The sequence below is a fragment of the Miscanthus floridulus genome, chromosome 3, assembly GCF_019320115.1.
Source record: "Miscanthus floridulus cultivar M001 chromosome 3, ASM1932011v1, whole genome shotgun sequence".
Taxonomy (NCBI): Eukaryota; Viridiplantae; Streptophyta; class Magnoliopsida; order Poales; family Poaceae; genus Miscanthus; species Miscanthus floridulus.
Genome location: NC_089582.1, coordinates 126,076,914 through 126,149,002, shown reverse-complemented (window position 1 = coordinate 126,149,002; position 72,089 = coordinate 126,076,914). Strand labels below are relative to the sequence as shown.

At 44.0% G+C, this 72,089-nt stretch overlaps 2 protein-coding genes across 2 annotated transcripts; one reads left to right on the top strand and one right to left on the bottom strand.

The window, feature by feature from the left end:
- Positions 1–4,188: 4,188 nt before the first annotated feature.
- On the top strand, positions 4,189–13,922 carry LOC136542359 (probable potassium transporter 14). Its single transcript, XM_066534750.1, has 10 exons — positions 4,189–4,595; positions 7,913–8,141; positions 8,239–8,487; positions 8,638–8,688; positions 9,387–9,647; positions 10,087–10,139; positions 10,221–10,335; positions 10,470–10,724; positions 11,740–12,262; positions 13,199–13,922. Exons 1-10 carry the CDS (start codon positions 4,302–4,304, stop codon positions 13,695–13,697), a joined length of 2,529 nt encoding a protein of 842 aa, XP_066390847.1. The 5' UTR covers positions 4,189–4,301; the 3' UTR covers positions 13,698–13,922.
- A 33,090-nt stretch (positions 13,923–47,012) lies between these two features.
- LOC136542361 (dof zinc finger protein 2-like) lies at positions 47,013–49,203 on the bottom strand. Its single transcript, XM_066534754.1, has one exon. The coding sequence runs from the start codon at positions 48,952–48,954 to the stop codon at positions 47,878–47,880; it is 1,077 nt and encodes a 358-aa protein (XP_066390851.1). The 5' UTR covers positions 48,955–49,203; the 3' UTR covers positions 47,013–47,877.
- Between the last annotated feature and the right edge of the window lie 22,886 nt (positions 49,204–72,089).

The window sequence follows — 72,089 nt, the reverse complement described above, 5'->3', positions numbered from 1 at the left end:
GTGTTCGGTTCTTCATGGATGTAGAACCACTTCTTGTACCACTCATCCAGCGAGGTGTTCTAGGGGCAGTGCAAGTATTGTGCCTTCATGTCGTCGCGTAGATTTAGGTAGACGCCTCCGGCTATCTTCGAGCCACCGCTCCCTTTCTTCCGAAGATAGAACATGTGGCAAAAGAGGTCGAAATGGGGCTAGAAGCCACCATAAGACTCGCAGAGATGGATGAAGGTGGAGATAAGGAGAATCGAGTTGGGATGCAGATTGCAAATCCCAATCTCGTAGTACAAGCAGAGACCCTGAAGGAATGGGTGCACTGGAATCCCAAAACCTCGTTTGAAGAAGTCTTCAAAAACCACAATCTCACCTGGTTGTGGATCGGGGAAGCTTTCTCCTTCCGGCGCACGCCATCCCGCGAGTGCCTTGTTGTGAAGCACTTCCATGGTGACAAGGTCCTCGATGGTCTGCTCATTGCTCCGCGACTTCCACCATTCCTTCGCCATGACCCAGCCTTTCTTCTGGGCGTCTCTCTTTGCCATTGGTCTGTCCTTACTAAGGGGGTGGATGCGGTGGCGAGGGGATTGGCGATGATTTTTGGAGGAATAGGGTTCGGCAGGAGGAAGAAGAAGGTTGCGGCAGCGGATGACAATGGGGAACGGTGTGAGTAACTTACCAGATCTACATTATATAAAACAAAGAGCTCCATCATTTTGTTCGCCCGAGATTATTGGGAGTCGTGCGCACGCGCCGCAGACGGTTGTTCACACAACCTCGAAATCAACGCCAATAAATGCGCTCCTTCATTACCAGTGCACGCGCCTCTTCGTTGATAGTGTAAGAGGGCCCACACTAACGCACCTCCATACAGGTGCCAGGCGATTATTTGACAGAAAAGAGTAAGAAGACAGAATGACGTACTATACCCATTTGCTTTTTTGACCAGGCGTGTCAGACTGGACTTGGCAGAGAATAGAGATAAATAAATACAACGAATAAATACATTAATGGCATTCGAGTTTTTGATGCCTGTTTCGTGCTCAAGGATGGACCAGACCACTGCCATGCTCTGGGACCGCCCAGACCACTGAAGTGCTTGGGGAATGCTCAGACCACTGCTGTGCTCGGGGACTGCCCAGACCACTGCTGTGCTCAGGGACTGCCCAGACCACTGCTGTGCTCGGGGACTACCCAGACCACTGCCGTGCTTGTGGACCGCCCAGACCACTGACGTGCTCGGGGACTACACCGACTACTATCGTGCTCGGGGACTGCTCTGACAGCTGGTGTGCTCGGGGGCTATCCCGACCACTGATCGGAGAATCGTTCTCCTTGGCTATATGTGATTTGTACTCACATACAGTTGAAAGATATTTATTTAGACCTTGCTACAAGGCTCATACTTCGCCTTCCAACAAGCTCGGGGACTACATCGGTACGATGCACCTGCCGGTGCATCTCGTATCGCCTGTACGACGATTAGGTACTCAACTTAACTGGGAATTCTTTTTAGACCCTGGCACCACGTGCCTACTTCACCTACTACCAGGCTCAGGGACTAAGTGGGCACACTTCACCTTGCGGTGAATGTGTTTGTTTTTTGACCGCTACGCCTCTGATGATCAAAGATGCTACGCTCCGAGACGCACTTACATTTCTTTTCAGAAATACAAGTGGGCACACTTCCCGGGACGGAAATCTTTTTCTTTTTTCTTAAGAGCACCATACATTCTTCGGACAACCTATTTCTCCGACGACGACGGTGGTCGAAAGATGTCAAGGACTCGGGCAAAACTTGTCGGAGAAGGTCGAAATAGCGTGTCGCAGCATAATACATGGTGCTCGGGGACTAGCTGTGGGGGTATTAACCCCTATACCCTTACAGCTAAGCTTGGGCCGGCCCGGATCGATGGGTTCGGTCCAGTCGAAAGACGACGTGCGGCCCAGCCAACCTGGTTGGAGTCCCGCGCAAGGAGTCAAGGCAGATTTGACGATCAAGCAGGATCCTGGTCGGTTAGAGTAGGAATCCTTATCCGGTCACATATGACAATTGTAACTGACTAGGATTAGTTTCCAGATCTGTAACTCTGCCCCTCGGACTATATAAGGCGGGCAGGGGATCCCTCTAAAAAAACATCTCTCATTGACATACAGCAATACCAATCAGACGCAGGACGTAGGTATTACGCCTTCTTGGCGGCCGAACCTAGATAAAACCTCGTGTCTGTCTTGCGTCACCGTCTTGTTTGTGACTTGCGCATCTGTCTGCCGACAATCTACTATCTTGGGCATACCCCTAGGTAGACTGCCGACCGTATTTCGTCGACACTGTGCATCTCAGATTGGAAGGCTGGTTGAGCTCATATTCGTAAGTAGCTCGGTGTTCTCGCGGTCTCGTCGCCTTTACGTGATTGATCCGTGCATGTCAGTGTGTTTTATTCGTAAGTAGCAAGAGGCTGAGAACGTACGAACGCCGAAGGACGGGAGGAGTACGACAAGGGATGCAGCCCATGCGGGGAAGGAACGGGTTGCAACAGGAGAAGGCTATACGGGGCGCGGGGCGGTGTGCGCGCGCGGGTGGAGCCAACGTCCGCGTGCTCCAGAGCATGCCCTGCTTGCGCCATCCTCGTGGACCGCATCCTCGGCGGCGGGGCGCAAGAAAAAAAAAGAGAAAGGGAGAGAGGAAGGAAAAAGCGGCAGAGGCAAGAATGTTATTTTACCGTTGTTCTCTCTCCTCAACCGGCTGCAATCGATCCACAATGTCCTGTGATTTAATTTCTCCGAACCAAAGTGTGTTCTAATAAAATGCTCCGAAGTGAGTCCAACAAAAGACTCACTTTGATGCAACAAACAATTGTCCGACAAAAAAAAAAAGGGATGGGTACCGACGTACCGTGCCGCCACCACTTTGGCAAATATTGCTCTGATTTTTCCTCTATGCTAGCTGATGATTATAGGCTGTAGGATGGTCCAATATTCAAATTACAAAGTGCCAAAGTCGCAATCGCAAGCCTGGAAACACGTGTGTCCAAGTCTGAAGAAATGGTGTTTTTGTCGATTGATGTACGACATGGCGACATCTCACTATCGCAGGCTGAGAGTGTTTCAGTGCTTGAACAATGCTGTTGGAGTACAATTGATAGGGTATATCGTTGATTTAATCCTCGTAAATCCATAATCTCATCCATGGAGACTTCAACTGGTGTCATTTCCCAATCCCCACAGCTGCAGTTCCGTTTCCAGATTGCAGCTTGAAAATACTTCATAATAATAATTCCGCACACGTGTGCAAAAAGACTTCATCATGCGCATACTAAAAGACAAAAAAAATGCAGATGAACTCACCTGTCATCGTCACCTTAGACGAAGCAGGTGATGGCATTAGGGTTTATGGTTTTGGGGATTTGTATGCTATCTGCGCTTAAAAGGGTCGTCGGGAAGGTTGCAGGACTGGCAGTGGTCGTGGTCGAGACGGCAGCAATGGTTGAGGCGGTGGGACAGGCCGGTTGGACAGTGCCAGCAGTGGCGGAGCCAGGGGAGCAGGGGCCATACCCTCCCCCCAATAACAATATATTTTTTTTACATATAATATATATAGTTAATGGTCTATGTTAATAAGATTTTATTTATTATACTCTTTTAACTAGGTTATTCGGAGCATAAAAAATTAGCTTCTTCTGCTCCACACAGACATAAGCGCTTTCTACGTATAATTGATTAAAAAACATAAAGAATCATTTTCAACCACGTAATCACTTCTCTCAGAAAATCATTCTTACAAAAAATCAAGAGCAGAAGGAGCTCTACCAAATAGGTCATTGACTGACTTGATAATTATGGGGTCATTAATACATATATTAATATAATATGGATATATACATAATCAATCAAAGTGGCAAATTATCATTTTTTCAATGGTTTCGTTCTTGTACATAGAGGAAAAATAAATTACTACTCCGTTTCAAATTATAACTTGCTTTGACTTTTTTTATATAGTTTTGCTTTTGTACCTTATAGATAAATAGCAGAGTTTATGTATAAAACAAAAACTTATAATTTAGAATGGAGGATTATTTTATATAGAGAAAAACAAGAAAACACATTATTTTATTTTATTTTTTGCGGAAAACACAAGTTGGAGTGGAGCAGTATCCCAACTCCCACAGTTTCATCTGCAGTCTCCCCTTTTCCTTTTTGCCTTTTCCACCCCGCCACACCTCTCCGCGCAGCACCGGCCGTAGCCCTACAACACCGGCAGGCGCAACACCCCCGCCCCGCCGCCCCCCCCCCCCCCCCCGGCCTCGATCCGGATGGAGCCCGAGAGCGGCGGCGTTGTCCGCCGGAGGCTGCAGAAGACGGAGTCGGCGGAGATGCGGTGGGTGGTCCCGGGCGGCGCCAATGAGGACGACGAGATCGAGAGCTCCGACGACGGCGGCGCCGACACCCCCGCGGCCGCCTCGGGCTCACGGGGCGGCGGGTGCTCCGACGAAGACGACGGCTACGAGGAGGACGAGATGCTGCGCCAGCGCCTCGTGCGCACGGGCCCGCGCGCCGACTCCTTCGACGTCGAGGCGCTCGATGTCCCCGGCGTGTACCGCCACCAGGTCCGCACTCCACCCACTCCCAGTTTCTTTGTTGAACTGCTTGCGGCTCGCAGTGACGGGGAGGTCTCCGTGGTGTTAGCCCGTGTCAGGCTTCGCTCGTGCGGTTTCCCGCTGATTGCTTCCTGGCCGCGACGCGCGATCCAACAATGTTTCTGTGTCAGGCGACTCTGCTTTCTCCGTATCGCTTGTTTGCATAATGAAATTATACTGTGGTGAACCGGTGATGAGGGGACTTATAGGTTCGGAGTAGTACAGCATGAATGAATGTTTGAGGGTGCTTACTGTGGCCTGTAGCGTCGTAGTGATCACCATGAATGAATATTTGAAGGTGATTATTGTGGTGAGTACATGTATGCAAAATCGTTTGTAGCATTAGTCTGATGGTTCTATCATATATGGCTACACGCTTCTGCTATTTATTTTGATCGCTCATTAGATTGTCTGAGCTTGTTGTAGCGGTTTTTTTGGCCATTGACTACCTAGCTGATGCTCTCTTCTAGTTGTTTAGTCTCCTAGGCCGTGTTGATTCATGGTATTGCTTAGGTGGGTGGTTTCATGTGTATGATGTTACATGTAGGTGAGATACTGAGATGTATGTGTTGTTTATATTAGATGCAAGTGTTAGATTCAGGATTTTATTATAAAGTGTAACATCTGCCCTAGAGTCTCCATTTTTCAATACTGGTAGCAACATATCTTGTAATTGTTCTTCATGAAACTTATGTTGTTTTTGACCTTTTGCTTGAACAATTATGGATCAGGCATTTTGATGTGGTATTTTGAATGAGTACAAAAGCATCACGTCAAATTAGGCTTACTGTGTTTCACAAAAAAAAGCCTTATTTTCTTCTTTATCTTTGATACCATGGATGCCTGATTGGTACAGTGATACTAGCGTGACATAATTCTTTAGATGAGCGTTGAAATATTTAGTTTGATCTGCAAGTTGCTTCACCGGTGAAGTTTCAGTTATTGAATGTTTGGCTGGTTGCCCATAGACATTGGAGTTAATACCCTATATGGTACTAGTGTTTATAGAAAATGGTTCTTTCACTTATCACTGGTGCCATTATGATATAAATATCCACGCATCTAACAAAGAGTGAACTTTTAGTTGATATTACGGATAGCAATTCTGGACTCTCTTGTCTTTGAGCTACTCAGAAACATCTGGTGCTGGAATGAACATGTTGATGGCAAAGGAGTTTTATGCTAGTATATCCTCATCAAACTGTGCCTGAACCGTGACTTGGGGCTCTTGGTGGGTTTCAACTCTAGCCTACCCCAACTTGCTTGGGACTGAAAGGCTATGTTGTTGTTGTTGTATATCCTCATCAAACTGCCATCTCTAGGTCGTCGTCAGAGTTTTTTTTTTCCTCGAACGCGCAGGGGAGCTGCATATCTTTTATATTAAGAAGGAAAAAAGGGGTACGAGAAAACCCCAAAACAACAAAGATAACACCCCTACACAACCCCGACACACACGGCCACAACAAGCTCACACAAACAAACAAACAAAAACTCGCAAACACACACAGAGACAACCCCCCCCCCCCCCCCCTCTCTCTCTCACACACACACTCTCACAAACAAGGGGTGAATGACCAACGAGCCAAGCAATTACTCCCTCCATCCCATAATAAGTGCATTTCTAGAGTTTAAATTTTTTCCCAAAAATAAGTGCATCTCTAGATATAAGACAAACTAACTTCACTTGTCCTTTTCTACTTTCTCTATTCCCAAGATGCAATGATTACACCTTTATAGGGGCATATATGTAATTTCTCACTAACCTTGATCTCCTCACCTAAACTTTAGAAGTGCACTTATTTTGGGGCGGAGGGAGTAGGCAACACCAAGTATCCGTTCAGTCAACAAGGCTATGCCCTTTGCACCCGCTAGACCCCATAACTTTGCTTCTTCGTGGATCGAAGCTAGGATACCCTGCAGAGTAGGTGAAGCCCCATCAAAGACACCGATTACAATGGGTCCAAAGCGACCAGGCTCCAAGAATAATTAAAGAATTGAGACCCTGCTTATCCTGATCAGCGACAATCTCATTAGATTGGCACCACCAAACTCCAAAGGACGTCTCAGTCAGTTGGGGAGCAGGGATCTACATTCCAAATTTCTGTAAGAGCTCAAACCAGAATTGCCTAGAGAAGACACAAGAAACCAGCAGGTGATTGATGGTTTCCTCTTCCTGATCACACAACAAACATTTCTGGTGATGCTGAAGAGGCACCCCCCGGCGATCTGCAGTCCAGCACTTATTATGCACGACCAACCACATGAAAAAATGGCATTAGGAGCCCAAGTTCTCCAAATACGCTCCCATGGACTGAATAAAATGGCACCTTGAAAGAAACCCTCATAAGCTGATTTTGCAGAGTAGACACCTGAAGTAGTAAGTCACCATTTGTGTTTGTCTTCTAACTGAGGCTGTAAAGTGACCTGAGAAAGAATGTCCCAATGGTTTAAGAATTCTGCGAGGACCCTAACAGAAAGTGCACCTTGCAGGTCACCAATCCAAGTGTTATCAGTAAGATCCTCTAGTACTGTACACTTTTTGGCTCTTCTTTTGGGCACCAAAGCAAAGAGCCGTGGAGCAAGGTCCTCAATTTTCTGCCCATGAATCCACCTATCCGTCCAGAAAAGAGTACGGGAGCCATTGCCAACCACCGTGCATACTGCCATAGAGAAATAACTGACACAGGAATGAACTTGAACCAGAAAAGAAGACCAAAGTCGATCAGGTTTTGTTTTCTTTAGCCAGAGCCAGAGCCAGCGCATTCGCAATGCCCATCCAATTCGCTGCAGGTCTGAGATGCCAAGGCCCCCAAGTTCAATTGGGCGACAAGTCATCATCAGAGTTGGTTGAACTCTTTGAAGTTACATGGATATTTCGTTATGTTGTAGAAATTTTGATGATAACGGTAGAGAGTCTCACTTAATATTGGATGGGATAAATCTGAAACCGCTTCCATGAGGTGTCATAGAAAAACAGAAAATAGTGATCGTTGCTTTTTTTTTAAAAAAAATCTATCTACAAAATGATACTCTGCAAGTTTGACACAATCATCTTTTTTCTTTCCATCGCCCATAGTTCACCATGCTATTTTCCGTTTTTTTCCCTATCAAAATTTACTGTCATGGCAAAATAATTACTGAGCAACTTTAGTTTGACATTAGGTACTCCAGCTGATATGTTTACTATAAAGGCATCATGCATCAATAGGGTGCCTGCAAATTCCAATTCTGTTTTGCATGCAAATATCATAACTCTGCTGATACCTAAGGTGTTGTCTCACTTTCAGGAATTTACCTTAGGCAGCTGTATTGTGCTGACTCTTCAGACACTAGGCGTTGTCTTTGGGGATGTTGGTACTAGTCCACTGTATACCTTTGATGTAATGTTCAACAAATACCCAATTACTGCAAAGGAGGATGTTCTCGGAGCTCTCTCACTTGTAATATACACTCTCATTCTGATTCCATTTCTGAAGTATACACTGATTGTTTTGTGGGGAAACGATGATGGAGAAGGTATTCTTTTGTATATGTACCAGGGTACTAGAGTAAATTAGGCAAAACAAATCTTCTTCAAGCTATATCTAATATTTGTTTTCTTATTATTTGGCAGGAGGGACATTTGCTTTATACTCGTTAATATGCAGAAATGCTAAGGCAAGCCTGCTTCCTAACCAATTACCTTCTGATACCCGTATATCAAGTTTCAATCTGAAGGTGCCTTCAGTAGAGCTCGAGAGATCTTTGAAGATCAAGGAGCGACTTGAGACTTCATCTATGCTAAAGAAGCTGCTTTTGATGCTTGTTCTTTTTGGTACTTCGATGGTAATAGCAGATGGTGTTGTCACACCAGCAATGTCAGGTTCATGTCTTTCTGATGCATTGTTCATTGTATTTTTGCTCTTCACCTAGTTGGGGGATCTGCAAATTTGCTTTCCTAGTAACATGATTCTACACAAGCTTCCCTCATCTAGAAATAACTCCATCTTGTTTCTCATATTGAAATCTGCAGTTATGTCTGCTGTTAATGGCTTGAAGGTTGGAATTTCTAGTGTTAATGAAGGTGATGCTAAAGCCATGCTGTTAGTTCCATTCATTATTGACAATGATGCAGCAAAAGAACTACTCCCTCCATTCCAAATTATAAGACGTTTTGGCTTTTCTAGATACATTACTTTTACTTGACATTGTGATGTGGGCGCCACCGCGCCAGTACCAAAGGCATTCCAGGGCTTGTATGCTGCCAGGAGCGCAGCAATAGAGGTGCATGCAGCTGTGATCAATAGCAATTAGTAGATGGTTGGGGATTAGTAGTTATGGCTGCAGCAATAGAGGCGCATGCAGCTGCCAGAAGCACAGCAGTAAGAGCATGCGGCTGTAATCAACGAGAATTAGTAGTATGGTTGAGAGATTAGAGTTAATGGTGGGGAGAGAAACGAGGAGCTAGAGGCTGGGCAGCTCTATTTATACCCTGTAATCAGCTTATGATGAATCAAGCAATGAACAACAAACAATCTAGTTACCCCCAAATATTCTAGTCTCCCTCCATGCCGACTTTGCCTGGCCTTCCTCTTGGCAATGGTTATCCTCCCTATCCCCGATATGAACTAAGGTTCATAGCAGACATAGTGTATATCTAAGTGCATAGCAAAATCTATGTATCTAGAAAAAACAAAACATCTTATAGTTTGGAATGGTGGGATTATTTTCTATTTCTGTTTAGTCATGCTCAATGCTCACCATTTATTGTACTTTTGGCAGGTGAAGTGGTAATGATAACTGCTGCATTTCTTATTGTTCTGTTCAGTCTACAACGGTTTGGAACGAGCAAAGTAGGGCTTGCTGTTGGGCCGGCTTTGTTCGTATGGTTTTGCTGCCTTGCTGGGATAGGAATTTATAACCTCAGACTATATGGTTCGGAAGTATTCCGTGCATTCAATCCTGTGTATATCTACTATTATTTTGAAAGAAATCCTACTGAGGCTTGGATGTCCCTGGGGGGCTGTCTTTTATGTGCAACAGGTAGGTGTTTTGATCACATTGTTTGATACTCTCTGTTATACATGCAGTCTTGAGTACGAAAGAACAGCTTTGTATTTTGTAACTCTGCTTTAGTTATGTTGTTAATCTTGAAGGGATTATATATGTTTTGCAAGAGATAATCCCTTAGCTTCCACTGCTCTGGTTGGAACTGGTGAAGAATTCACCCCTGACATATTGATCCAATTGCGACAAGTTCCAAAAGTGATTCAATTGGCATTGACTTTTATAGCACTTTCTCTTAATAAACATCGAAGTCCCAAGGTTCATATTAACAGCAGCTAAACATATTGATTCAATTGAGATTGAGTTTTAAGAACATTTTTGCCCTAAGAAATACTAAAATCTAATGTAAAGATGAGCATAGAGAAAGTGAAATACTTTAATAATAAGACATTTTACAAGATTAATATTTTTACAGGATCTGAGGCAATGTTTGCTGATTTATGCTACTTCTCTGTTAAATCTGTTCAGGTATTTTCACCTGTTGTTTAGGGCTAAATGTTCCTCCTTCAAAATAGTTTATGGTAACTTACGATTGCTCATATGTTGCAGCTTACCTTTGTGTTTCTTGTTCTTCCATGCCTTCTACTGGGATACCTAGGGCAAGCTGCATTTCTTGTGGAGAACTTAGATAAAAGTCAGCAGATCTTCTTTTTGTCCATTCCAAGTAAGGAAAACTTGTTTGTCTGATTTGCTATGTATTGTTACAAATGCTGAAACAAAAATTCTCATATATGATGAAACTTCGTTTTACTAGTCTCTAGACCCATTCTGATAGACATTTTTCAATACATGTTGCAGGTCAGGCATTTTGGCTAGTGGTATTCATAGCTACTCTAGCAGCACTAATTGCTAGCCGTGCAATGACAACTGCTATATTCTCAACCATAAAGCAGGCAACAGCTCTTGGCTGTTTCCCACGCCTCAAGATTATCCACACCTCTAGAAAGTTCATGGGCCAAATATACATCCCGGTGATGAACTGGTTCTTGCTGGTTTCTTGTCTGGCCTTTGTCGCAGTATTTGGGAGCATAAATGAGATTGGCAATGCATATGGTACGTGTTATGAGCCTTATTTGCAGTTCGTTAGCAATTCAATCTATTTCACCTATCTTTAGCTCTATTTTCTTGATACATCCTTAACGTATTCGCCACCCTGATTTCCTTTTTCTGTAATATACTAGTTTTCTTTGCCTGTATAAACACTGCCTGATTTTTTATATCATGTATGGAATTATGGATGATCTAGAAGGCTTAGCTCACTATGATTCTATCATGATCAAGTGTGGATCTGATAAGCCAACTAGGGTATACAATAAGTGAAGAGAGGAATTTGAATTGGTTCAAATGTTTTATGTACGGGGAAGTTCAATTCCCTCATTGAGTATGCTCTCAGCTATGTTTATGCTCTGAGTATTCTAATTGTTATTTGGAATGCATGTAGTCCTGAAATTTCCTGCACCGGATCTTCTGAACATTAGCTCTACATGTAGAAATAATAACCATTTGTTGAAAACAGTGATCTGCTGAATAAGAAGGGCAGGCCTGGTGCAGTGGTGACTGGTGAGAGCTGTCTCACCGAGTCACTAGGTCACGGGTTCGAAGCAGCCTCTCCGCAGATTTTGCGGGGGGAAGGCTTGCCTCGGTTTTTCCCTTCCCCTGACCCCACTCATGTGGGAGCCTCCGGCACTGGGTCTGCCCCCCTTTTAGTGATCTGCTGAATAAGTGAACATTTATCAGTTTCTGGTTGCGATCTGCACCGCTTCATAGTCTAGGTGGTGTTTTTGTCTCCTTTACAACACCTCTATTGCTATAGTGATTAATAGATTTACTTATACAACTACAAGTGACTACTTGGAAGGAAAAATGTAAAATGTCAACCATTCTTAAGAAAAAGAAACCTTCTATGTTCAAGTGTTATCTTGTTATGTATGTGGTTGTTTTCTTCCACCCTAATGGCAGTATTTATTGATCCATGGTTTTTAAAATAACAAGCTTGCTAAATTACCTTATTTCTCCAATCCAATCATCAATGCTACAGAATATTTCTAATGCCTGCTCTTGATTGCAGGCATAGCAGAACTTGGGGTCATGATGATGACTACTGTCCTGGTAACCATTATAATGCTTCTGATATGGCAGGTCAACATCGTCATAGTTCTATGCTTTCTCACCCTCTTCCTGGGGCTGGAGTTATTTTTCTTTTCCTCAGTTTTGGGAAGTGCAGCAGATGGAAGTTGGGTGCTTTTGGTATTTGCGGCTGTATTGTATTTGGTAATGTACATATGGAACTATGGAACCAAATTGAAGTACGAAACTGAAGTCAAGCAAAGACTTTCAATGGATTTATTGATGCAGCTAGGCTGCAATCTTGGTACAGTGAGGGCACCTGGTATTGGATTGCTCTATAATGAACTGGTCAGGGGTGTTCCTGCAATCTTTGGTCACTTCCTCACTACACTGCCAGCCATGCATTCAATGATCATTTTTGTCTGCATCAAATGGGTCCCAGTTCCAGTTGTGCCTCAGAATGAAAGGTTTCTCTTCCGTCGCGTCTGCCCAAAGAACTACCATATGTTCCGCTGTATTGCTAGGTATGAACTTCATCTTTCTGAGTTTCTAAAAATAAGTGTAGACTCTATTTACCTCCAAAATTGATGTTATTTGGTCTTGGAGTTTCTTGTATGCCCATTGGAACCTTGAGACAACTTTGCATCTACAAATGTTTGATACTATGACACTTTCTTTTGTGTTTCATGTAATGCATGATGCCCTGATCTTGATTTAGAGTCTATTAGAGAGCAACTGGGTGTCAGTAACTCAGCAACTATTCTGCCAGCATTATTACTGTGTAGGCAGGGCCACAGGCTGGTGCTCTTTTGAGAGTGTGCAGTAGTTTACTGCCCCCTCTGAAGTTTTGTTGTGCTGAGTTTGCTTTTATACTGAAGTCATTAGCTGATCATGGCTATTAACTGAAGTTTTATAGTGAACCCAGATGCATTTCTATTAACTGATGTCATTAGGTGATTCATGGCTGTTGTTTGGAACTTTTAACTCGTTTCATCTCCTGATCTTTGCCTGCACTGTTATCCTGTTGCTAGGAGTTCTGTTCATCAAATAATAGATTTGTTATGTACTCATGCACCCGCCCCCCCCCCCCCCCCCCCCCCCCCCCCCCCCCACCACCACCCCCCACCACCCCTCTCTCTCTCGGCACCGTCGTGATGTCTGCATGGTATTTGTACAAATTCTTTCTTTTTGTCAGTGGTTGCTCAATTCTTTGGCTATTTTTTACTCTGTACAATATCTGCTGCCCTCACTGGTACGGGTAGAGTGACACTGAATGCCTCGTCCATTTCCTTGGTCCTTGTGTGTTCCTCAGTCTTACCTTTGCCCTTCACGAGTTAAGATGCAATCTTTACTGTATTCATGTTCCTTCAGAACCCAAATCTGTATACAGTCGTATGGTTATTTATGAGCACTGTTAGTCATTGATTGTTGGCTTGGATGTTAATGATTCGTGACTGCAGGTATGGGTACAAGGATGTACGCAAGGAGAACACCCAAGCATTTGAACAGCTTCTTATAGAAAGCCTTGAAAAGTTCATACGCCGAGAGGCCCAGGAACGCTCCCTGGAGAGCGACCATAATGACGACACAGACTCTGAAGAGGAGATTGCATCTTCATCATCAAGAGTCCTTGTTGGTCCCAACGGTAGCATCTACTCGCTCGGCGTCCCACTTGCCGAGCCAGGCTGCACCGACAACTCAGCCCTAGGATCAAGCATGTCGTTCGACGGATCAAGCCTGGACAATGAGCTCTCTTTCGTCCACAAGGCCAAGGAGTCTGGCGTGGTGTACCTTCTCGGGCACGGAGACATCAGGGCTCGGAAGGAGTCGTTCTTCCTCAAGAAGCTGGTGATCAACTATTTCTACGCGTTCCTGAGGAAGAACTGCAGGAGGGGCATCGCGACGCTGAGCGTACCCCACACGAGGCTGATGCAGGTGGCGATGCAATACATGGTTTAGGGTTGTCTAGCTACACCCCACCTCTTTTGTCTTACAAGATGATACTAACTCGCGGCAGTAGATAGTGAGGTGCAAGCGAGAGGTGTCTCAAGCTGCTTTTCCTTTTTGATAGAGGGAACACTAACCGATCTGGTGTTTTACCGAAAGGTGATGAAAACTGAACCAAAGTATAACCGATCTGGTGTTTTACCGAAAGGTGATGGAAACTGAACCAAAGTATGATCATACGCTGCATAACCAGGAAACCCCGTTCTGTGTGAAGCAAGATACAAGCCTGCTGCTGTTCAGCCATGAGCCGAGCCGCCACTCGCATGTAATGTAAACTACACGTACATCCTACCCTGATGTGCCTGGCCTGGTGGTTTTTGCTTGGCTGCTTGTGCTGAGAAGCGGGAGCAGATACTGATATTAGGATTCGAGATCGGCGTTCTGAGCAGATACTGATATTGATTGCCCAGCTGCGCGTATCAGGATTCGAGATCGGCGTTCTGAGCTGCGTATACCTGCTGCAGACTGGGCGCAAGATCCGTGCTCTTCAATACAGGTTACTTCGTGTGCTGGCTGACTGACTTGGCACTTATACTTGTACTACTATACAAGTATATACATCCACTAGTGGGTGGAAGAATAAGGGGGCCCATGTTCTGTCTCGCTCTCGTCCCTAATCTGCTGTCGATCATGCGTGTCGATACGTGCGGGGCGCTGCTGCCGCGCAGGCACAGCAGCAGAAGCACCGGCAGAAGCCTGGGCTCGTTTCGCTGGTAAATCATGGTTGAAAGTACCGTTGGTTGATTTGGTGTGAGCGGAAAATATTGTTCGTTGACTAAAAAAATACGATTTATAAGTCAAACGGGCCCAAACTAACAGGATGCACGTCGCAATCGGTGGGCCGCAGCAGGGTGCACGTCGCAATCGGTGGGCCGCGGGATGGATGGATAGCAGGGTGAGGCGCTAGTGCCCCGAGAATCTCCGGAAAATACGAGACCTGAAGGCCTGAGCGCGACCGCTTCTAGTGGGCGGGCCGGCGAGCGATGAGTGACCTGCGTCAAGGCGCCGTGCGGATTGACATGTCGGCTGCCGGGGACGGCATGTCTGCGCCTGCGCTGCGCGCCTCTTTCAGTTTCAGTGTCATCACCCTGTAATTGATGATGCTGTCGCTTTGTTTAGTCGCCGTGGGCGTCTTGGACCGCCAATCAAGAGTGATTGGAGCGGCGATTAGGATGATGACTGATAGTATCTCTCTCCTTCCTCTCGGCTGTGTGAGTGGAGGGTGATTGTCTGACTGAGCCATCGAGACAGTGGCCCAACACATTGGTCACGGTGTATTGGTGTGTGACACGTGTCGTGGCCCCACCAGGCCACTGGTGAGTGGAGAGTGGGGACGGCCAAGGGAGGAGCATGTGGGGCGCATGTAGCCTAAAGAATCAGTACACTTGTTCCACGCAAGAAGACGTGCTTGATGTTTCCTAATAAACAGAACTGTTTTTTTTTATAACTGTAAAAACAGGCACGATAGTCCCTATGGAGCATACGATTTCTTAAAGGAAATTATTAGTTCATGTTTTCGAGCGATGTCATTTACTTCTAGCCAATGTGCTCCAGAAATCAAATACAGTATATCTTACCGTATCAAATAATGTATATGCGAGTATTTTGGATAAACATACAGTACGGAAGCAAATTACGGAGTGAGCGAGGACCAGGGGAAAAGAAAAAACCCAGCACCCACTAGCATAGCATATGCTCCGTCCATGCCCTACTACCTGCCTACCATCACATCTTTCGAGTCGTCCATGATATGATGTCCATACCGCTAGCTCCGTCTACGTACTCGAGTTTGACAACAATGCACCACCACCTCTCTTTGGATATTCACTCCCAGACAGTACAAGAAGCGGTTAGCAACAACACAAGGGGCATGATTGGATTGAGATCTGGCAGGCAAATGCTTGTTAGGCGACGAATCCTTGCCCAAGATGTCCAAAATCGGACGCATAGGAAGTATGACTGGGCCAGGCAATTTTTTCAAGCTGTCAAACAAACAGTTCCAAGTTGCTCTGGGGAGTCCCCCCCCCCCCCCCCCCCCCCCCCCCCCCACCCCCAAACAACGATGCACCACCATATGGAGCACACCTCTTTGGATATCCTTAGATAGATATATGCATGCTTGTAAGGAATATGAATAGCTGGTGAGTTTATTAATAAAGCTGCATTCCGTTTAGTTCAACAAGTTTCCACGATAATTCAGAAAGACAAATGAAGGCCGTGAAATTCTCTCTCCCACATATATAGTAGCAGTAGAGAAAAGAACGGTTAACAGCATAAGTTGCTTTGAGGAGTCTAGGCTACAATTGTACCATTTCACAACTGTTCTGCTGCACTACTTCAGCAGTACTTTTCAACGAACGAACAATATTTTTCTCTCACAACAAATCAGTATAAGCATTAGCATAAGCCAAATTTCAGCGAAACGAACAGGGCCTCCGGTCCACTCACCTAGCTAGATGGCATGTAAATTAAGAATTTTGTTTTACCAAATTGGATTGTTAGCATTCTTTTAGATAGATGTAATATTGATTTATCAAACAAGGACAAGGTCCATTAAATCTTATATATCATCTGCTAGTACTCTAGTATTAACTCATTTAGTATATAGATTAGACAAGCATTATTGCGAAAAGGATGGGAAGCGTCTGTTGCCATGATGGATGGGCGAAGGCATGAAGGCACGGCTTCGTTCATCAAGGTTCAAATCTTGATGCCCACAAATTAGACATTTGTGAGTGCTTTCAAAGTTTTTCTATGCGTGTGATAGGAGACTAGCTAGCTCATTTGATGATGTCTATATGTTGTGTGTGTGTGTGTGTGTGTATGCCCGCATAAACACAAACAAGATAGATCTTCTTCTTCTTCTTCCACCATATATGCTTTGCTGGATTGATCGTTTGATGATGTCTCCTCTATGGAGATGTGTCAATAGAGACCATATATACCGTGTTGGATGTCTAGTTCAAGGGAAGGTGCTCTAGTTTAGTGGAGCTTCTTCGAAAATAAGATGCTTAAGTGTATTGCTCAAGGATCAAGGACTAGCGCCGGGCATTAGGCAAGTTGCATCGTCTGGTTGCCGGTCATCTTAAGGCGCCGTCTGGTGGAGCCCTGGCCGACTGAGTTTCAATCAATCATCTGAGTTTTAGTCATTTCCCCCCTTTATTTAATTTTATACGCAGTAGCTACTTGTGTGTATCGGCTTTGTTGTAGACTCTGAATTCCTGTAAAAATGAACTCTCAATCCATCAGTGGCACGGCGACAGAGTTGTACAGTTCCGCAGGTAGTAGGAGTAGAGTAGGTCCATGTCCATGGACAGTTTTAACCACCAACGGAGGACGATCCGGGGCCGGCCGGGGGATGGATCGATCGATATATAGATGGAGTTGAAATTTCACCGTGCATGTTTTTGGATTGGATTTGCGCCTGGATGCCGCCAACGCGCGATGAATCGAACGAACGAACAAACGAACGAAGGAAGGGGATAAGCGAGGGAGACGACAGGCGCTGCTGTGGCTGCCTGAGGGCGAGCAGGCAAGCATGGGGTCGGCGATGCGCATGCATGCCGGGGCACGGCCGCAGGGGCCCAGGTGGAAGCTGCTGCGACCATCTTTCGCTGAGCCGGTGGCCGGCCAGGCCGTGTCTCCAACCCCCATCATTCGCGGCAGGAAAAAACCGCGGCAGGCCCACGCACGCAGCTCATCGCGCGATCGTATTCGTGGTGGGTGACTGGCTGGCCAGGTGCGTGGCACTACTGGCAGTGGCAGCTGCAGTAAAACGTGGCCGAGGACGGATCTTACCGGCCGGGTTTTGGCAGCATGCGGTAGGCTAGCTGCACTGCACCGGCCGGCCGGCAGCCCGGCAGCTAGTAGAGGCAGCCAGAGAGGCCACCAGCCGCTGTTTGTGATGCGGCTCTGCCTCTGCCCGATCCGTTAAGGGCCGCCCGGGCGCCAACCCTCTCAGCCTCAGAACAAAATGAGTGGAAGGTCGCACAGTGCGCAGGAGTCTAGTCCTAGCTAGCTAGTAGGGCGCACGGCACGCTAGGGTGGGCGAGGGAACTACTGTACTCGTCTACTCGTGCAGTGCCGGGAATCCAACACTCAATCATCAGTCTCTCAAACTTATTTCTTCGTTTGAATTCGGAGAGATGATGATGATGATGATGATGAATTCGGTCGGTCGAAGCCCCGGCGCCGGTGAACTTGTGTGTAACAGTAGTTGCCCCGGCCCGCGCGGTCGCCGGCGGTACCAGCGACGCCTGTGCCTGAGCCTGACACGGCCGGCCGGCCGGCCAGATGAGAGCTGGTGTCATGTGTCTAGTCACACATCAAATTCAGAGCTCCAATTATTCCGCCGTACGTACGCCGCAAGGATCGATTGAATCATATCACGCCGCTGCACTGCGCTGCGCTGCTGCACACCCAATTACCATGCATACTCGTACTCGGCGCATGCAGTAAAACAAAGGCATGCCCACGGGCAGCGTACGTACAACGCATCGCCAGCAGTCCTTTTTTCTCTGCGGCTGCCTCCTTTGTAGCTTTCCCTGCGTCGCATGCAGCTCGTGCTTTATGTGCCTCTGGTCTCTGGATCATATCCTGTTCCTATATATCTCTGTGCGTGCGTACGACCTAGTACATATCATTGTGTTCGTCACACACCATAATGGCGCTATCAGTAGCTGTTAATAAGCAACAGTACTAACTGGTAACAGGGAGAAAAAGATTAGAAATGCATATTATAGCATATGTATACTGCTTAATTATATACAGAAACAATGTATAAGAGTGTGTATAGACAGCATAATAAGAATATCCCTCATCTTAATTGTAGAGGCAACAAAAGTAGTAGCTTCAATTGGACTATATGGGTAATAATTAACTTAAATGAAAGGTAAATGTTTCATCGAGGTGGTGAATTGAAACGTCTATCCGTCGTCCGTGGTCCGTCCTTATTCTGCTGGTGATTCTGATTCCGACCATCATAACTTGACGAGATAGTTTGCATAGAATAGTTAACTGTGGCCTTGTTTAGATTGCAAGTTTTTTTACTCTCTCTCCATCACATCAAATCTTTGGACACATGTATGGAGTATTAAATATAGATAAAAAAATAACTAATTACACAGTTTGATTGTAAGTTACGAGACGAATCTTTTGAGCCTAGTTAGGCCATGATTGGACAATAATTGTCAACAGTGCCGAATACTGATTCATAACCTCAATCTAAACGAGGCCTGTGTCAGGGAAAAAAAACGCACTGACACGTGTGTAGGGAAAAGATGTCACATAATAAATGATAATTTACTAATGTACGGCGGTGAACTTTTTTTTGTATATGCATGTACGGTGGTTTGGTATATATAGCAAGAATTTCAACTCATAGATACTGTATGATACTAGCTAGAGAATTCCTAAAAGCACAATCCATGCGCGACTTCGGACTTTAAGTGACTGTTCCTAATTAAAGACACAATCGGATGGGCTACAAACTTGTACTAGTAAAATATATTGTGCCAACCAGAAAACATAGTAAATTTTTTTAAAGAATAAAGCAATGGTATTTCAACTTTGATCATTTTAATATATACAGTGTAATATTTATTAGCTTTCTTGCATGGAAATTACATTAACTAAATTTAATGTACCAATGATATTCATAATGTCACACTATTCTTAAAACCAACGGACAGCCTGCTGCACTCTCTTATATTGACCAAATCCAAATTAGTGAATGTTCATAGGACTAGATACGAGCGAATGAAGACAACCCTGCGACATTCTTTTTTTTTTGAAGAAAAAGTGCTCTTGCAATTTTTTATTTTTAGTATATTTACAACTTTTATTCATAATATTTGGCGAGACAAACTCATCACCACCATTTTTAATCATATTTTTCGTTGTATTTTTTACAATAAAATTTATAGACAATTTATCTTGACAACTTTTCTATAGTAACCCTTGGAACCAAATTTTCTACAATGATTCCGCGCCCATGGTATCCGATCCGAAAGGTCTGTCCCATTTTCTTACTCTTTTTTTTCTTTCATCATTATTTTTATTTTTTATATTAACCTATACCCACTTTTCTTCTATATACTATGAACAACATTTTTAGGTTGAGAAGTTTCTCCAGAATAAATTATGTAAAAAGATGTGTCAGATAAGTTGTGTATAACTTTTTTGAGATGTTGAACAACAAAAGGTTATGTGTATAAGTTACTTTATTTGTTAAATTTATTTATTGTACAAAATTGTAGGTAGAAAATTTATGTTGAGAAAATTGAAAGGATCAAGATGCCCAAGAGGGGGGTTTGAATTGGGCTAATTCTAAATTTCTTTGCAATAATTAAATCCTATGGTTAGCCCAATTAACCCCTTGTGCCTAGAAAGCGTTTCTAATGTTCTACCGCACAAAAAGACTTGCAACTTAAATTTCAATCCTACTCTAGCATGACAATTCTATAAATGTAAAGACAAGTATTGAATTGCTCAAAGTAAATGCTCAAAGTAAAGAGAGAAGGAGGAACGCGGCGATGTTTTGCCGATGTATCGAAGAGTCGCCACTCCCCACTAGTCCTCGTTGGAGCACCCGCGCAAGGGTGTAGCTCCTCCTTGATCCGCGTAAAGATCAAGTGCTCTCTACGGGTTGATTCTTGGACACTCCGTCACGGTGAATCACCCACAACCGCTCACAACTTGAGTTGGATCATCCACAAGCTCCGTCGGATGATCACCAAGCTCACAATCACCACCAAGCCATCTAGGTGATGGTGATCACCAAGAGTAACAAGCACGAACTCTCACTTGACCACAACAAGCCTAATGAGAAGTGTGGATGCACACTGTGATACTCTTGATCTCACTAATGAGGGCTCTCTTTGGAATTCTCAAATCTCAATCACCTCACTAGGACCTTGCTCTTCTTGACACTCTCAAAGGTTTTTGTCAGCTGTTAAAATGAGCAAAAGTACCCCCACATGAATGGAGAAAGTATTTATAACATAGGCTGAAAAACGAAACGTTATGTGCCTCTGCGGGGTGACCGGACACTCCGGTCATGTTGACCGGATGCTCCAGTCAGTTCACCCCGAACTCCAGTGATCAAGTAATGACCGGTCCGGTCATGATTTTTCCTCTCTGGAACCTTACTGGAGTCGACCCCCCTAGCGTCCGGTCACTTCACCTCTCAGCGTCCGGTCACTTCTAGACGACTTCACCTTGATCAAATGAACTGTCCGGACTCTACGCCAGCGTCCGGTCATACCAAAGCCAGCGTCCAGTCAGTATTTGACCCTCCATTCACTTCCAAATCTCGATCATACGTGAATGAAGTTTGCTCCAATGGATCTAAGGGCTATTTTGGAGCTATCTAGTGCTAGATTTAGCAAGTGTGCACCACACCTAACTCACTAGACTCACCTAGGTTAAGCTATCCGTCCATACCCCCTTAATAGTATGACCAAAGGAAAAACAAAGTCCTAAACTACTCTAAGTGTCTCTTCAACACCAAACGACACTTAGAACTAGTCCATTCTTAACCTTGTTGTCCATCCTTTGAAAACCGAAATGATTTTCATCGTAGGGGCATGACCACCATGATTGCCCAATCGATCTCCATTACCATGATCTAACTTAATTGCCTCTGCAAAACGCACGTTAGTCATAGTAATCACGTATTGTCATTAATCACCGAAGCCCAACTAGGGGCCTAGATGCTTTCAATCTCCCCCTTTTTGGTGATTGATGACAATACTACCTCGAATATATGAAAGAGTTGAGGTTTTTAACATGCTTGGTTCATATAAGCTTTTGACAATAAGAACAAAAGAGTTAGGCAAGCTTATATGACCTAAGCCAACATAATGTACTCAAAAGATATGAGCATGAGTACAAGTAATAAAGCTCATTTGCATCGGAGTAAAATGCGGAAGCAAAGCAAATGAGCATAGCACAAGTGATATGACATATAAATAATTCAAAGTAGAGAGCACACATGTCATATATCACGATCACGTAGATATCACTATCACATCACATAAATATAGTTTGATGCATAAAAGTAGACACACGAATGCATAATAGTGTATCACACATAAAAACCAAATCTAATAGATAAACTAAGATCCCCTAGATATGTCGCTCCCCCTAAGACTAACATACTCGATCCCTCTCCCCCTTTAGCGTCAAACACCAAAACCTAAGGGTCGGTCAGTGGGGCTACAGCGAACGAGTCAGGCATTGAGGTACGAGGAGCGAGCTGGAACTATGTGCCATCATCATCTGAACTAGAGCTTTGAGCAGTCTAACCCTCTGTAGCTTGAAGTGATGCTAAAGCGGTCTAGGTCGGATCAATAACTGGTGCTGCCTGCTTTGATGATGCAACTGACGAAGGGAGCGTCTCTGTAGTCCCGGTAATAGGTACAACTATAGAAGGACCTAAGACATGCAAATATGGTGGAGTAGGCTGCCCTATCAACTCACTAAAAGTCTCTCCAAGACTCCTGGAGACTAAGGTATCTAGCACTATCAGTGAGGAAGTCTGAGCCGGTGTGAAGCCCGTCTGAAGAGGTGTGAACTATGGGGCTAACACTGGCGAGGCAAACCACTAGGACACCTGCTCTATAGGTGAAGCAAACTATGCTGGTGGCTGTCCCTAACTCTGAAGCGCACTATGCTATAACGCAGGAGTCATAGAAGTGGTGGCAGTCTGACCAAACTGGGGTGAAGGCTATGGCGGTGGGACCCCAATAGTTATCACAACATGCTGCATAAACCTAAGTAGCTGCTGCTGCATGAGGAGCTGCTGCTGATGCATGGCTTGCTACTGCTGCTGTATGGCCTACTGCTGCCGCTGAAACTCATCCTACTGAGTCTAAAACTGTGCAAAAGTAGCGGCGGTCTCCTGAGCCTGGCGAGCCTGATCCTACCTCATCCGCTCAAGTATGGCAAGTAGAGCGGGGTCTGTCTGCGGTGCAGGTGGAGCTAAACTAGAGCTACCGACCTCATGGTCATGTCGACGTGGAGGCATCTAAGGAATGTCCCGGTAGTCCTCATCTGAGCTATCATTGGGGTCGCTCTCGACCATCCCCTCCAGCTAAGCATCAAGCTGCTCCTCCTCTATAGCTGCTATGCCCCTGATAGTATCATCCTGCTGGGTTGCAGTCTCTGGCACCTCCAGACGACGACGCAGCTGGCTAGGTGCACTCGGTGTACTATGGCAGATCATCTGAGTCAGGTTATATGCAGGAAACTCTGTAGTAGCACCATTGTACTCAGCTAGCATGTTAGGTAGCCTCACTGTAACTGCCCTACGAATAAGAAATATGATCCAGTGAGCATAGGGCAACTGACGATGACCTCTAAACCCCTCAGCAATAGTATCCTCCATCTTTGATAGAAAGAGGTCTCAAATGTCAAACATAGTCTGCTGCATCAAGGAGTTTAGAAGCCATAACTAAATGTGAGTCAAGCCCTCGCGATACCCCATCCTCGGAATATATCAGGGTCCTCCTCATAATAGCATCCAACACTCTAGCTATAGGAGTGAGATTACTTGTCCTGCTCGACCCCTCACCAAAAGGCTCTTTGAAGCAGTGACGGACTAGATTTGTAGGAGGTACCAAACCGCCATGAGGACGTCTAGGAGGTGTTGTCTGTCCATAGCAAACCTCATGTAGCCTGACGAGCTGCTCCTGAAGCCTAAGAATCTCCCTGACCCTAGTGCTTGTCAGCCTGTAATCTCTGCCTCTGAATGCAAAGTGTATAAATCTATGCTGCGGGTTAATCCATAGTAAAGCATAGAACTGATGGACCCAAGATAGAATATATAATCCTATCTATCCAAGTAAATCTATCAGCCCTAGTAGATATACTAGATAGGGGAGAATATGCTCTCCAGCTGCTGCTACTACTATGGACTCAATGTTGCACACCCTCTGTGACATAAATAGTGCCCCACTGTTAAGATATGCATTATAGAAGTCTTTCTGCAGTGGTGTGTAGAAGCCCTCTGATGCACGCTCATCTTGCCTTGGCGGAAACCACTGCTCAAAATCCACAAATCTGAGCTGCTGCACCTACTTGGCCGTGGCGGCCCTCAAATCTAGATGGGTCACTAGAGGTGGACCCTGTGGTCTGGGTGGTGGATGTGAACCCCTCTGCTGTGTCTCTGACCTCAGAGTGACTGGAGCACAGGTGCGACCAGAGCGGCGAAGCCGTGGCTAAGGTGCCTGCTCTGTCTCCTCGACCTGCTCTCCCTCCTGAGTCTGCTCTACTGGTTGTGGCTCCTACTATGACTCCCCCTGAGGCTGACTCTCATCCATAGCTATACACCATCCTCCAACCATGACAGTCCTAGCTGGACCACCATGACGGCGCTCAACCTGCTCTATTGCAGCTCTCGTAGATGGAGAGAGCTGATCTACGATCTGAACTCCACTCCTAGCATCTCCTGCCTCTACATGCTCTGCTGCTGCTGCAACTACGGCTACTCTAGCTGTATCTGCATCTAGATACTTCCGCTTCTTTGTTGCAAGCTTCTTCGTCGCCTTGCCTTTTGGATCTGTAGACTAGCAAGGTGAGGGCCTTAGATCCTCATCACCGGGACCACCTCCAATATTCTTGACATAAGCCATCTGATGGATCTAAAAAGAACAACTGCCGCTGATGAAGATCTACTGCCAACTATCACTTCTGAGGCTTGGCCTTGATCCGTACTCGCGAGCTTGGCCCCGAGTTGACTGACAACTATAAATAGGACCTCAACGGCACCGACTCACTGCACGATAGAATATAGGGTATACAAATAATTTTAATTATTCATCTAGAGATACAAAACCCTAAGAAAGCAAGCAATTAGGTGTGAAATTAGAACCGAGGGCTTGCTACCTGATGAACCGATGATCCAAAAAGAAGAGGAATGACAAATGGGGAATCACCGGGGGGCAATGCGAGGCTAGGGTTCTAGCGAAGTGCGGCGGCCGAGCAATGCAATGTAGGGCAGTGGATTAGGCACGGTGAGTAGGAAAGTAGCTTTGTTGCTTGCGATGGCAGGGACTTCGATGTGGATCGGATGGCGGCGCTGGTGCACGGAGGCGGCGCTGGAGGATGGCGCGGTGGTGATGCTAGCAAGGCGCAGTGCAGAGGCACGGGCAACGACGGCATGGCTATGGGCAGGGGAGGCATGAGCGTGGTGCGAGGAGCACGGCGTGGGCAGCGGCGGCGCAGTGGGGTGCGAGCGCGGTGGCGCATAGGAGCGGCGGCGCAGGGACGCGATGGTGGCACGGGAGCAGGGCGAGCACTACAGCATGGTGGCTCGGGTAGGCATGGCGACGATGCGGAATAGAATAGGTCAACCACGTGCATGGCGATTTATAGTGGCCCCCACGAAGTAGAATAGGAAACAGAGAAGAGAGTTCAATTCCCGCACATTTTCTACTGACCGGACGCTCTGGTGGCAGCGACCGGACGCTGCCACCCAACGTCCGATCGATTCCAGAGAGGTCCAAATCCCTTGGAATCGCGACCGGACGTGTCCGATCACCACTGACCGGACCTAGCTAGAGTCCGGTCGATCCTGACTTTGTCTTCTTCGCTTGACCGGACGTTGGATCGCCATCTGACTGGACGTTGAGAGAACACTATTCAGTGTCCGGTCACTCCTTCACAGCAAGTTCACCTCCTGTGAACTGACCGAACGCTGGACTTCAGAGTCTGGTGCAGCATCCAGTCACTCTTTTTCTAGCAAATCTTCGAAGTCCTTCGTGCTGCCTGTTCCCAATTAAGTCCCAACTCCAATAAGATCTAAATAAACACCAGTTGGGACTGATATGAGTGACCTCTCTCAAACCCTCAAAATTTTCAAAATATTTTGCCTTAGGCTATAATTCTTTTTAAGAAAATAGGCAATAAGAGGGCAATTTGAAGATAAACGACAAAGCAACATTCATGCATATGCAATGCAAATACTTAAAATTAAATCTAGTTGCTTGTCAAGTTTGATCCAAGGTTAAGCTTCTTCACACGCTTTACAGCGGTTATCTTAACCATGTTAGACAAGCCCTATATGTATTACCAAAAATTAAACATGTTGTATATTACAATGCAATGCAAGGGACAACACAAGCTCATTTTTAGTGAAGTTACTAAAATCAAGAACATTGAGCTCATTCCGCAATCGACAAAAAGTCGCCTCATCTAGCGGTTTAGTGAAGATATCTACCAATTGATCCTCGGTCCTTACACCTTCTAATGATATATCATTTTTAGCAACATGATCTCTAAGAAAGTGATGCAGGATATCTATGTGCTTGGTGTGAGAGTGTTGAACCAGATTATTTCCAAGTTTTACCGCACTTTCATTGTCACACAAAAGAGGTACCTTTTCTAGAACTACACCATAGTCTAGCAAAGGTTGCTTCATATAAAGTATTTATACACAACAAGCACCCACGGCAATGTATTCTGCTTCGGCGGTGGACAAAGCCACACTATTTTGTTTCTTAGAGGACCAAGACACAAGTGATCTACCAAGTAAATGGCATCCTCTGGATGTGCTTTTTCTATCCACTTTACAACAGGCATAATCCAAATTGGAATAGCCAACTAATTCAAATATAGCTCCTTTGGGATACCAAAGGCCAATGCTTGGTGTGTGCTTAAGATACCTAAGGATTCTTTTTATGGCAATCAAATGAGTTTCCTTATGATTAACTTGAAATCTAGCACACATACACACACTAAACATGGTGTCGGGCCTAGATGCGGTTAAATATAACAAGTTACCAATCATAGAGTGGTAGAGAGTTTGATCAACCGTGTTACCTCCCTTATCTAGGTCGAAATATCCATTAGTTGGCATTGGTGTCTTGATTGGCTTACATTCATTCATCTTGAATCTCTTGAGAGGATCATTTGTATATTTCTCTTGAGAGATGAAAATCCCTTCTCTCATTTGCTTGACTTGAAAACTAAGAAAGAATGTAAGCTCTCCAATCATTGACATCTCGAACTCCTTCGACATCAATCCACCAAACTCTTTGCAAGAATCTTCATTTGATGATCCAAAGATGATATCATCAACATACACTTGACAAATGAAGATGTGCCCATCAAGCTTCATGGTGAATAGTATGGTATCAACCTTCTCAATGGTGAAACCCTTCTCAATGAGGAAGTTCCAAAGGCGCTCATACCAAGCTCTTGAGGCTTGCTTAAGCCCATATAATGCCTTGGACAACCTATAAACATGATTTGGATATCTAGGGTCTTCAAACCCAGGAGGTTGATCAACATAGACTAGTTCATTAATAAAGCTATTTAAGAATGCACTTTTCACATCTATTTGATATAGTTTCATGTCATGATGTGATGCATATGCAAGGAGGATACGGATGGCTTCTAGTCTTACAACCGGTGCAAAGGTCTCTCCAAAATCCAAACCTTCAACTTGCAAGAACCCCTTTGCAACTAGTCTTGCCTTATTCCTCACAACTACACCTTAATCATATTGCTTGTGGCAGAACACCCACTTTGTTCCAATGACTCTTACACCTTTTGGCCGCTCTTCAAGAGTCCAAACTTCATTGTGGGTGAAGTTGTTCAACTCTTCATGCATGGCATTTATCCAATCTAGATCTTGAAGAGCTTCTTCTACCTTAGTAGTCTCAAAGCAAGAGACAAAAGAGTGATGAGCAATAAATAAAGTAAGTTTTTGTGAGTGAGTCATTACACCCTTTGATGGACTTTCTATGATAAGATCTTATGGATGATCTTATAGTAGAGGTGTATTTCTTCTATTGACAACTTGAGGAGGAGATTATGGAGCATCAACATCTTGTGCTTGTACCACCATTTGATCATGGGAGACATGAGTGTCTTCATTTTCTACTCTTCCATCTTTATTACCATCTTGTGGCACACTTGTTTAAGAAGGTGGATTAATCACTTATACATTATCTTCATCATCTTTAGGCTTGATGTCTCCAACCAGAATGTTCTTCATGGCCTCCCTCAATGGTTCATCACCTATATCATCAAGATTCTCATGTGCTCCTTGGGAGTCATTAGATTCATCAAATTCCACATTATATGTTTCTTTAACCAAACCGGTGGCATGATTAAATACTCTATATGCTTTGAACTTTGATGAGTAACCACCAAGAAAATCAATATCACAACATCTTTGAAACTTCCCTAGGTGTTGCCGCTTCTTGTAGATGTAGCATTTACAACCAAACACCCTAAAGAAGGAGACATTCAGCTTCTTCCCATTGAGCAACTCATAAGGTGTCTTGCTAAGGAACTTTTAAAGGAATAGGCAGTTGGATGCATAGCATGCGGTATTGATAGCTTCCGCCCATAGAGCTTCGGGGGTGTTGTACTCATCTAGCATTGTTCTTGCAAGAGTGATCAATGTCTGGTTCTTTCTCTCAACTACACCATTTTGTCGAGGAGTATATGTTGTGGAAACCTCATGCTTGATCCCAACTTCATCACGATAGGCTTCTATGTTTGTGTTGTCAAATTCCTTCCCATTGTCACTTCTAATTTTCTTGAGTTTCACTTCAAATTCATTTTGTGCTCTCTTGACAAACTTTTTGAAGCAAGATGCAATTTCAGATTTGTCATGAAGGAAGAATACCCATGTGTATCTTGAATAGTCATCAACAATCACAAGACAATAAAGATTCTCTACCAAACTCTTGTATGTTGTTGGTCCAAATAAATCCATATGAAGGAGTTCTAGCACTCTTGTGATTGACATGAAAGCTTTGGTTGGATGAGTATTTGCAACTTGCTTACTGGCTTGACATGCACTACAAAGCTTGTCCTTCTCAAACTTCACATCCTTCAACCCTCTCACCAAATCATTCTTCATTAGCTTCTTGAGTGAGCTCATCCCAATATGAACAAGTCTTCTATGCCATAGCCACCCAAGTGTTATTTTGGTGAATAGGCATGTCTTCAAATTTACATCTTCGGAGGTAAATTCCACTAGATATAGGTTGTTGTATCTAAATCCTTTGAATATCACTTGATCATCATCCTTCTTAGATACAACAACTTCCTTCTCGGTGAACAAGCATTGGAAGCCAAGATCAAACAATTGTCCTACGGATAGCAAGTTGAAGCTCAATGAAGCAACATATAGCACATTTGAGATAGAATAATTATTTGATATTGCCACTTTGCCCAATCCTTTAACCTTGCCCTTTGAATTATCTCCAAACGTGATTCTTTCTTGTCCATCTACTTCTTCATCAAGTGAGGTGAACATACGAGGATCGCCGATCATATATTGTGTGCAACCACTATCAATAACCCAATGACTTCCACCGGTCTTGTAGTTCACCTACACACAAGAGATCAAGCTTTAGAAACCCAAACTTGTTGAGGGCCCTTCACCTTCTCAACAAGTGACTTTGCAACCCAAATTTTCTTAGGCCTATTCTTGTTTGGAGGTCCTAAGAACATGACTTTCATCTTTCCACTAGAATCCTTTCTAAGCATGTAGTGAGCATTGAAGGCAAAAGGTCTCGCATACTTGGACAAGGGTTGTGGTGGTGGAGTTTGACACTCATGGGCAAAGTGACATTCTTGTCCACACTCAAAGCATCTCTTTGGCTTTGGCTTTGACTTGTGTTATTGTTGAGCTTGAGCCTTCTTCTCTTGGTTTGCCAAATACCCAATGCCACTTCTATCCATCTTCATGATGGTGTTCATAAGTAGCTCACTTTGTAGATGCTTGCCTCTTATGAACTTGCTCAATCCAATCTTGAGATGCTCTTTCTCCAATTTGAGCTTCTTGTTCTCTTTCTTGAGAGCATCATTGTTTTTCTCTTCCTTGAGCTTCTTGTTCTCTTCTTTTAGCTTCTCATTCTCAAGCATCAAATCACCATCATGATCAAGAGTTTCTAGCACAATAGTGTTTTGGCTTTTGATTTCTATAAGATCTTTCTTGAGCTTTTCATTACCATTCTTGAGCTTGACAAACTCATCATAATCATCGGCCTCAACCACTTGCTTGCCCTTGCTACTAGAACTTTGCTCAATGCTCTCAATGATTAAATCATCACATGATGTAGCTATATCAATCTTAACAACATTGTTAGTAGCATCATGTGGCTCATGGATAGAAATTCTTGAGCAATAATAAGATTATCATGATTAATCTTAAGAGTAGTGTATTCTTCTTTTAGCTTGTTATGGCTAGTGATGAGCTCTTTGTGCATCCCCTCAAGTTTATCATATTTATCTTTAAGCTCTTTCTTAGAAGATTTGAGCTCCTTGAGTTTGGATGATATAGCATCATTTGCTTCTCTAAGCTCAATACTAGCCTTTTCCGCCATATCACATTTTGCTAAAAGTGAATCATTCTTAGCTTCTAACTTTTCATTCTTAGCTCTAGTCTTTATAATGATCGTAGTGTATTGTTTTAGCAATCTAGCAAGATCATCATAAGAAGGTGATTCATATTCATCATCATCACTATCGCTATCATCATTACTAGCATGTTCATCACCACTACTATCATCATCATTTGATACCTTGCGTTCACCCTTGGCCATAAGGCATAGGTGTGTAGAGGATGATGGCAGTGGTGGCGGTGAAGATGACGAAGAGTCAATAACAATGGTGGTCACCTTCTCGTTGTCACTATCATCATCAGATGAGCCACTAGATGAATCAATGTCCGTGAGCCAATCACCGACGATATATGCCTTTCCACTCTTCTTCTTCTTATGAAAGTCTTTCTTCTTGCCATCTCTCTTCTTGTATGGCTTATTTTTCTTCTTCTCATCTTCTTATTCATTACTTGAGTCATCTTTCTTGCCCTTGTACTTGTTCTTGAACTTGTCTTTCTTGGGCTTGGTGCATTAGTGTGTTAGATGACCAAGTTCTCCACAATTGTAGCAATCCATCTCGGAGATTGAGCTAGTGAAGAACTTCTTCTTCTTGCCATCGAACTTGATGCCACTCTTGTTGAGCTACTTTAGCATCTTGGCGGTTTTCTCACCATGAGAGCAAGACTTGCATCATCAACTTCATCATCACTTAAGCTCTCATACTCAAGTCTTGCTTTGCCCTTCTCTTGGCTAGCTTTGAATGCTAAGTCCTTTTCTTTCTTCTTTGTAGAGGATGAGCCATCTTGAGGTGTGATGTGCATGTACATCTCATGAGCATTGATCTTTCCCAAGATTTGTGTCGTTGTAGTGGTGGAAAGATCACCTTGATGAAGCACGGTCATAATATGCCCATATTTGTCAATGGGGAGGACACTCAAGATCTTTCTTACAACATCAGATGGTTGCATTTGAGTGAGAACAAGCCCATTGACTTCCTCTATAAGAATATTCAAGCGTGAATATATTTTATTAGCACATTCTTTAGGAAGCATCTCAAAGGAGTTAAGCTTTTTTATGACAAGATGATAGCGTTTCTCACGCTCACTCTTTATTCCCTCATGGAGCGCACAAACGTCCAACCATAGTGCATGGGCGTCTTTGTGGTTCCTCACCCGGTTGAACATATCTTTGCAAAGGCCTCTAAAGATGGTGTTTCGAGCCTTTGCATTCCATTTCTCATAAGTCACCTCATCGCCTTATAGGTGTGTAGCATCTCGAGGTTTTGGGAAGCCTTGTGAGGCGGCTCTAAGTATTCCAACATCTAGAGCTTCTAATTACGCCTCCATGCGAATTTTCTAATATGGAAAATCATCCCCCTCAAAGATAGGAGGAGGTCCATCCCCATGAGACATCTTTCTCTAGGCGGTTAAGCCTAAATATGTGAGCACGAGGCTCTGATTCCAATTGAAAGGATCAAGATGTCCAAGAGGGGGGGTGAATTGGGCTAATTCTAAATTTCTTTGCAATAATTAAATCATATGGTTAGCCTAATTAACCCCTTGTGCCTAAAAAGTGTTTCTAATGTTCTACCGCACAAAAAGACTTACAACCTAAGTTCCAATCCTACTCTAGCATGGTAATTCTACGACTGTAAAGACAAGTATTGAATTGCTCAAAGTAAATGCTCAAAGTATAGAGAGAAGGAGAAACATGGCGATGTTTTGCCAAGATATCAGAGAGTCACCACTCCCCACTAGTCCTCGTTGGAGCACCCGCGCAAGGGTGTAGCTCCCCCTTCATCCGCACAAGGATCAAGTGCTCTCTACGGATTGATTCTTTGACACTCCGTCGTGGTGAATCACCCACAACCGCTCACAACTTGAGTTGGGTCATCCACAAGCTCCGTCGGATGATCACCAAGCTCACAATCACCACTAAGCCATCTAGGTGATGACGATCACCAAGAGTAACAAGCACGAACTCTCACTTGACCACGACAAGCCTAATGAGAAGGGTGGATGCACACTTTGCTACTCTTGATCTCACTAATGAGAGCTCTCTTTGGGATACTCAAATCTCAATCACCTCACTAGGACCTTGCTCTTCTTAGCACTCTCAAAGATGTTTTTCAGCTGTTGAAATGAGCAAAAGTACCCCCACACACGAATGGAGGAAGTATTTATAACATAGGCTAAAAACAAACCGTTATGTGCCTCTGCGGGGTGACCGAACGCTCCGGTCATGTTGACCGGACGCTTCGGTCAGTTCACCCTGAACTCCAGTGATCAAGTAGTGACCGGACGCTGGACAACGTCCAGTCGTGATTTTCCCTCTCTAGAACCTTACTGGAGTCGACTGGACGCTGGGACTCAGCGCCCGGTCACTTCGCCTCTCAGCGTCCGGTCACTTCTAGACGACTTCACCTTGATCAAATGAACTGACCGGACTCTGCGCCAGCGTCCGATCACACCGAAGCCAGCGTCCGGTCAATATTTGACCCTCCATTCACTTCCAAATCTCGATCATATGTGAATGAAGTTTGCTCCAATGGATCTAAGGGCTATTTTGGAGCTACCTAGTGCTAGATTTAGCTAGTGTGCACCACACCTAACTCACTAGACTCACCTAGGTCAAGTTACCCGTCCATACCCCCCTTAATAGTACGGCCAAAGGAAAAACAAAGTCCTAAACTACTCTAAATGTCTCTTCAACACCAAATGACACTTAGAACTAGTTCATCCTTAACCTTATCGTCCATCATTTGAAAACCGAAACGATTTTCATCGTAGGGGCATGACCACCATGATTGCTCAATCGATCTCCATTACCGTGACCTAACTTAATTGCCTCTGCAAAACACACGTTAGTTACAGTAATCACGTATTGTCATTAATCACCGAAACCCAACTAGGGGTCTGGATGCTTTCAAAATTGTTATGATAACTTTGTACGCTGACAATTATGAATAAAAAATGGGTTGCAAAGGTCACGTAGAAAAGAGTTATCATGATAAGTTGTCTATAAAATTACATAAAAGACTATTAAAAAGGTTATGATAACAAGTTGCAGTGATAAGTTTTGTCCTACAAAATGTTATGCACAAAAGTCATGAATATACACTACTACAGAATGGACTTGTTGTCCCGGGCGGTAACAGCCTTTAGTCCCGGTTACCGCGCCGGGACAACGATCCCGGGACTAAAGGTGGAACCTTCAGTCCCGGGTCATCGAGCCGGGACTAAAGAGGGACCTTTAGTCCCGGTTGGTAACACCAACCGGGACTAAAGGCCCTCCAACCGAGCGAACCTGGCGCATCCTTTAGTCTCGGTTGGTAACACCAACCGGGACTAACGGTTCACCCTTTAGTCCCGGTTGGTAACCCCAACCGGGACTAAAGGTTCCTTTTCTTTTTCTTTTTTTTGTTTAATTTGTTTTCAGTTCAGTTACACGTATTTGTTTAATATATAATATGTTTTTATGTACGTATTCTACGCTGCTAATATAAATACACGCATGCGTATAATTACATCTAATTCTCATCTTGAGCATTATTATATTCGAATAAAGTATGAAACTATATATATTATAGATATATATATATATATGTATATATACAACACTTTCATAATCTTGTTCTCGAGAATAACAATATCAATAAACATTTAATTTACATCATTTATTCCTTAAGATCAAAGTAGAACTCGCCGTTGGGATTTAGCACTTTTTCTAGAAGATATCCTGCTATTGACTCTTGAACTGCTTTCAGATGGTCTTTTTGCATGACCCTTCGTTTCAACCATTCAGTCTTGCATTTGAAATAAAAGGAAAAGTATTAATACACATATATGTATATATATTCATTTAAAAATAAATAAAAATTGATATATACGTACTCTGAGGACATCTTCAGGAGTTCTTCTTATGTGCGCAGTGATAAATTCACAAACGTAGTATCCACACAAGTTATTACCTGGTTCCTGCCGCAAACACCACTGTACGAGAAGAAGATTATTCTCATCATCTCACACGTAAATTGAAGTACGATATAGTAATTAAACACGTGGGGAAGTGTATATAGTACAACTTACTGGTATTTCAACTACATTAAGTGGTGCCTTGCAATCCTTATGATGTTGCCGAATAAACTCTTTTCAAACCCTGTGCGACCAATAATGTACGATCGTTAATAAATTATGGCAAAGTCTATTCAATAATAGTTGTGCGCGAGAGATCGAAATTACCCCTGGATAATGTCTATCATATCTTGGTATAGTGCCCGTTCTTTTCTCAACGAGTCAAAGATTAGTAACCGACTTGAGTTTAACTCAATGACAATGAGTATCCAGTGAAAACTGCATTGGTTTATACACACACGTACATGCATATAAGTTGTATTGATATTACATAAAATGTGTAGACTACATTATTATTAACACTTACTCAAAGTTGTACGGGAAAAGTATTGTTGTCTTGTCGTGCTGCTTCACGAAGAACATCATGATATTCTCCTGTGCTTCAGATACCCATCGCTCCTTGACAATAATACCGGTTTTGAATACGATATAAGGATCAATGAAGCCAACACTGGTGTCTTGTATTCTTTGGAGCTCTGACATCTGGAATCTGTATATAAATATAAGTTACATGTGAGGATAATTATATACACGTACGCATGAAAGTGAGTTTATTAAATAAAAGTAAGAATCACTTACAAATAAAAGGAGCTAATGATTGATTTGTCCAGAGCGTCCATGTGGTATAGTTGATGCAATTCTTCGAAACTAATATGTAAGATGTCATCACCACGGAAGTAATGATGGTCTCTAAATCTGACAAAGATCCACTGCTCACCCCTGCCACACGCCTGCATGTACCACTTGTTGAGCAAGTACATTTGCGTACCCAATTCATTCAGAGCCGCAGGGTTGTACAGACTTTTGCCATATTTATAAGTCTTCCAGGTATCAACTTCCAGGTTCTGGATTGGAGCTTTGCCCGTCAATTGATCCAAGGTTAAACCAGTATCTTGAAAAAAAGCATTAAGGGCTTGAACCGACACTTCTCCAGAGTTGTCTGGTCGATAGACTTCTATGTTGGAACCATATTGATTAGCAACAACAAGATTTTGCATTGGTTGCTTCTGTTGTCCGAGCTGTGGGACATCCTTCCCTGATGCTCTTTTCCTTTTCTTATCTGCATCATGTGACTTCACGAGGGAGCGGTCATAGTCTGATAGTGGCGAAGGCTTACGAAGTTCAATCATCTTTTTCTTGTGAGCATCGACCTTCTGCCTCAGCACCTCTCGTGGTAGGTAAAAGTACGGCTTCTCCTTAAGCTTCACTTGACTCTTCTTTTTGGTATCTATAAAAAAATCTTTCACTTTTTTGTCTTCTTCAGCTGCTATTTGCTCATCAGTTTTTTCATAAAGTATTTCTTGAGAAATAACTCTTTTTCTCGGGGTCTTCTTTGCCGCCGGGACCTTAGACGTCTTTGTAGTGCGTCGCTGTGGAGGGGGTGGGGGCGGTGTTGGAGACCGGCGTGGAGGCGATGTGGCCGGTGTTGGTGGAGACCGGCGTGGAGGCGTTGGAGATCGTTGTGGAGGCGGTGGGGCCGGTGTAGGAGTTGGAGATCGTCGTGGAGGCGATGGGGCCGGTGTAGGAGTTGGCGATCGCCATGGGGATGAAGTCGTCTCGCCCCCCGCGACGCTGTGATGAGATGGGGAATGAATGATTAGGCTAGGCTGGGGGGAGACCCTGCTACAAAAACAAGTTGTGTGTCAATTATTTTTTAAGCCAATAGAAAATTAATGGAAAATAATATTTCATTCACTTTCATTCGTACCTAGGGTGAGGTAGGGGAAGCGGTGGCGCCCCAGGAATGATGATGAAGCGTTTGAGCCATTGAATAAATGTCTTTTCTGCTTCTCCTAGTGTCTTCTCCCCATCACCGCCTTCAATGTTAAGAGGAATATTGCTGTAACCTTTGAGCACTCTATCGACCGAGACGCTAGCATATCCAGGTTGAATAACTGACCCATGGATTCTTGGTGTCTTCGTTCGATCTATTGGAGATACAACCCCGACAGCCACCATGATTGATGCATTATTACCATCTGGAATGTGCAGCTCACATGTTGTTAGAGGCTCGGTAATGTCATCAACAGGGAAGCGCAACCCAGCATCGTCTTGAATAACTGGCAGCTCCGTAGAAGCACAACTACTTTTCATCTGACCAACGGGGCTAATGGTGACTCCCGGCGTTGATTGCGATTGCATTTGACTCATTGCTAGCTGCACTTGCCTCTTGATCTCCTCCTGCATTCTTGCCTCAAGAGATTTTTCTCATTCACGTGATTCAAGCAATGCTTGTCGTGACTCGTCAACAAATTGCTCCAATGCACGGATTCGTTCTGCCTCCTCATCCTTCTTTCTTTGGCGGCTTCTGTAGGTATCCTTGTCTGCTGGGAATGCGTGTAGCCACGGAACCGCCCCATAGCCTCTTGTTCGACCACCGTGTTCGGGATTCTCTAGTGCATATGTCAATTCATCCTTCTCTCTATTGGGCTTGAAAACACCACTATCAGCTTCTTCCCTAGCACGAGCTAGTCTCTGTGTTGCTCTCTTAATTTTTTGGCCGAAAATTAGCTTGCCAGTGTCTAGGTCTAGGCTTCCCCCATGAGTATAGAACCAATTCTTCGCGCGTTGAGGCTAGTTCTTCTCTATTGTTTTAGGTATGATTCCCTTGGCAGTAATCTCTGCTTCTAGGTTCTGCCACTTGGGAATAGCACTCTTATAACCACCTGATCCCATGCGATGATGGTATTGCTTCTATCGGGCATTCTGCCGATTCCTCATCACACGTTCCTCACTGTCTTGGGATGTCTTGTATTCTACGAAGGCATCCCAATGGGACTCTAACTTGACAAACGCCTTAGCATTGAAATTCTGCGTAGCATTCTTCAAGATAAACTTTTTATACAATGTCTTCTTCCAACTCTGGAACAATGTTGCCATCTTCTTCATTGTCCAATCCCTCACTAGCTCCTTCAAAGCATCATCTGCTTGTAATGTGAAATGTTGAGTGATATCACTCCAAGCTAGGTTCTTGTCACGATCAGATACAAAACTAACATTAGGAGCGGATATCTTCTGCTTCCATTCACGAGCACTAACTGGGATCCTATCCCTTACAACGAACCCACATTGATTGACATATGTCTGAGCATGTGGTCCCAATGGTTTGCCGGTGTCGGTGTCGAATTCTGATATTATGAAACGGCCCTCTAATGGCTTTTTTGGCCCTCGGACTTTCCTACTTTTGTCGGTGGTTGATGTAGATCCAAAGACCGGCTACATGAGTACAAACACAACGATTAACAACAAATATACATACGCATGCATCTATAAGAGATGATAGATAATTGAATATACCTCGCTAGTATTTTCTTGCGCGACAATTTGTTGATCTTCAACCACCGGCATATTCAGGATATCCTCATAATCAGCAAAGTACTGACTCATGTCATCTACATCCACATTGGTGCCGGCGTTGATAATATCCGCCATTATGTCATCACTCAAGTTATCATTTGGAGCAGCCATTTGTATCTTCAAGATAACACATAGATAGAATTACTATGGTACATAATATAAGTACATGTGATAACACATAGAATTACTAAATCCAATTAAATATAATAACACATAATATTTCATCAACATGGAAATAAGTACATGTATATATATACACATAGAATGATACAATATATTTTCTCTCTCTCTCAACACATAGAAATAAGTGCATATGTCTATATCTCTAGATATGCATGTGATACACATAGAATGTCTCTCTAGATACAATTTTCTCTCTCTCAACACATGAAAATAAGTACATGTATATATACATATAGAAATAATTAAGTACATATGTATACATATAGAATCTATCTCTAGATATAATATATATAGAGAGATAGAATATATAATTACTAAATCCAATTAAATAAATCTAATATGAAATTAGATAAACTAATAAGATAATACATTTTAATCTAACATATATCAAAAACTATAATAAAAAACTATCTAAAAAAACTATCTAAATAAAATACTAATTAAATTTTAATACATTTAAATCTAATATATAAAAAACTATCTAAAAATAACTAAAAAACTAACAATAAACTACATGTACTTATTTTAATCTAACATACAACCGAGACTTTGTAAAAAAAATCTAAAAAAAAAGCCGATCGAGAGCAGCAGATCATATCGAGTTCGATCGACGAAGGCCGTACGGCGTGGGCGCGCGGGAAGCGTCGGCGACGGATGGTGGGGTCGGGTGCGGCGGCGGAGACGGGATGCGGCGATGCAGGCCTGGAGAATGGCGCGGCCGGGCGGAGGTAGACGACGACGGCGGCGCGGCAGAGACGAGCTCGACGACGGCGGATGGCGCGGCCAGGCGGGCGGCTGAGCGACGGAGGCGAGATCGAAGATGAACAGAACAGACGTTCGATATATATAGCCTGCGACCCTTTAGTCCCGGCTGGTAACACCAGCCGGGACTACAGGGCATTTAGTCCCGGCTGGTAATACCAACCGGGACTAAAGGTCCAACCCTTTAGTCCCGGTTGGTCTTACCAGCCGGGACTAAATGTCCTTTAGTCCCGGCTCATGTTGCCAGCCAGGACTAAAGGTATTTTTTGGCGGGCACCGAAATTGCCGCCCACCCTTTAGTCCCGGTTCTTGGTCTGGGCCGGGACTGAAGCCCTGAAAAATTTGCCAACCCGCCAGCGTAATTGGAAAGGCCTGGGATTTTGTTTTTGTTTAATACTAGGTTAATCAATTAATTCCATAGCAACTTCAATACTTTGCAATATTTATTTTAAAAAATACTATTGATTAACTAATTATTTATTGTAAATAGGAAAATTTTGTAACCTAAAGTTTTTAATTTCTTTTATGAATATAGAATATAAATGTTACTAATACTAAGTATTTTGTTAATGCAAAAATATATTTCTAACTTAAAATTAATAAAACTAATATTATTCGATAGGAAATTTATTATCACATTATTGTAACGTCAATGTTTCAATTTTTTCTCGGTTTTTGACCAAAATTGACAGGAATTTTTTGTTGAACCTATAAAAATAGAGAAAATATAGTATTTTTTGTTCTACAGCTTTCTCAAATGAAAAAATGGCCTATATAAGGATTGTATATATTGATGAGCTTAACAAACTCGGTATTCAAAACTTTTCAATTTGAGACAATCTAGGGTCCCGAAAACTAGTTTGTAGGCGTCGAAATTTAAAAATCACAAATTTGAACCGTCCAAACTTTCTCAAATGGAAAGTTGACCAAAACAACAATTGTAGATCTTTTTGAGTTTAACAAACTTGGTATTCAAAACTTTTCAATTTGAAGTCATTTAGAGTTCATAATACTAGAGTCAAAGTGTTGTTTTTTTATTTGACCAAATTTGACTTGGTCAAACTTGCTCAAATGAGACACTAAATGACCTCAGATGAAAAAACTCTGAATACCAAGTTTGATCATCTCAGAAAGATCTACAATTGTTACATAGATCATTTTCCCATTTGAGAAATTTTTATCAAACACTAGTCACAACTTCTTGAATCTCATATATACTTTCTAAAACTATGTCACACACTTGTGAAATTTGAACTACATTTTGTTCAAGCTTTCTCAAATGAAAAAATGGCCTATATAAGGATTGTATATATTGATGAGCTTAACAAACTCGGTATTCAAAACTTTTCAATTTGAGACAATCTAGGGTCCCGAAAACTAGTTTGTAGGCGTCGAAATTTAAAAATCACAAATTTGAACCGTCCAAACTTTCTCAAATGGAAAGTTGACCAAAACATGTTGTCCCTCTCTTCTTTGCTAAGCGTGTAGCTAGCAGGACTTAAGTAATGACGTCCATCATCTGTCTTCTCTGGATGAAGATTGTCTCGTTCTTTCATGCCCTGCAAGTCCTGGTGTGCTTCAAGTGAATCCTTTGGCTTCCCGTACACACCCATGAATCCTAACAGGTTCACACAAAGATTCTTTGTTAGGTGCATCACGTCGATTGCGTGGAGGACCTCTAGGACTTGCCAATAGGGTAGCTCCCAAAAGATGGACTTCTTCTTCCACATGGGTGCGTGTCCCTTAGCATCTTTGGGAACAGATTCACTGCCTTGTCCCTTTCTAAATACTACTTTCACATCCTTGACCATTGCGAGTACATCTTCCCCGGTTCGGTTATGAGGCTTCTTCCGATGGTCTGGCTTACCTTTAAAATGCTTCCCTTTCTTTCTTACTTGGTGATTCAACGGAAGGAATCGACGATGGCCAAGGTACACGACCTTTCGACATCTTTTCAAATATATACTGTCAAGGTCATCAAAACAATGTGTGCATGCATTATATCCTTTGTTTGTCTGACCTGAAAGATTACTTAAAGCAGGCCAATCATTGATTGTTACGAACAACATTGCTCGTAGGTCAAAGTGTTCTTGTTTGTACTCATCCCAGACACGTACACCTGGTTTGTTCCATAAAACTAGAAGTTCTTCAACTAATGGCTTCAGATAGACATCAATATCGTTGCCAGGTTGCCTCGGACCTTGGATGAGGATTGGCATCATAATGAACTTCCGCTTCATACATAACCATGGAGGAAGGTTGTAGATACATAGAGTAACTGGCCAAGTGCTATGACTAGTGCTCTGCTCTCCAAAAGGATTCATACCATCTGTACTTAAGGCGAACCTTAAGTTTCTAGCCTCATTTGCAAACTCTGGAAATTCCCTGTCTATCGCTCTCCACTGGGACCCATCAGCTGGGTGTCTCAGCATATTGTCTACCTTACGGTCTTCTTTATACCACCGCAACAACTTTGCATGGTCTTTATTTCTGAACAAACATTTTAAGCGTGGTATTATAGGAGCATACCACATAACCTTGGCAGGGATTTTCTTTCTAGGACGTTGTTCACCCTCGACGTCACCAGGATCATCGCGCCTGATCTTATACCGCGATGCTTTACATACCGGGCATTCATCCAAATTCTCGTATTCATTGCCATGGTAGAGGATGCAGTCATTAGGACATGCATGTATCTTCTGGATTTTTAATCCCAATGGGCAGACAACCTTTTTTGCTTCGTACGTAGTGGTGGGCAATTCATTTGGCTTCGGAAGCATCTTCTTTATGAGGTTCAATAAATTCCCAAATGCCTTGTCGGATATACCATTCTTTGCCTTCCATTGTAGCAATTCTAGTGTTGTACCCAGCTTTTTTTGCCCCTCTTCGGCCGTCGGGTATAGCAACTTCCTATGATCCTCAAGTATGCGCTCGAACTTACCTCTCTTTTTCACTTTCCCATTCTTGTTGTGCATCACGAATGGCATCGCCAAGAGCATCACCGAGATCATCTTCTACCGCTACCTCTTCTTCATCTCCCACCATTGTAGTATCATCAAAGGCATCATACTGAGCAATAATGTCATCAATGTCTAAATCTTCTCCTTCACCTTCTTCCATCATGACCCCGCTTTCTCCATGCTTAGTCCAACATATATAGTTTGACATGAAACCTGACTTAAGCAAATGTGAATGAAGACTCATTGAGCTTGAATATTCCTTTAAATTCTTACATAGGGCACATGGACAGCACATGAAACCATCCCGCTTATTTGCCTCGGCCACACCTAAGAAATAGTGCAAGCCCTCAATAAAGTCTTGGGAGCGGCGATCGGCATTGTACATCCAATGGCGTGACATAATCTGTATTACACGACAAATTATGAAAACCTTGAACATAATTTAGTATTTTATTACACAACATAAATGACACACACACGGTTGATTAATTAACTAAGTCTGGCTACAACGTAAGCAATCCCAACTATCACTAAACAAACTAAAACTACAATGCACTTTAGTAACATAATTATTTCGTGATCGTACGCAACTAAAACAGACAAATCATTCTTCTGTTGAATATCAATAAGCTTCTCCTGCTGGCTCACTGCCTCATCAGCAGCAGCCGCTACCTCAAGCGCACCCAAATTCTGCACGTATGTAGCATAATCTTCCTCCCAGTACCAACCATCGCATCCATTGCCCTCCCACTGTAATTAAAGCCAAAAAATATTTAGTCAAAAATATTCAAGAAAAGCAGGTCAATTAGCCATAAAGATAAAATGCGTAAGAAACTCACATCGCGATCCGGGCACTTGTAGAAAACACGGCCCTTGTTGGGTCCCTGTCTCTTGACTCGGTACTCCATCACAATCTTCTGCTTACACTTGCCGCAGATAATGAGAGGGAGTTCTGGCCTCAGTCGTTTCGCAACCGAACAAAAGGCCGATGATCCGGTACCAGTTGTCATCTACTTTCTATACTTATTTTTGCAAACTAGTATAAATTTTATATTTTCTAAAATGATATATTTAAACAAAACTAGTACGGATTTCACATGTTTCAATAAATAACCACCCGTACTAGTTGACCTTGCTTACGTGATCATCTCGGCCAGCATTTCTCCACCGGACGGCACCGTACTTGGCCAAGGAAGAGCTCCGATTCTACGAGAAAGGGAACACGGTCTTCCACGACCGTTGCAGCTCTCCCTCGTAGCATCAAAGTTCCTCCTTGACGTCCGTTACCGCTCGGCAGAGAACATGTTGGCCGAGCTGAACACGGTCCTCAAGTTCAACTATTACGGATTTTCTATAATTTTCTAACTATTTACTAAGTTTTTCATTTCATGGAAAATTTAATTCTAAAAAAAGGCATGATTTCTAAGTAGTTCATTTCATGGAAAAAATAATTCTAAGTGACTTGCTCGATATCGGCGAGCTCGCGGACGTTTAGGTTGCCGAGGATAGTAACATTTGTAGATGACATTTGTAGGTCTGAAGTTATCAAATATCCATCAAATTATAGCTCAAAAACATATTTCAATAAATAACCATCCGTACTAGTTGACCTTGCTTACGTGATCAACTCGGCGAGCATTTCTCCACCGGACGGCACCGTACTAGGCCAAGGAAGAGCTCCGATTCTACGAGAAAGGGAACACGGTCTTCCACGACCGTTGCCGCTCTCCCTCGTAGAATCAAAGCTCCTCCTTGACGTCCGTTACCGCTCGGCAGAGAACATACTCGCCGACTTGAACACGGTCCGCAAGTTCAACTAGTACGGATTTTCTATAATTTTCTAAGTTTACATATAAAATCATAATAAAGTCCAACATATAAAGTTACACATGCATCTACATCGCAAAATGAGATAAGCTACTGATAAAACATAAGAGGATTAAGTTTGTTACCTCCAAAATCGAAGAGCAACACCAATGGAGGGGGAGAGAGCAAGAACAACAGCAAGCTGAAAAACAGAGGCAGTGAGTTTGAATGGAATGGCTCGGGCTCGGGGAGGAAGAAATGAGCTGAATTATAGGCCGGGATTATTAGTCCCGGTTAGGGGTCCAAACCGGGACTAAAGATTAATCTTTATTCCCGGGGCATCACCCAAACCGGGACTAAAAACTTTAGTCCCGGCTGGTACCGGTTGGTAATACCAGCCGGGACTAAAGGCCCCTGCCCCGCGGACGACCGTTGGGCAGGGACCTTTAGTCCCGGTTGGTATTACCAACCGGGACTAAAGGGTCCTTTAGTCCCGGGGGCAAAAAATGCCGAGGCTAATGCCAAATTGGAACATCGTTCTAAAGTCTGTTCTCTAGTAGTGATAACTTTGTATCTTTCCAAAATAGAAAGTTGTAGAATTTTTTTTTTCAAAAAAGGAAAGTCGTTGAGGATACCTGATGGTTCGCTGATTTTTAATCTAGCATATGTTCGTTGATTAGTGAAATCCTATGCTCTATACATTGATAGATGGAAATTAGGCATAGACTCCCATGACTGGGAAATGCCACACATTGATGGATTATTTGTAAAATGGCACATCACACAAGCAAAGGGGCCACTAACTAATGCATATCTCACCACTGTCACATATAAATTGATTGAACAGTCTACATCACAGAACTTAATTTCAAGATTCAGTAAAGATGCGTTAGCATTTGCAGTGGATATTACACTCGAATGAGTAACGTTGCTTGCTGATATTAAAAGGGAAAACAAATTAAAGCTTACTATAATGTTCACAGTATATTTATCTACACTACTTATATATGCCCCCACCCCCCATTTTCAGTTTTCATTTATTCCCGTATGTAGTCAAGCTTGGCAAGCTATACTTCTTAGGAATCACTTCTATAACAAAGAAACAATACCAGAAAAAATAGGTTGAGGTCTTGTCGACCTTTTTCTAAATTGGATACGGTGTGTGTTCAAATTGGCCTATTGAATATACAGACACATGATTGGATTATAGCTAGTTATGTTTCTGAATTTGGGCCACGGTATAGTATAGTACACTGAACCATTTTTGTACATCAATTAAATCATCGTTGCTTGAGATTTAGAGATATTTATTAGATCCTTGACTGCCGTAGCACAGAAAGATCAATGGGTTTACGGTTTAGTAATGTCTCTTAATTAGCAGTAGCAGTGCGAGTAAAAGCATACAGATACCACAGACTGCTTGATAGTTATGCTATTGCTGCCTAAGTGCCGGCCGGGCGCGCTTGATGCAATACCGTAGTCTTCAAAAACCTGTACCACACATGCGCACTACATGTGTAGTACCTACGTATTTGCTAGCTGGATCTCTACATACAGTCCATCAAATGATATTCATCAATTACCCAATATGTTAATCGATCAATGAGTGCAGATCATCAGTATTAACTGCTACTCCCAATTTGCCAAATATGTTTCAACAACCCGATCGAACCAAAAAATGCAGCATGCATGTATCAAAATTAGATTCAGCATCCTTGCGTATATGCGTCAAATATATATTATCCAGACCTTATATGTGTGTGTGTGTTAATATATGACTATTGTAACATCAATATTATTGTTATCACCTGTAGTCTCCAGAAGCCGAAATACTTGATAATAATCTTTCTGTTGTTTTTCCTTTTTATTATAGCAAACAGAAGGGGAGTTGGTAGCATGAATACACATTCTAATCAACAGTAATTTCACTGCACTACTGATCGAGTTTATGCAAATTTGCAACAAATTTGTGTTACCAATTTGCGTATATGATATGTATCTATAACAGACTTTCTTTTTTCACTTCCTCTGTTCTTTTTTATATGTCGTATTAGCTTTGTCCTAAGTCAAACATTTCTATCTTTGACCATCAATTTTAAGAAATCTATATGTAGTTTCACAACATGTAAATTATATATTATGAAAATATTTATCATCGTGAATCTAAAAACAAATCTTATGTTGTTAACATGTGTATAGATTTTCTTGAAATTGATGATCAATGTTACAAATGTTTGACTTAGGATAAAGCTAATACATACGATATGTTAAAAGAATGGATTATACTATTAGAGGGAGTATCACTTACGTTTTTTTAGAAACAGTATCACTTATCAGTTATATATGCATGCATGCGCCTGGGCCGCACAGGGAGGAAATAATAGGCCCCAGGTTGGAGACATTATGATAAATCAAACTTCCACACTATCCCAGACGTCTGCATGCATGCCAACTGCTCTCAAAGAGAAGAGAAGAGAAGAGAGTATATAACTTTGATGACTGAAACTAGCAAGTCATTCTGACAGAAAGATTTATACAGAGATATACTGAGAGAGTAACTTTGATGACTGAAACTAGCAAGTCATTCTGACAGAAAGATTTATACAGACATATACTGTGTTATAGCAGTGTGTCCAATCCCCTTTCTAATTAATACTACTCCAGCTACAAACTGAATCAGCACACAGACTATCCACATCAACGGAGGACTGAATGTGATCCGATCGATGGATGGAAAACGTATAGCATCTAGAAGACTAGAATCATTTAGCGGAAAAAGGGTATAGTTCTTCATAAGTTCCGAGTTACTTTTCTTGTAGTTCGTTTCCAAAGAGGAGGGAACATGTCAGCATCAAATTGCCATTTGGACTATATATGTTCCTAACCAGCAAATATTCATTGTCCAAGAACACTAGCAAAATTGGTAAACTTGCTATGCTAGCATAGAAAGCACAGGACAGGGAAAAAGAACACAAATGTTACTACAAAAGGCTAATAATTTGACAGATTTTTTTTTTGAAAGGAATGAACTAGAAACCCTACAAGCTACATACTCTCACTACTTTTTCCCTCTCTTTAATTTGAAGCTCCAAGACATGCATATAAATTGTTTTTTCCACTGTTTTTTCCCTTCCACCTCGATACTTTTTTCCCCTGTGATGCTAGTTCATATGCAAGTATGCATGTATCGGTGAGAAAATGGCTGCGCTACATACTATACTAGCATCAAAATGCAGCTCGAAGAAGTTGCTACAAGACGTACACGCAGGTAAGAACAAGTGCAGTAGCCATATTTTTATGTCTGCAGCAGCAAGAAACGAGCTAGATGAGGCCGCCGGGCACAAAAGATTCTGCATCACACAAGCATGATAGAAGATTCTGCATCACACAAGCATGATAACTTGAGTGCACTGCCGTTGGAATCCTATGATCATGTAACAAAAAAGAAAGGTACACATACTCCTTGTATACGGAGAGAGAGAGAGAGAGAGCGCCATAGTAGTAGCTAGCATAGCAAGGAGCACAGAATTCAAAGATCAGATCATGCACTCACACTCGCGCATGAAAAAGAGAGCAAAGACGATAAAGCTGCAGCGCATCACCAAAAGTGAGACACACATCCATGCACTAAAAGTGATGGAGGAGTAGCACACAGCATGCAGTATTGCAGTAGTAGTAGCAGTGTGGCACTGGCACCACTACTCAGAGGGCATATCTATGTACCATCATGAGAAGTGCCAGATGTTTAAATTTCTCATAACTCACAAAGCCATCATAATTCGTACAAGCCAAGTTTGAACAAAACCCCCCAGAAAGGAGAATTAATTCCACTCTACAATTGGAAGAAAGAAAGAAAGAAGAAAACTTGATGCATGAACCCGGCCTTGACAACTCTAATGCATGAGAACTCAAAAACAGTTCTCTAATTCAGCTGCAAAAGGTGTAGAAAGTACTAGTATTACTTGTACATCTAGAGACTTCTTCCCAAATCCATGGTAGAGAGAGAGAGAGAGAGTAATAACCAATTAAACACACTGATTTAAAATGCCGAGATGAGAGAGAGAGAGATAGAGAGGCTCATGACTTGCACCATGATCTCTCATGGGCCACCATAGCTATTGTATCCCCACACACCACATGCCCTATGTACAAAACACCAAAGGAGAAGCTAGCCAAGAAGTAGCAAATCAAGTAGTGTCATGGCAGCACTGCACTTACACTTCTTGGCTTCGTCTTTGCTCTCTCTAGCTCCCCATGGTCTCATGATCTCCTCCTCCTAAATCCATGCACGCTAGCTGTTGACGGCCTTGATCATCGCTCGACGGCGAAGACCATAGATCCGATGAAGAAGTTGAGACTCGGCGAAGAAATCCTCTTGAAATATTGGATCATTGTTTGATTTGTCTAATTTTCTGCCCTATGAAGTGGTGAGATGATCTAGCTCTCTTCATTCTTCCACAGTGCTCTCTCTCGCATCTCAGCTTTCCCCACAAATTACATGTTATTTTAGTCAAGAAAAAATTAACCAGAAAATTAAGGTAAAAAAAAACAAAGTTAACGAGGCCAGCAGGACAGCCACAGGCGGCTAGAAGAGCGTGGCAATGGAGGATCCGCAGTTGGCGAGGTCTGGCCACGCCGCGGCAGCGCCGCCAATGCCGCCGTTGCCCCAGTACATGAACGAGGAGGGGACGATTGTTGGCGCCGTGGAGGTGGAGCTAACCACGGGGTTCATGGACGCGGCCGCGGCGGCCATGAGCGCGTCGGACGCGATGACGTTGGCGTCGACGTTGGACGACGACGGCGTCGGCAGCTCCCAGCTGGCGCTCTGCTGGTCTCCGGGCGCCAGCTTCTGCTGGTGATCCCCGGCGCCGGCGACCTCCGCCTTGACGTGCAGCTCCTCCAGCCCCGGCACGAGGGAGCTGGACAGCAGCGGCGCATAGAAGCTGTCCATGATCCCGCCCGCGCCAGCAGCCCCGGCGGCGTCCTGCATCCACGGCTTGAGCTGGATCTGAGCGCCGGCGCCTCCGTAGCCGAGGCCTAGCAGGTGGTCCACCTGCGTCTGCTGCTGCTGCTGCTGCTGCATCTCGTAGGCGGTCGCCTCCGAGGAGACCACCGACTGCATGGCCGCCTGGAAGAGACCGAGGTGGTCACCGCCAGAGCCGGCGGTCCCGAGGAGGAACGACGCGAGCGAGGCGCCCCCGGGCAGGCCCAGCGCCGAGGTCAGCGACGGCAGGGACCCCGGCGGCTGCGGGAGGGACAGCGTCGACGCCGCCGAGGATGACGTGACGGCAGCCGCGGCGGCGGCTGCAGCGGCGGAGGCGGAGGAGGAGGACCCGTTCCTCCCGCCGGCCCCGCCGCTGCTCCTGGAGCGCTTGTTCTTGCGGCAGCCCCCGCCGACGGGGACGTTGCGGAGCGTGCCCCCGCGCGTCCAGTAGCGCTTGCACGCCTTGCAGAAGTGCCGCGGCTGCGACAACGAGTAGTTGTTGTAGTAGCAGAACTTGGTGTTGGCCGAGTCGCAGCGCGGGCACCGCAGCGCCTCGGCGCGCGGGTCGGCGACCGGCGCCCCCGCGGCGCCTGCCCCGACCCCGCTCCTGGCGGCCCCAGCGGCCGGCGCCCCCGCCGCCGGCTGCTGCACAGCCGTCGTACCCCCCGCGCCAGCCATCTGTATCTCTCTCTACTAGTCTGCCGCCCGCCTCACAGCACAGGTCGACGTGCGCAGCTGAGCTGAAATCGGCCGCGCCGGTCGAGCTAGCTAGCTAGCCTCCGGTGATCGATCGATCCGCGCGTGGAGAGCGCGAGCGAGAGAGAGAGGAAAGGAGAGTAGGGAGATGCGTGGGTGGTGGAATGGAGCAAGTGAGGCGCTAGGAGAATCGGAGCGGAGAGGAAGGGTGGGTGGGGTTTTCAGGGGGAAGGTTCGCTGACAAGAGCTACAAAACAAAGCGGGCGTGCAGCAGGAGTATTATTGAGCGCTGATGGCGATACTATGCACTAGAAATACCGGCCGCCTCCGTCCGCTGCTCAGCGAAGCACAACAGCAACCAAGGTTTTCATTTTCGAAAATTAAAATTTATCGGGGTCACAGATAAAGAGAATAAACATGATATATTAGAAATATTGGACCAAATTTAAATAAAATTTAATTTGAATTTAAGTAAATTTAAATAAATTTAAACAAAATTTGTAGAAAAAAAATAGACATTTCGTTATCGGCACCTACGGATAAAGAGGATATATCGAAAATATCAGGAAATTTCGGCCGATATTGGAAACCATGACAGCAACCACTTCGCTGCTCCCAAGCGCCATGAAACTGGGGATCGAGCGGCGAGAGAGAAGGGGCCGCACGACGTGTCTAACCTAGCTAGTTCTAGGGGGTGTTTGGTTGGCCCTTCTAAATTTCAGTCGTTGTCCCATCGGATGTTTGGACACATGTATGGAGTATTAAATATAGACTAATTACGAAACTAATTACATAGTTTGCGACTAATTTGCGAGACGAATCTTTTGAGTCTAATTAGTTCATGATTTGACAATGTTTTGCTATAGTAAACATGTGCTAATGACGGATTAATTAGGATTAAAAAATTCGTCTCGTGGAGTACTGACGGATTATGTAATTTGTTTTTTTATTAGTATCCGAACACTACATACAACATGCTTCCGACACACCTCCTAAATTTTAGTAACTGGATCCAAACACCCCTTTATAGCCACCCCCGACGAAGACGTGACCAACAGACCAAGGCTGCACGGGTATATATATATATATATATATATATATATATATATATATATATATATATATATATATATATATATATATATATATATATGAATGGCAACGTATCAGGTGCAAACCAACAGTGTGTAAACTTGAAAACTACCGATCAGAACCACTGGGTACTGATTTAATAGATAGGGTGAGGAGGCTTAAGCGCAAAAAAAATCCAACATCTCACCACATCCATTGAATCAGCATCTAATGGTCCTGATTGGTAGTTTCTAAGTTTGTATAGGTTTATTGATTTGCACCTAATACGTTGCCATATATGTATATATGTTGCTCGGAAGCGAATGAGCGATAAGGTTCAGGTAGGCTTGTGGTATACGTATACGCGCGAGCGGTGGTGTGTGTTTATATATATGTCAAAGGAATGTCGGGGGTGGTTATTAGTGTATGTATGTGTGTCGGGTGGTGTCCCGTGTGTTTCTTATTTAACTTTTAAGTACACGTGTTTCGGGTGTATTTGACTGGAGCACTAGCTGGATTTAGGACTAAGCAAGGAGCTTTGCTTTTGTTTGTTATATAAGTGTGTGTTGGGTGGGGGCTGGGAGTGCATGGAAATAATGCACTATGGTGTGTCTTCTGTTTTTTTTTTCTTCACAAAACACATGGAATCTCACATATACCTACACAACCGTATGAACACATACAAATATATATATGTTACCCCTATGAGCATCTTCAATGGATTTGAAAGTTAGTTCTTGAGATTGGCCATGGGATCACCACGTACGCTTTAATGTTGACATGTGCATCGTCTATAAGTAGAAAAAAGTTAGTCATAATTATATACGAGCATCCATGTTAAGTCCTAGAGACTTTAAACCATGTAGTTAGGTTCTACCATACAGTATAATTAACTCAGTTCCCTATACAAGTCCAAAATAGTGCACAATTAGAGAGACAATGTCATTGTTGTGTATTAGTTTTTGTACCCAAAATTGGTAAAACTATTGATACTATATTGTCTTCACTCCACCAAAATAAGAGTGGTAGGTCATTTTCATTTCTCATCCATTACGAGAGAGTTTATTTTAATGATGGTATAATAACAATCCTTGTGTTATTTCACATTAATTTGAATCATGTCATTTTATATGAGGATGTCTTTGTGAATTATTAGTAGTTTGCCCCCAAATTTAACATGATTGATTGATGATTATGCACCCCATAGAACTTTAAATAATTCTTTTGTGCTATATTTTTATATGACACAAATATAGTATTATATATTCCAAATAATAAATCATATTGTAATAGAACAATAGAAGGAATCTGGCAAAAGAGAGGGAGCTACTAAGGTCCTGCTTGGTTGGGTTTCAAAACTTGCCCAGCCAAAATTAAGCCATCCTATAAATTTTGGAAATCAATTTGTTTACTGCCGAAAAATTGGCGCACCAATATTTATGGCTAAAATCATAGTAAAGTCACTAGAAACTTCTTTAATCTCAAAGAGGGAAAAGTGGTTGTTGTCATGTCATGGCACTCAACCAAATGCTTGTCTAAATTGTTTGCCCTAACTTTCGGAAGGCTTGATCTTGGCAAGTCTAAATTTTGGCTTCATGTGGTTTTGGTTGGACAATTTTTAGAAACCAAGCAAGCAAGCTCTAACCCTTATCACCTTTAAATATAATACACCACTCATCCTTCAGGTGCTGAAATCTCGAAAGATTTCAGACACTAACATAAGAACACCAGCAATAGCAGAGTTGCTATTGGAAGGGGTAGGGTTACAAGGTTTTGCGATCATGGATTTGAGGTGACCGCGGGCACTACTGGTGAAAGAGGTGGACAACGGACAAGACAACAACACGGGGCACACTGCCCCTAGGCACGGGTGGTGGAGGACGATAATTTGGGCGGTAACTGGAGCGGCCTTGGTGGTGGGAACAATGTCGAGGATGGCAGTAAGGTAGTAGGATGTGCGCACTTGTGGAAGAAAGTTGGGTTGACAAAAGTAGAGGAAGAAGAAGAAAAGTACACGTGTTTGTACTGTACGATCCGAAATCAACGGCCCGGATTTGTCTCCTGCTTGCTTGAAACAAGAAGCAAAAGAAGAAAACAAATATGTGTGACCCGGACAACAAGCTAAGTTTGACTTGCATGTCGTTTTGTTTTGTGGTAAAAAAAACTGTCAGTTAAAACTTAAAACTGACTCTCGAGAGAGTTCTATAAGACTGAGGATCAGATATAGTTTACCATATCATGCAGTGACTGAACTAGTAGGGACATGGAGAATCAGCTCGATACCTATATGGCAGTACCATCTAGCAACGCATCGAATAATCGGTGATATTGAGGCATTGATCGAATCGAGCGCGTGGTCAAAAAGCAAAGGGAAAGGAATCGATGCCTGTCGCTGATTAGTTACCGAACCGAAGAAGGAAGCACAGTCCTCACCGATCACCACAAACTTGTTTACACACTGCATATATACTATTTCACCGCGTGTAAGGCTGGTGAATGCGTGCATGCATGGCTCGATCCACCGCTGTCCTTGGCGCGTACACTTCGTACAATTGTGCCGAACCAACCAACACATACATCTCCTTGACTCGAAAGGGCAGCTGCCAACCCTCTCAGATGTTACACACGCAACATAGGCATTATAATTGTCCTGGTGTGTGCAGTGCCTGCATGCACGACCCACAATAATCCGGTAATATATAGGACCACTGCTCACATATATGTATAGGGGCGGAGCCATGAATTTGATATAGGGAGCCATTGTCAACAGCAAAAAAAAAAATATATAGAGAATTGTATACACACATAGAGGCTGTTTGGTTACCGGCCTTGTTTGCCTCGCCTAGGCTTCGGTGGCCACAAGAAAGCTGGCGGGCCGTTTAGTTCGTAATTAATCTGAGGCACGCCACACGATCTTCAGTTCATTTCCAGCACAATTCTCGCCACAGTTATGGCGTTGTTTTCCTACGCCACAGAGTGTGGTGCCACACTGTGTGGCCGGCAGCCAAACGGGCTCAAAAGCCTCACTTTAGCGAGAAGATTACAACACTTGTAGCATTCTATTACTCAAACATATTTATGTTTTACACGAAAGGAAAATAAGACCAGTTCACTTAAATATCTTCATTAGTATAATAGCTAGAGAGGATATTAAAGGAAAATTACAATCATAGGGGTGTTTGCCCCCTTCTCTCACCGGCTCTGTGTATATATATACTCTCATAGGACACACAGAGACTGAGATATTGATAGTATAATATATTTTCATAATAAGTTTATTTGGAGATACAAATATTAATATTATTTTCTATACAATAAATTGGTCAAACTTAAAAGAGACTGACTCATCGAGCAAGTTGTGAACTTTTTTTGGGATGGACGGAGTGCATATTCCATAAGTTTTTGTGATTCTATCCAGGTGATGTACATTTTTCACCCTCAAACTTGCGCGGTAGTATGACTTTATTAAACTTAAACTGCTAAACCGGATAACAAACGCCCTCCAATTATCAAACCGAAGAAATTTAATCCTCGTGCTAGTTTTAAAGGTGGGTTTCTATTTTTTTAAAAATAATAAATTTTGATTTAGTATCTAAAAATTCATAAATGATTTATTTTACCAGGAAATATGAAACTAGTATTAGTTTTTTTTTCTAACAAATATTCTCTACTTGTTTATGATCTATATATTGGTATTTAGAATTGGTTTATTTTTGTTGCTTTTTTGCTTATAGTTGCACTCATTTTTTATCTAAAACAAGTAAGATCCAAATAACTCTAAATATAGCACCAACAAACAGAAGACATTTTTAGAAGAAAACTAGAACTAGTTTCATATTTTCCTAATTTAGAATAGATTAATTATGAATTTTTAGATATCAAACTAGATTATATTATTATTTAAGAATAGAAAACCACTTTTGAAGCCAACTAGAGGTCCAAATTTGTTTGATTTTTTGCAGTTAGTGGGTGTGTGTTACCCGGTTTCATAAAGGTTGAAAATCAAACTAAGCTGTAAGCTAAAGATTAAATACTTTACCCGGTTTCAAAGTGAATGCATATTTATGATATATATGTTACTATAACTCATGGTGATATATACCTTAATGTTATAGTAAATTACTTAGAAGAAGTTACAGTAATCTCGTAAATTAGTACAGTTGTTATGGTAACATGGTAACTGAAAGTGGCCATAGTATGTCGAGCTACACTACAGTACCTCTCATTCTCTCTCTCTTATATACATGAGAAGTTATAATAATCTCATAAATTAGTACAGTGTTGTTATGGTAACATGGTAGGTTTCAGTGGCCATAGTATGTCGAGCTATAGTACACTACATCTCACTCTCTCTATATACATGAATAACCAATAGTGCACCTATCATCAGCTAGCTCGACTGTATAGCATCAGGACGTACGTACTAACCCATAGTGGACAGGTACATATATAAGCTAGATAAACACACATGCCTGTTCAATTCGCTTCGCTGATAAGCCATGATTGAAAGTATTATTTGCTCATTAGCTGATTTGGTGTGAGAAAAAAATACTATTCATTAACTGAAAAAAATACGGCTTATAAGTCAGCTTGGTACCACGTATAATGTAATGTAAACTAATTTTGGTACTACATACTAGTGGGCACGCAGTGCATCAGTGGGAATCCCGAGGCCCCGGCCAAAGTTTTTCGCGGCTCCCGAGAAGAACAATTCCTCGCTGTCGCAGTCATTGCCCTCTCACACTCTGTCCCTTTTTTTTTCCTCCTGTGCGCATGTCGTCCTTTGCCCATACCTGCCCTGTATTTTACACGTAGTAGTAGATGGAGCCCTGCCCTGCCCTGCCCTGCCTGGTGGTTAGTTTATCGCATGGCTTTTGCCGCGAGCTGCTAGCTAGCTTAGGGCCCGGACGGCCGGCCGGTGCCAAGCAACAAGCAAGGGACGACGATGACCGGCGAGGCACGGAGATGATGCTAATTCGCCTGGAGGGAAAACGACAAGAGGCGGCGTCGGCGTCCACGTCGGCGTATACGTGGCGACGGGGCCGGCGTCCTAGCTGGCTGGCTGGTGCTGGGACCGACCGATGGATCGAGGCACACTGTAGCGTGGTCAGTCTGGGCAACCGCTTCCAGCTGGTGCAGAGATCATCGACGCGAGCGAACGAACGGGTCGTGGCGCGCCTCGGTGCGGAATGCGGGTTGGTTGCATTGCATGGGTTGGTTCCAGCGGGCGGGTGAGGTCGAGAGCGAGGGGCCGGCCGGCCGTTAGGCCTACGCGGTGGTGGCCGGTGGTAGTGGTGGTGGTGCACACACAGCAGGCGTGCGTGCCTGCTGCTGCGTGGGTCGGCCTGGCGCGCACACGCACCACACAGACAGCGCATGTGGACAGCCTAGCTTGCTCGATCGCGCGCGCGCGCACTACTCACTCTCTCCGATCGATCCACCACGTACGTCTCGTCACGTACTCTCGCTCGCTTCGACGCTAGCTCCCTGCTCCCTAGTGAGCCATGCACGCAGCAGGCAGCCTCTGCAGCTCCAGCTACACCTTGCTGCTGCTTCTGCGCGCCGCATCTGCGTGCATGGCGCATGTACGTGCCGGCCAGCGGCCATCGTAGCGTGCGATCGATCGATCGAGAGGTAGCTGCTTGCTAGCAAGCTCGATATCAGAAGATGATGAGTGAGTGGGACTGTGGGATAGACAGAGAGAAAGAGAGAGACTGTGGATTATTGTGATATATATAAGCAGGAGCTAGCTGGAGGAGCGAGGAGGCGGCAGGACACTGCTACTAGCTCGCTACTGGAGGCACAGCGAGTTTGGTATCTACCAGTTTTGTCGCTGACACGCTGCATGCAAGCACGCAACAAGGGCCGCCGGGACCAACGATGGACGACCCCATCTCTCTCTCTCTCTCTCTCTCCTGTCGTCCTCCTGTGTGCGTGGAAGTCTTGCTGCGTACTGTACTACTCGGCCAGAGATCGAGGGAGAGAGAGGAGAGAGAGAGAGAGAGGACCGACGCTGTGTACTGCGGCCGTCACTGTGTGTGTGGCCGATGGAGTACCCGGTGCACTGTGCGCCTGCAGTGCGCAGTGGTTGGTGCCCTCGATCGGGTACGACCGGCGTACGCGTGCAATACCAGGGTCCAGGGCTTCGTCGCTGACGCAATAGTAAAGATTCGGTCGCCAGCGCCTCTCGCCTCTCTCTCGGCCTCGCGCGAGAGACGACCCCCCGGCCCTGCGCCGGCCTAACTAGCCTAGCCAGCTAGTACTAACCATACCCACCCACCCTCTGGCCGCTAGCTCGCGTCGTCTCATTCGTCGTTCTCCTCTGAGCGCATGACAATCCTTCGATTCAGAGCCCCTGCCACCGTATCTCGTTCGACGAACGAACAGTGCTATGCTCTCAGCGAAACGGACGGGGACTTTTACCATTTATACCCTAGCTACGACCTCTCTCCTCCTTTCTTTTGGTCCCGTTTGATTTTCTGATATAGGGCCTGTGTGGTACAATTTATAAGCTGTTTATGGTCAAAATAAGCTGAAATCAACAGTCAAACGCCATGTTTTTCAGTAGCTTATTCTGGCCACGCTTATTCCCACAGCTCCCATTTGTACTAAAAAGCAGAAGCTGGATCAGACCAGCTTATTTTGACCACCAAGCTATCAATATCATATACATTTTGCGATCTAGCTAGTTTCAAAGGTGGTTTTGTATTTTCTAAAAACAACTAAAAATGATTCATTTTCTAAAAATTCATAACTAATTTCTTTAAGATTGGAAAATTATGAAACATGTACCAACTTTTTTATAAAACTATGGTGTCGGATGTGTATTTTCTATTTCAGTGTTCGATCTGGATTTGTTCACATCTTAATTTTACTTGTTACTACTGTTTTATTGCTCGTACTCATGCTTATTTTGTATTTAAATCATCATTTTGTTCTATTTCAATTCTTGAGGTCAATTGCATACTCCAAACAAAGTACCAAATATGTTGGAGTCAACTCAACCTAATGCTGTGTTTGGTTATCTTTTCGAAAGTGCTTCTGTTGCCACAAAAACAGAAAGCCAAGTGTTGATGCAGCATAGAAAATTGATGCAGCACTTTGCTCGGGTCCAACGACTCTGGCCGAGACTACAAGTAAAAAATGAAGGTATGTTCTCTACATGCGTATAGCTGATGGAAAACCCACATAAAAATCCACCTCCTCCTCCTCACTAACCCTCCCGTTCTCCTTCCTCCCAACCACAAATTTTCTTCACCTCACCTGTTTTCCCCACTTGGCTACTCAGACATTCTGTAGGCTGCCACCCAGTGGCGGAGCCAAGGGGGGCTTGTAGGGGCCAATGCCCCCCCTAACATATCACACCCAAAAAAATTACTAGTATAACTTTATAATTTTTATTTATATTAAAAGAGAGAATATAACAAAATTCTTGTCATATGTACCTATTAATATTTTCTATATAATAAAATCATACAAACCACTACTATACAAAATCACTTATATGAACACATTCAAGAGACACTAGATAATAAAGTCCTCCCTATAAGCACATCCGAAAAACTGGACCGCTATATCTTAAGATTTATGAAATCATCATAGAGCCTTGGTGTCAACGGGCATGTTGCCTAGCACTGAAAGAATAGCTCCTTAAATCCTAGTCCTTGAATACATCTATAAGAAAATGCAAGCCAAGTCAATGAATTGACCCAGACAATCACCACGAGGAAACATAACCAGTTGTAAGCTATGCTCAATTTCTATAAATTGGATCTTTGTAGCTAGTCCCCCCAATGTATAATTCAATTCCTGGCTCCACCACTGTTGCCACCCCATCGGCCTCAGCCTCCAGCCGACAGTCGCGCCTTCCATGCTCCCCAAGCCACCGGTCGCCGCACCACAGGCCGCCGATTCCCTCTCCCTCGCGTGCAGTGACGGCCTAAGCACGGGGTAGACACTCGAGCCGTGGTGGCGGCGACACACAGACATGCGCAAAGGCATGGCAGGGGCAACGGCGTAGGGGCACATGCTGTGGCGAGGATGCGGGCGGGCGTGGGGACGCACGGTGACGACGATCCGAGCGTGACCGTCTGTCCCAGTATGGCACAGACCCGCTAGACCGCCATGTCCATTAGGCCGGCATGGCACGAGTAAGAGGCCATATGGCCGTGCCTGGACCGTGAGTGCAACACGACGTGCGGCAGCCCCGCCCAGCACGGCTAGGCCATATATATAGTGCCTAATCAGGTAGTGTATATATTAGTGTCATATCGATCTAATAGTATTAGTATCGTGCTAAGGTCGTGCCATTCATTTAAGTAACCATCTATGTAAGTCGTCAAATGGTCTTTGTTATGATCCATACTTGGGAGACTTGGAGTAATAAAATGTATCCAAATCCGACCGTATCTCAGTCCAATCCCAATCCCAGTATGAATGCACGTACACAAATGCAAGCCTGTAACCGACACGAAGGTATCTTTGACGTACGTACGGCGGCCGTTTTTGCCACTATATCCATCCAGGCCAGCTCCTGCTCCTCTTTGCTAGATAGTTTGACCGCTGCTGCTGCCTCATGCATGTCTCAGAGAGCAGCAAGACTATAGACTAAAAGCAATGCAAACTTCTCAATAGTTTAGTCTTGTGTCTCTCATGGACAAAATAGAAAAGAACACGAGTCTGTTCTCTATTGTGCTTACTCCCTCTGTGCAAAAAAAAAAAAAAACATACAATTCTAGCTCTGAAAGTGGACACATGTCTAGATTCAAAGCTAGAATGAGCTATAGCGTCGTCGCAGAGCGAGAAATTGAGCCGTGGAAGGAAATAGATGCATGGCGCTCCTGTGCTGTGTAGCATCCCGAGACGATCGATTACCACCAACCGGGAATCATTTGTTCCACTAGGAGAGGAGAGAGAGAGAGAGGGTCAGAGACTCAGAGGGGGGTGCTACTGCAAGTGCTTGCAGTGCCCGGAGAGGCAGCCGACAAGGCAATCAGGCGCGCCCCGATCCTCGTCCGTCCTCCTAGTAGGTAAGGCAAGGCAGGGGCGAGCAGCAAGGCGCCGGGCCGGCCGGAATAAAACCACCGGGCTCGCGGACAAGCCGGAAACCAACACGAGAGAATCCGCGCTGCAAACGCATGCACGCACCCCGTCGTCGTCTGCAGAGCGGCAGGCAGGCAGCACGCACGTACGCGTAGGTACGCACGCACGACGCGACGCGAAGGCGGTCGAGGCCACAATGCAATGATGGGATTGGCGGCCAGCAGCCTGTTCATTTGATGAATTATTTACTATTAACTGATTTGATTGGTTTTGTATGAGAAAAAGATATTATTATAGCTTATAATCCATGGTCTTTTTTTTAAGCCTAAACTCCTAATGTACAAGTTATAGTATCTGTACTCAACACAACATATTTACACCACTACACACACCCTAGAAACTTCAACCTATACCCCTCAAACGTCGTTCTTGCAATCCACGGTCCGGTCCTATACTATCAATAAGCCGAGCCGAACAGGCGCGCCGAAACAGGCCGTGCCGCGCCGCCCGGCCTGCCCCGTCCGGCCAACCTGGGACGTGTCGGCCGGGGACTCTCAGTGCAAAGCTATCAAGGGCCATCTCAATGCAGTCTCCACTACCACGACTTCGTACGAAAACAGGCGCGCCGACCGGCCGTTTTGCCCGCTCTGAAAGTTCCGTGGTGCGTGGAGACGAAGAAGGGACACGATCGATCGATAGGTAGAGACCGAGCGCGCGCGTCGTTCTGACGACTGATGAGGCAGCACCGTACCGCACCAGCACCAGTAAAAGCATCTGTATGTATGGTTGATGGTGCCATGTTTTTTGTCCATGCATGGCTGATGGTTAGTGTAATCCGATCCGCGACGAGGTGATAAGCACCAGTAGGTACTCATCCGTCCCTAAATATCTATCGTTTTCGTTTAAATAACTTTGACTAAATATATATTAAAAAATATTAATATTTATGATACATAATTAGTATTATTAATAGATATTTGAATCTAGTTTTTAATAAATTTATTTGGAGATAGAAATGTTGCACATATTTTCTATAAATCGAGTCAGAGTTATCCACTACTACACAATAGCTTTGTAGGGGCGGCTCTAGAGGCTTTGTAGGGGCGGTTTGCTCAGCCGCCCCTACCCAATCGTCTCTACAAATTATGTATTTGTAGGGACGGTTTTCAGACCGCCCTTACAAATCGATTTGTAGAGGCGGCTGGTGTTATCAGCTGCCCCTACAAAATGATTTGTACGGACGGCGGGTAACACCAGCCGCCTCTACAAAATTTATTTGTAGGGGCAGATGTAGTACCAGCCACCCCTATAATACCTGTTTGTAGAGGTGGTTCACTCTAGAACCACCCCTACAGTACATTTTTTCGTAATTTTTTTTTTCAAATGTACAATTCAAATTCGACCCGTGTGTGTATATATATAGTTCAAATCTGAGCATATGCACAACCCAATATCATTACATCCATTATCATATTCAGATTAACCAAATTTAACAAGTTTCACAGCATCAATACACACCACGTTGCAGTGGGAGCTTATCAAAATCATACAAAAAAACTCAAGAGCATACCAAAATCATAAAATAGCTAAGTTCATCAATTCCGATAGCTTTTCCGTTGTTCTTGTTTCCTGCACATGAGTGAGCGAGAAATCAGAAGTTAGGATGATGGGTTGCAAATAAAAACCACCAGTTATGAGAAATGAAGACACAACGATCTAACGATATGTTATTGTTGCAAATTTAAACGAAAGTAGATGCCGACTTGAATAAGAAGCTAACTCATTTATATGGGAGACAAATCTATTAAAGAAAATGTGAAAAAAGAGAGGACCGGACAGCACTTACCGCCACCACCTCGGAGATGAGCTGAAGCACCGACGAAGACGGACCGGCATGGCTGCGCTAGGATTTGGCCCGACGCCACTCCACCATGTGCTGCGGCCTAGCACCGATGAAGGGGCGTTGACTGCTTGAGGAAGCACCCAAGGATCCGACCACATTAGATCTCCGCCCGCTCGCATCAGATTCAGATCCGGTCACGCCAGCCCTCAATCCACCACCGGGGACGCCACCACCCAAGATCTGCTGCTTGGAGGATGGGCTCTCCCAGGATCTGCCGTTGGGGAGCACACCCGCCCTCGATCCACCGATAGGGGACATCACCACCCTAGATCCATCGCCGGATGACAGGCCCGCCTTAGATTCATCGTCAGGGAGCGCGCCCGCCCTGGATCCACCGTCGGGGGGGGGGGGGGGGGCGTGGCCGACCTAGATCTGCTGCCTAGGGGCGCCACGCGTGCCGCCGCCATTGGTACGGGCAGGCCTTACCTTGCTGCTCCAGACTTTGGAGGGATGGCGAGGCCGCCTTGCTGGCGCTCCAGCAGATCTGCAGCAAGAGGAGTAAAAGAGGTCAGGACGGGGAGGATCTAAGCGGCCAGCGGAGAGCCAAGGCCAACCCTGGTCTCCACTCCACTCCACACGGCCTAGGAAAAGTAGGTAGTGGAGTAGGGGGTGTGCGCCCAGCCGCGAGGAGAGGGAACATGCCGGCGGTGAGAACGGCGCAGATCCGGCCGCCGGATCCGCGAACCGCGTCCGCACAGCACAGCCCGCCGGCGGAGGGGCGCACGCCTAAAATCTACAAGGACTCGGCCGGACGAGGAGGTGGCGCGTAGGCTCACCTGGAACAGCGAACGGAGCTCGACGGAGCGAGGTCGAACTTTCGCCCGTGGAGGGAGGTGGAGAGGATGGACGAGCGAGGCGTCTGGAAGCCGCGTGGTGCGGCAGAGGCCTGCGTGCTAGCAGAGGCGGCGTGGCGGATGGCGGACATCGAGATTCAGGGAGAAGCAACCGCCGGAGGTAGGACGAGGCACCCAGGATGCGGAGTCATGCTGCGGATGAGCAGCTCGTCGACGACGGCAGTAGGAAGCACGCCGTCGGGGACAAGGAGGAGGAAGAAGAAGGTGGGAAAGGGAGGAAAAAGGGTGACATAGATAGAATAGGAAAATCTGGTTAGGGTTTGGGAAGTCCGACGGTTTTGTTCCTGGAGGGACGAACTTTGGTCGTTGGATTTAGACCAAGGGCTTAGATCATTGACATCCTTAATAGGCCTGCGGGTTTCAGTGGCCTACAAGCGAAAGTGAGGCCCAAGCCCAGGTTTGGAGCCTGCGGATTTCAGTGGCCTACAAGCAAAAGTGAGGCCCAAGCCCAGGTTTGGAGCCTGCGGGTTTCGGCGGCAGCATTTGTAGGGGCGACTGGTGATTGAGCCGCTCCTACAAATCGTAACACCGGGGGCGGCTGGCGAGTAAGCCGCCCCTGCAAATCGACTCATTTGTAGGGGCGGCTCGTATCACCAGCCGCCCCTACTGTTTCATTTGTAGGGGCGGATCGTATCACCAACCGTCCCTACTGTTTTATTTGTAGGAGCGGCTGGTCTCGTAGGTTCCGAGCACGCCCACTGTAGAGGCGGCTCCATCACCCGTCACCCCTATAAAAAAAAGTGTCCCATTCCTACAAACGTTTTTTTTTTGTAGTAGTGATCGACACGTATATCATGACGACTAACGTGGAGGGAGTACCTACTATGAGCTACTCCTAGCCGCCACCAGTTCATCGTTTTGTGTGGTGATGCCGCCGTGATGGTGATGCTGAACGGGATGGTCGATCGGTCCCGATGGCGACAGGAGCGCACTACCTTGCATTGTGCTAGGCTGCTGCTAGCTATCGCGCGCGTAGTTAATTTCAGCGCCCCTTCGTTCGATCCGCCGTTGACACGCACGCCACGTACGAGTAACCCTTATCTCATCGTCGTCGCCCGGCCGCCGCTCTGCACGCAGGAGCCGTCCGTTTTGTGGAACCAGTCCACCAGCAGACAGACGCCACCTGACCCCTTGACTTGCGCGTTGCGCGCGCGGGGCACACGCCGCTCACGTCCGTAAGAGAGCCTAGTAGATTAGGTAGGGAGACCGACCGGAGACCCTGCAGACAGCATGTGCCGTCTTTGCTCGGAAGAAAAGGATCGAGCGCGGCCGCGCCGGGCAGTAGGCGACGCGACATACGGAGGCCGGCGCCGAAAGTGAGGTCGTCGTCGCCGCGGACCGACGAAGTCGCCCGCGCACATATTTGTACACAATATATTCCCAGACAAACGAATGACGGATCGGAGTGAGGTGTGTGTGTGGGCGGGGTGCGCGCGTGCATGAGAATGAGACCGAGGCCGATCGGCGATCATATCGATCGCCGCATCGTGGCGCCGTGGACGATTCGAATTTGGGGATCCGGACGCCATGGGTCGATCTATGGGCTGGCGGTCCGGTCAAAACCGTGTGGATGGGGACGGGGACGGGGACGGGTTGCTCCGGCGTCGCTAGCGCTACCTGATGTGCTAGCTAGCTAGTAGCTAGTGGCGTCCACGGCGCCACCCACCTCCACTCACGCGCGCGGCTCCATCCATGGACCGGCGGCCGTATGCCCATGGACCGGCGGCCGTATGCGTTAGTACACACGTACGAGAACTACTCGTCGTCGTCGTCCAAGCTACTGCTAGCTAGCTAGACGCCACTGGGCGTGAGTGGGTGGTAGGAATATGAGGGCTAGAGAGCGAAAGGACGGCCGGATTAACAGAGATAGATGGCGGCGGCGGCAGCAGGAGCAGCTAGCTAATTAGTAGCCTACATATTATTGCTAGGGCTACTACAGTAGGAAGGGACCAACAGGGGAGAGAGAGAGCTAGCTAGTGAGAGAGATTCTCTTTGTTTGCTAACCCCGTGCTCGTGAAGTAAAGGATCGTCGGGAGAGCTGTACGTCATCAGTCGTATCAGGCTGCACTACTACAGATTTAAAAATCACTGTGGCCTCGTCATTATTGGATTTATAAAAATCGGCAGTGATATATCTTCATTGTCGGTTATGATCGCTTGAAAATGAGAAAATGATTAGACCTGGGCTAAAACCGACAGTGAAAGACCACATCACTATCGATTTGTGACTTGAACCGGCAGTGTTTTGGCGGTCACTTATCACTGCCGGTTCAAGCAAAGAGCCGACAGTGATTGGGATCTATCACTGTCAGTTCTAGCCAAGAACCGATAATGATAAACCTACATCACAAAAAGGCTGCAACCGTCCTCTTCTTCCTCCTCTCTTTCATCCCGAGAACAAAGACGCGTGTTTGGGCCTTTCCCTCTATTGTTGCGGCTGCTTTTCACCATGAAGCAAGCACTTGGATTTTGAAGAATGGCTTAATCTTTTTGCTTTAAGGTTAGTAACAAATATCTACTCCTTTGATTTTGTTGCTTAATTAGCTTCGTTTTGATGGCTACAGTGCTTGATTCTCATTCTAATTCTTTCTCCATTCTAGAGAGCACTTTTTCAATTGGACATTTGTGCAAGGCTCAAATTGGATGAATCCATCATCCAAAAGGTTGGTGTCTATGAACACATTTAAATTCCTAGCTAATTATTCCATGGTGGTCAAGATCATCATTATTAGTATGTGATGCTATAATTAGTTCTTAGAAGTAGAGTAGAATAGTTGTTCTTTATTATTATGCAATAATTGTTTTTTACTACGATTTTTAATTTACAGAGCTGGGGCTACCAATTTCAATTTTCTAATAATTAGTGTACAATAATATTTTTTAAAAATGGTACTTTCGAGCTACAATTGTTGTTCATGAAGCTCGATTTCTTATTGATTCTTTGTAATTACTATCTCAGTATTTTTTATGCAGAGATGGATCGAGAGTGGATGCATCTGTCCTGAACGGACAAGCGGTATATGCATGGCATCAGCTAGTTTATCACCGATGCCAAAGCTCATGCTGGGAATGAGAACCCTGTCTTCTGCCCATGCAAAGATTGCAAGAATCAAAAGAACTATCTTAAAATTGAGTCTATACGATCGCACTTGATTACCAGGGGGTTCATGCCAAATTATACAATATGGACTATGCATGGTGAGGTTGGTGTGAATGTTCTGTAGGAAAACGATAATGATGTGGACATGCCTGACGTAGCCATCCATGATGGTGACGAGGAACCTGGTGTCAACACGGAACCTATGTCCACAGTTAATAATGTGTTTAGGAACACGCTAGCTGACGACACCGAGGATAACGACGGCATTTCTCAGCTGCTATATAATATAGAGACCGGATGTCCTAGTGAAAGACAACTGAGAAAGCTAGAGAAAATAAGACAATATGACAAAACACCATTGTATAGGAATTGTCCAATGAGCAAACTGAAAGCCGACATCATGCTGTTATAGTTCAAATCGACAAACGGATTGAGCGATAAAGCTTCGATCAGTTGTTAGGTATAATAAGGAAAATGCTCACAGAAAAAATGAGTTACCAAAAAAGACATACTTGGCCAAGCAAATGATCTGCCCCATCAACCTCGAGGTTGAAAAAATCCACGTGTGTTCTAATGATTGCATATTATACCGTGGAGAAAAATACGAAGACTTGGACAAGTGCCCCAAGTGTGAAGCTCCACGGTACAAGAAAGGGTCGTCAGATGAGGGTACCAAGACCAGAGGAGGTCCCGTAAAGGTCGTTTGGTATTTCCCTATAGCTCTCTGGGTGCATAGGCTGTTTGCATGTGCAAAGTCAGCCAAGCTGTTGCGCTGGCATGGCGAAGAGCATAAGAAAAATACAATGATGAGGCACCCCGCCGATGGGCATGACTGGAGGACTGTCAATACTATGTTCTATAAGGACATCGGTGGATAGGTAAGGCACCTTTGGTTTGCTTTGAGCATAGATAAGATGAATCCTTTCGACCAGGTTACAAGCAATCATAGCACTTGGCCAGTGACGCTCTGTATATACAACCTTCCACCTTGGGTCTGTATGAAGCGATCGTACATCCAGATGCCACTACTGATCCAAGGGCCAAGACAACCTAGGAATCACATCGATGTGTTTCTGGAACCAGTGATTGATGAACTAGTGGAGATGTTTGAAAATGGTGTGCCGGATGTTTGGGATGAGTACAAAAAGGAACATGTCATGATCAAGGGAGTATTTATCGCTACAATCACCAACCTGCCAGGTCGAGGTTCGTTGTCCAGAGAGAAGACAAAAGGCTATACTGGATGTGTCGAGTGCTTGGACGACACCGATACGGTAAATCTGCCAAATAACTCAAAGATAGTTTATATGGGACACCGTAGGTTTCTACCTAAGGATCACCCTTATCATAGAAACAGAAAAGATTTCAATGGTACTATTGAGAAACACTTAGCTCTAAAATATCGAGACAGGTCTGCGATACTTTGAGATCTCAATAAACTGGAGGTTGTCATTGGGAAGGGGGACAATGCAGTAGCAGCGCCTGATGAAAGTGTTTGGAAGAAAAAATCGGTTTTCTGGAAACTACCTTACTGGCCATTTCTGAGTGTACGCCACTGTCTTGATCCCATGCACATCACTAAAAACGTGTGTGCTAACACTCTTAACACCTTGATGGACACCGGGGGGACATCAAAGGATTCACTAGCCACACGCCTAGACATGCAACACTTGGGAATCAGGAAGTAGCTGCATCCCGTGGAGCTAGAGAATGGCCAGTTCGAACTTTCGGTTGCGTCATGGCATTAAAGAAGGAAGAAAAGCGTGCGCTTCTTTTTTTCTTCAATGAACTTAAAGTCCCGATGGGCTATTGTGTGAACCCAAAGAGGCTAGTGAACATGAGAGAACTCAAGTTCAACTATGGCCCTATGAAGGCCCATGACTGTAATGTCATTATGACTCAGTTGCTCCCTATTGCCCTACGTGGTATCCTCCCCCAAAGGTCCACGCCCCAATCATAAAGCTTTGCTCGTTCTTCAATGCGATCTAAAAAAGGGTCATTAATGTGTCCATGCTAGAGCAGCTACAGCGGGACATAGCTAAAACTCTCGTTAGGCTTGAGATGCATTTCCCGTCGACTTACTTTGATATTTCATTGCATCTGCTCATTCATCTTGAGCCCTTGGCCTAATGTACCTGCATCAGATGTTCTCTTTCGAAAGATTGATGAATGTTTTTAGGAGGTATGTTAGGAACAGATTGAGGCTAGAAGGGGCATGGTTAAAGGATGGTCAACGGAGGAGGCCATTGAGTTCTGCACATATTATTAGGACATCAAAAGGGTCAAAGTTCTAGAATCTCGTCATGAGGGAATACTACGTGGCAAAGGAATGATCAGGGAGAAATCTGTTATAGTAGATGACTTATTTGTTTCAGATAGGCACAGTTCGCTGTTCTCCAGCAAGCCAAGGGTGTGATGCCATACATTGATGCGCACAGGTAATCGCTGCAAACTCTGTATCCGAGCAGGTCACAGGCTTGGCTAGATAAAAAAAATATAAGGAGGAATTTGTCAACTGGTTGTGACGCCGCTTGCTTGGACTAAAGTTGGGTAATCAACTAGATGCCTTAGCCAAGGGACCTTTGAGTACATATCTTAAGTACCAAGGGTATGAGATCAATGGATTCACATTTTACATAAAAAAACAAGATGAAAAGAGCACATACCAAAATTTTGGTGTTCGTTTTGATGCTCACGATGAAAACGGCAATGTGCAGGCGACATACTATGGTTTCATAGAGAATATATGGGAGCTAGCCTATGGTCTATTGAAGGTAGCTCTTTTTCGCTGCCAGTGGGTTCGGCTCGAGGAAATCAACACGGACAGCGAAGGATTCACTATCGTTGAACTCACTAAGACCGCATACAGAGATGACCCCTTTGTCCTTACAAGAGATGTTATACAAGTCTTTTATGTAAGGGACAACAAGACAAAAGGAAGGCCAAAAGTAGTCCTAGAAGGAAAAAGAAAGATTGTCGGTGTTGATGAAGTGACATACGAAGAAGACTACAGGGGCTCTCAGGAAATGCCTCCATTCGAGGCGAACGTACCCCTACCTATCCTTCAAGAGGGTGACGAACTTGCTTACGTATGGCTCGATCACAATGAGGCTCTCATTGTTGATGCACCTAAAGATAGTAAGATTATTGTTAACTATGTAATCATTATTCGGACGTAGTTCACCAACTATGTAATCTAATTTATATTTTGTGTGCTTCTCTAAAATTAAATAATTGACTATGTAATCAAATATTGAGATGATGTTCAGAAACACTATTATTTGATAATTATAGACCATTAATTAATTATCATAGAATTAAATAATCAAGACACAAATATTTATATTATTTTACAATAAATTATATGTATTTACATGCACTAAATGGATAAAAGAAAAAACATAACCTAAACTAACGTAATCCTTAATGCTAGCGTAGCGGTTAAGGCCCTATAATCTGGACCTCGAATTAATTAACTCATGTTCAGAGGATAAAACAAAAAAGAAAACGTACCTTGACGTACTCCCTATCATAGTGCAGCGGTAAAAGCCAGCTACTATGAAGCCCACGCCCTTGGTTTGAATCCTAGGTGCGGCAAACTTTTTTTTATATTTTTACAGAATTAAATGAACCTCAACTTAAACTATAAAAATAATAACAAAATGTTTCCTAATGTAAATCCTCCTTTAATGCAACGGTTAAGCCACTAATCCCTCTTTCTCGCTCCCTCGGTTCGAAACCCAGGCGGGACAAATTTTTTTATCTTTTTTTATCCAAAGCCTGTGGAAGTGGCACTGATTTCAAAAAAATAAAAGCTGAGCGCCTATGGCAGCGATAGTTGTTTGTCAGACCTATCACTGTCGGTTTTTTCTTAAAAACCGACAGTGATACTTGGAATCATGGCCGGTTCTAAAAACCAACACTAATGACCCCTATCTCTGCCATTTTTTAATCAAAACCGACAATGATATGAATATTCCCTTACGGGCCAGCAGTGCTCCCGCAGATCACCATAGCTGGAGCACTGCTCTCACCTACCACGACAACTAGCCTATAAAATGGTGCCCTGCTAGGGAGCCTCTTCATGCATGTTGTTTTCAGCCAAGACTTATCTGCCATGATACAATGTATTCCTTTTACAACAAACCACAGATATCGTTATGCGTCATAGTCCACCAAAATAGTGCACACAAGAGGTACTAGAAGAATGCTACTGAAGATAGAGAAACGCCAAAGATTGGAGATGCCGCAAGGTTCATAGAGCCATCTGCTGCACTGCGCATCTGGACTGCACCAAGAAAAATGCCATGTATAGTAGAGGCATGGATTCATCTATGCCACCTTGTCATCTCCAACCGGTATAGGTTGTAGACCACCTCGGTGCTGCTATTTGCCCCTAGTTGGTGCTAGAAGAATGCTACTAAGATGGTTAAATTACAATGTGTTGATACACATTGATTGTAACATTGACCTATACGCAAATAGGTCTTTGTTATCGTATATAAAATTTTAGTGTAAGGTCTTTGTTATCGTATATGTAATTTATTTCTATTTTTTATTTTTTAATGTATTTATGTACTATCTAAATAAATATATTCTTTACATATATGCACCTTCACTGTCGGTTCTATTTAAAAAACGACAGTGATATTCACTTTCACTGTCTATTCTATTTAAAAATTGGCAATAATATTAACTTTCACTATCGGTTCTATTTAAAAACCGATAGTGATGTCCATGCCCCCTATATAAAATAAACCGCTGGCCACATACATCGATCCTATCCACCCACGAACTCTCAGTCTCATTTCTCATGTTTCACTCTCACTTCTCAAGAAATCCACTCTCTCTACGTGATTTGGTTATGTCTCCTGCATTTTTTATTGGTATTGATATATTGTCTTCTCTAATATTCTATCTATATTCATTTGATCTATATTTATATTCATGTTTCTTTGCATTCTACATTTATATATATTCTTATTCCTTGCATTCGATCTATATTTAAATATGTTGCCACATTTTACGTGGAAGAATTTTTTGTGCTTATATTTTATGTTCATATTTTTTTTGCATTTTATCGATCAGGAGGTATGAACAACAGACCTCCCCCACCACAAGAACTAGGTTTCCACCCTAGCGATGAGCCATTCGCTCCTAATGTGGCCATTCCATGATTTTCTATTTCAACTATTGTATGAAATATTTTCCAATATCTTTTATTTTTTTATGCTAACAAATAAGTGTAATTAGTTTAATATCATTGTTGCATACATATATGTCGCAGACTATATCCCCAATAGATTGGTTGCGAACAACACTTAGCTGGTTCTTTATCTCGGACATTGTCGAGAACATGACATCTAATGCAACTGATCGGCTATGGACACGTGAACTCAGTTTTTTCATCCCTTTGAGGGGTGCAAATCATCGGAACCATATCCACGAGACGGACGTGATAAGCGCCCAATTCAGTGCCGTGCACTTCTGTTTAGAGGCACTTCGACGTGTTTGCTATGATGTGCCTGATTTTGCACACTTCAAGGCACTTGCTTTGAATGCTGGTGATATCCCCGTCCCGCATGCAAGCGAATGGTTTGCGAGCTACAACCGTACAGATGTGGTAAAATGGTCACTTATACCTCAATCGTGGTTATTTGTTGTTTATTATTGTAATTTTTTGAAACATGTTTATTATTATAATAACATTCTCTATTTTTTTCTTTTTCTCCATATGCAAATTGCGCTCCAGGACCTTACCTATGCTGCATGTGGCTTGTGGGCCGTTCTAGACTAAACTACGAAGCAACTTAGGTACGATTGGGACTTCTGCAATGAAAACCTCAGCCAACTCACTATAGAAGAATGCTAGTACTACATAAGGATTACTAATAGGGGCAGTGGTCGTTCAGTAGGTTACATCTATGGCCGATTATTCTTTCGGTATTGTGAGATACGAGAGAGTGCACTCATACGTGTGTTGACCTTCATCGATACAAGCGGATACATAATCCGTGACATCAATTACCATATATGGCTAAGTGTGCGTGGCCCGATCGATCCTGGTAGTGATTCTGATAGTAATTAATGTTTATTTAGCTAGGTTTGTATGGTCATAGTTTAATTGGGTTCTAATTTTAATTTGTATGGCTTGTGTGTTTAATTATTGTCATGCATATAATTCGTGTAACATTTGTTGGGCAACTAGAAATATACATTCCGTTGTTGTATTAGTCTCAAAATTATTCTCAGGCTTGCACGTGACACAGGTGAAGGAAACACTAAGTTTGAGATTTTTCAGAGATGGTTTGCTACTTTATGAGGTTTAATTAAATTTCTTCGCGACGACACCGATTAATTATAGGTTGAACTTAGTCTACCCACAAAAAGATCCAGAATTGTGCCAAACTTTTACACAGGCTCTAATGTGCCCTAGGGATAAGAATTTTGTGGAGGTCGATGAAAAAATCTATTGGGTCCAAGATGTAATTCACCCTCTTTTATCTCATTCAGCACAGAGAAAAATATATTAATAAAAAAATAATCAGAAAAACCTCAAATCTTATTTGGGGCCTTAATTTAGGTATACATGCTTGCTAAAAAAAGTTTAAGCCATTTTAACATAGGCAGAGTATACATGCTTCATAGAGGTATATGAACCCTTTCATCGAACCATGACTATACACATAGGTTAACAAGGGTTCTGTGGTTCATACGCATTCCGGTGTTGTATTGGTCTCAAACTTTTTCTGAGGCTTGCACATGCCATGTGTGAAGGAAACACCTAGCTTTGGATTTTCCAAAGATGGTTTGCTACTTTCTGAGGTTTAATTGAATTTCCACGCGACGATACCAATTAATTATAGGTTGAACTAAGTCTACCCATGAAAAGATCTGGAATGGTGCCAAACTTTTATACAGGCTCTAATGTGTCCTTGGGCTAAGAATTTTGTTGAGGTCGATGAAAAAATCTATTGGGTCTAAGGTGTAATTCACCCTCTTTTATCTCAATCATCATAGAGAAAAATATATTAATAAAAAATGAGCAGAAAAACCTCAAATCTTGTTTAGGGCCTTAATTTAGGTATATATGCTTGCCAAAAATTTTTTAAGTCAGTTTGACATAGGCGGGTTATACATACTCACA

Excerpts from the sequence above, each read along its gene's own strand:
- LOC136542361 (XM_066534754.1), bottom strand. The coding sequence starts at position 48,954 with ATGGCTGGCGCGGGGGGTACGACGGCTGTGCAGCAGCCGGCGGCGGGG.
- LOC136542359 (XM_066534750.1), top strand. The coding sequence starts at position 4,302 with ATGGAGCCCGAGAGCGGCGGCGTTGTCCGCCGGAGGCTGCAGAAGACG. Across the intron at positions 8,142-8,238 it reads GGGAAACGATGATGGAGAAG|GAGGGACATTTGCTTTATAC; the intron begins GTATTCTTTTGT and ends ATTATTTGGCAG. Across the intron at positions 8,488-8,637 it reads TGTCACACCAGCAATGTCAG|TTATGTCTGCTGTTAATGGC; the intron begins GTTCATGTCTTT and ends TGAAATCTGCAG.